This window comes from Nyctibius grandis, chromosome 2, assembly GCF_013368605.1.
Source record: "Nyctibius grandis isolate bNycGra1 chromosome 2, bNycGra1.pri, whole genome shotgun sequence".
In the NCBI taxonomy this organism is placed as follows: Eukaryota; Metazoa; Chordata; class Aves; order Nyctibiiformes; family Nyctibiidae; genus Nyctibius; species Nyctibius grandis.
Genome location: NC_090659.1, coordinates 17,297,058 through 17,369,146, shown reverse-complemented (window position 1 = coordinate 17,369,146; position 72,089 = coordinate 17,297,058). Strand labels below are relative to the sequence as shown.

Here is a 72,089-nt window from a genome sequence, read left to right as displayed (position 1 = left end):
TATGGGAGGTTGGGGCCACTATGTTGTTTTCATTTGGCTGGGTTTTTATTTCAATTTACACTTACTCAGAAAAGCAATTAGACACATACTTAGGGCCTGCCTTTTCTTGAGTCAGAACTTTAAAAATGTAATGTTCTTTTAGTCTGTAATTAGCTGTGTCTTCTTTAACTAAACTTTATCAAAGTTTTGTAAGTCATTTTGGAGGACCAGACCCTGGGTCTGTAGGATTTCTCCTGATTGTTGACAGATATTCTTGGTATAGTGTAATAATATCTCCAGGAATTTTCAAACCTCTACCTCTTTATGTCTGTCAACAAGTGGCTCGTGCACAAAAGCCCTTTGGCACATGCAAACTTGTAACGAAATAGGGAGTTTGAACGCCTGACTTTCAGTCACGCCTGCATAGGCAGCTGTGTTCGTTCTGTCCATAGACAATGCAGGGAAAACCTGGAAAAAATTGCCATAAAAGAGGAAAAAGTTTCCCTGACAGATTCAATTTAAGGTGAGAATGAATGAGAACAAATGGCAGGTCTACATTAGTTACGCCAGACTGGATACAAAGAGGTAGTGTTATTTCACCAACGTACAGCGCAGCCAGATAGCTGGCTAGTAGACAGATAACAGAGGAGCAGGGGAAGTTCAAGTTTTACTGAATTTTATCAGTACACAGGAGAAGACCTTACTTCTTGTGCAATTAACTAAAAGGAGAATATTCTCCTCCACACACCTAGAGTCTCAGCTGGACACAGGCAGCCTGGAAAGGGAATCCTCTTGAAGAGACTTTTCTGAGAGAAGTTTATATTAGCTCCCACTTGAATTGAAAGCTATTCCACCTGCTATCTGGCAGAAAGGCAATGCACATAATTAAAAGCAGACATTTCAAAGACTATGAATACCCAGCAGGGTTTTGAATACTGAGAGTAGTGAAGGGTTCTGCCTTATCTACACACTGTTTCCACCCTTTAAGGACTCTGGAGAAATTAACTAGCGATATTTGATTATTATTAATGCTTTTTACAATGGAAAGAGCATCTCAAAAAAATTTTGGTGCCAAGAATTTGTTGTTTCAAGCACACTCAGACATTGTGAGCCCTCCTTAGTTAAAGCTTCTATGGTTTAATTTATTCCAGAGATTCGATCAGTAATGGTGGGAAGGTGAAAATTCTGTGTTTCTGTATCGAGTTCAGTGGGAGTGAGAAACTGTTTTTCTTTCCAGGCTCAGAAGAGAAGCTGATTGCCATAGAATAAGCTCTTCCTAGGGAAAAGGTTTTATTGGTATCAGAGACAAATTTGTATTCAAGGTTACTAATTCCAAATTATTTTTTCTTCAACAAAGCCATGTTATTAGATACTACAGATCTATAGTTATTTCATCCCAAATGTAATCTGTGCTTGCTCATAAATTATCTGCACTGAATAACTGATAAAACTGCTGAGTGAGGGAGTCTAACTTTTTTAATAGAATAGGTAGTAGCAATTAAACGCAAATGAAAATATAATTACCTGCCCACTAACTTTCCATACTAGGATACCCAGTCAACAAAAATTATCTTTGGTTCAGAAATAGAACAGCATTGTATACATTGAAAAAAACAAGTATTCAAAGAAATCACATGCTGATTGCATCCCTTATTGGCCATGTAGCAACAGAGCTGTCTTCTTCTTCCAAAAATGTGAGAACTAATCACCAACTAGTAAAAGTGGTTTTGATGTTAATAAACTTAATTAACACCAGACAAAGTTTTTCTTTCATTCTTTCTCATTACAAGCTAGTCCTCAACAGAGACATGGACTAGATGAACACTTCACACCTCTCCAAGGCTTATTTTTATGCTTCTAAATTAAACTGAACAATTTTTTTTAAGTATTCTCTCGCCTTAGAAATATTATGTTTGCACTGTTTTTCCCATATGAGAGAAATTCATACATAGTCTTCTATTCAGTCATTTGAGCATAAGTGATACTTTGCTGTCCTATTTTGTCTGCAAACAATCCTGTCTTTTTCTAAGAAGGTCTAATTCTGAAATATATAAACCATGCAATAATATAGCATTGAATTTAAACAGTTATTCATATGAACATATGTATTTCCATATGAATAGGGCTGTAGAATCAGGTCAGAATCATGCAAGTCACCGTGTAAGGATGGATTATAGGATTGGAGATGGATAACTGCATGAACCTGTAAACCCCATTGTATTCTTGATTGTATTTTGAATGTCCTTCTGTATTAAAGGTTTACAAGTTATAAAGGCACCCTATGAGAATTGCCAGACAGTGCTTTAATAAACATAGATCCTGCCTGAGCAACCCTTCTACACACGCATAAATCCAACTCATTTCCTCTAGTATCTGATTTCAGCTGAAGTTGAAACCTCTCAGTACAAGGAAATAGCTAGCCCCCTGCACAATCAGGGCAAGAGCAATGAAACAGTCTTGGGTTGCTCTGTAAATGAATAAATATAACTATACAGGTAATAATAGTGGATTAAATGGGTGACACACCAGAAAGAGACTTCCTTACTTCATCTTTTTTCTGTCCATCATCCTAGGTCACTTTCTACTACAGCCTTGTTTTCCTCTATACTGCCAACTTGGAAATCTCACATGCCTGCATACTGCCCAAAAAGAAGCACAACTTTAAAACTTGCAATGCTTCATTCCCTGCCCAACTATAAGGGGTCTATGTAAGAGTGGTGAGTGGTGATGGAGAGAGGATAGTTTCTCCTGGCAATTCAGAGTTGCAGTGAGCACTGTAACCACTTGCAGAGGGTCTCCCACCCTTGTTACCTCTGCTGCATGGTGCAACAGCACCAGGCAATCAGCAGCCAGAGTAACCTTTGGCAGTCTAAATGCTCTTAGACATATCCAAATGAGAAATAAGGTTTATGTAGCTGCACAAGTGGAGAGAGTCCTGATTTTTCTTTTACGGAGTACTTTAAATGCTGGGACCTATTGACAGAGTGCTCTCTGTCTTTAGATATGTGAATTGTAGATCAGTTGTTTGTATATGGCAGTCAAAAACAAGTGCCTGGCTAACAGAAGAGTTCCTGAATTATATGAGATTGATAAAACTTGTTGTACAGAGCACTTGGCTTTCACTAGTAGTCTCTTACATCAGCTTTAATCAGGTTTCTCCCTGCATCATTGTGGGGGAGGCAGTACTACAAGTTTGTTCGGCAGCTGTTACAGAAAGTCCAGGCTTAATGGCCCACTGAATGGGGCTTACGGATGCACTTGAGTACCTTGCTGAACTGGGGCCAGGCTGGGTGACAATACCTTGCCAGAAGCCAGGCATGCAGTCTCACTTTCTTTGGAGACATTTACATGGTGTAACTTTTTTTTTTCCTTTCATGTGTTGTTTTTTGTTGTTTTTTTTTTTTTAAATTGGGAATAAGCTCTCCAGACTGAAAATGTGTGATATCTTCTTGTATATGGAAAACTTCATAAATAAGAACAGATGCTTCTACTGCAGAAGCATTAGAAAGGCATTTCTTTTGAAAACAGCAGTTAGAGACTCTTCATAACTCTCCTCCCTTTCTTGGATGATGAAATGGTTGAGCACTTAGACCTGAGGTGGGAAGGCCCACTAACCAGTTCCTTCCTCTATGAAATAGACACTAAAGAGGAATTTGATCCAGATCCTCTCTGCTGCACATTCCACCACACACCTTGGGTCTGAGCTCAAAACCACTGAGGTCAGCTGGATGACTCCTCTGCAGTTCAGGGAATATTGTATCTGGTGCAGACGTGGAAAATGTCAAGGAGGCATTCCTGGTTTTGCTAAGGATGTGGGCTGCTCTCATTAATCATAGGCTTAGAAACAGACAGTGTTACGTTTAAACTAAAAATTTAGAGAAAAATAGAAAAGAAGGCAGAATAAACAATGGGCCCATTTGCATTCAGATCCCATTTTTCGTGTCACCAAAATATAAAGCAGGGCCTAGGAGGAAGAAAGATTTAGTGCTGGCTTCTTTCTAACAAAGCTGTGACTAATGGCATTATACCTTTTTATTTTATTTTTTAAACGAAAGCTAAAATGGGGGAACAGAAGAAAAAAAATCCTTACAAATAGAGCTTACATTATGCTCATGGCCTCTCAGGCAGCTTGCACAATGGACGCCTCCCTTACCCCTTCCTCCTGTAGGAAGGATCTCCTCCAGTTTCCCTGGTTGCTTGTTGTTAAAACAAAGACTGCTGTACGCTGTGCATCTTTTCACTGATGAGATTGTATTTTTGCATTATTTGGGAACCTCGATACAAGTCCACGCCTCCAGCAAAACAAACAAACAAATGAAAAAAAACCCACAACGCTCATTTTGCAATGTCAGCCTAGATAAAACACCCTTTAGAGACATTTTACTCATCCTTTTACTCTGAACAAAAACAGCAGAATGAGGTTCTGAACAGGCTGATCATATACCAATGCCATTTTAATTGGGTTTGAGTTGATAGGTAGCAAAATGAATTTATTTACTGCATTATAAAATAAAGCATAGTTCGAGACTGAATGTAGCAAATGGACCTCCCTTTCACCAAAAGTAAAACATCTTGAAGTATGTGAAAATTCTTTTCTTAATGGTATATGACCGTTTAAATTACCTTATTTAGCGGGATAAAAACAGTTTTAGTTGAAACCCTGGCTTAGGTGAGTTGGTAAATATTTGTACAGCTAACATCAGTAAAGGAAAAATTATGCAAGGCAAGTTTGCTTTTGTTTAGGCAAACAGAATGATAAAAATAAAATTGTGTCAGGTAAAATTAATGCTTAGTGAAATCTTACTTTTTCAAGTACTGTTATTAGGCAAAGCTGTCACCATAGTCCTCATATCAAATGCATGAAGTAAAACCTTTTCAGTATCATAGCAATAACATTAATAGATTCAAGAGGCACATACCTTCATAAATGTAATTTCATATGTAAGAAAACTATTCTTGAATTGTTTGGGTACCAAAGAGTTCTTTTGTTCCAAGATTTGAGAACAAATTGAGGTAGAGATGCAGGAGAAGATAAAATATGCTAGCTGAGGTCTTCCAGGACAACTGAAAAGACTTGCCTTTTCACAGGTTTTCCACAATCATCACTGATTTGGAATGATAAATTCACATTGCTGGGATTTTCCAAAGCATGCCATTCCAAGGGATTACTAAACGTATTCCTAAATTATTTGGGGTTTTAGAAAACTCCATAGCCATTTCTCAGTGACTTTCAATGGCATTTAGGATTTCCAGGAAGGCCTTAGGCACTCCTCTGGAATGTGAGTGTGAGAACCTGTGAAAGTTTTGCTGCCATTTCCCAAAAGCTGTCATATAGGTAATTTGTAGGTACTTGAATTCCAGCTCATTGCAAGTTTGGATGCTTATGAAGTTTGGATAAAGGTCTGCCATATTCAACACATCCTGAATAAGCCCAAGAACTAAAACAAAAGAAAAGAAAATCAGAGTTCTGAAAGATTCCTCATTTCTCTCAGTTTCAAGGCTCCTCAGCATGCCATGGTTCAGCCAGGACGTCCAGCTGACGTGACACCAGCCTGCCTGCTCACTTCTTTGTGTGTGTGTTGATCACCTGTGAATCTGCAAGCCAAAGGGCTGAAAACCTGACTCCAAACACAGTAAAAAAAAAAGAGAAGGACAAGGCCCTGAGCAGTATGAAGCAATGGGGGGATTCAATCAGTGGCTAATGAGGGGGCCATAAGATCCTTAGAGGCATCAAAGTTGCCTCCTTCCCTGCTGACAGGCAGCTGCCCTGCCTCTGCAGCTGGGGTGCAGCAGGGTCTGTGCAGCGAGTAGGGTGACTGGAGGAGCTGGAGGGGCCAAGGCTGCTCCTCGCCAGCCCCAGCCTCGAGGACAGCGCTGCCAGCTCTCGCACCTGCCATGTCTGGGACTGCAGCCCAGTCTTCTCCTGTTTTACAGGCCGTCAGTAGGTCTCAGAGGAAACAATTTATTATAACGGTGGTCACTGTGCTCCCAGGTCAGTCTGATGTATCCGTCCTTGGCTACTCATGGAGGTGACTTTCTGTCCCTGTTGAAATGAAAACTGCTTCCTTACTGGGCTTGTGTGGGCCCTAGGGGTTTGCCCTCCAGCCCAAGCTCTCCACGTGACTCTGGCCATGACACCTGGTGTTACAGTATCAGCTTTTCTCAGCTGCTTGACTTGGAAAGAAAAGATGAACTTCCCTGTGCTGCGGTGCCATGCAGAAAATGACTGCGAGAGTCTCAAATCCTCTGATAAAGAGGACCTTGGAGAAACAGATGCCATTCAGGCTCCTTACCTGGTGTAAAGTCCCTTTATGAAGACTTTCACCTGTTATTAGCCTGATTTCATATTTATCTACTGAATCTGCGTAGCTTCCTGCTGTGACTACTTGGTGGCCAGAGAAGTAAAGAAATTTGCAATAAAAAAGCATAGCAGTGGCAGGGTATAAAAAACTAGCCTTTGAAAATGCTTATTTACCAAGCACAGTGTTAAAACCAGAATGTCTACAGATTTTATGTATGTACAAGAAGCACTGGATATTTCAAGACCACTTCGTCGTGGGCCTTCACCTTGGAGAGTTGTCTGGTTTCCAGAAAACCTCTGATCAAAATTTGCAGTCTCTTAGCCTTTCCAGGTACCAAACCTGTATTTATTTTTAATTGGGGAACTTTTATTGTTGTCACACTAAACAACAAGAAAAGGTCCCAGCCCTCCAGAAAAACAAATAATCTGTAACCTTTAAGCTGAAGGCAACTTCTTTATTCTGTGAAGTTATTTTTCAGCAATTGGTCTCCTGCTTTCCAACAAGAAGTAGGTCCCATCTCATCCCTGCTCCCCTACAGCTCTGTGCCAATGAAGGTCTTCCAGGCAGAGCAACAAGTGAAACACGTCCTTCCCTGAGGGATGCTGCTGGAGGCAAACGGCCTCTTGGGCATTAGAAAATGGTGGAAAGAACCAACTGACCCACACAGCCAGGGTAGCAGGAGGCCACGCTACCTGTGCTTCCTAAGCAGAGGACACTATATGCCTGCGATGGACAGAAATGGGAATCCAGAGGCAGCACCTGTTAGTGACACTTTAAGAAAACAGATGCCAGCTGGAGGTAGGAGAAAAGGCAAAGTGTAACGAACGCACTGAGAGGTCACAAAGATGTCCCAGCCTGTTTGCAAAGGTTTTGGAAAAAGTTCTCCCAGACTTTCGGAAGGGTTTTCTTGCCTTCTTTAGTGGAGACAGTCAGAGGCAAAACAGAAAGCAAAGCAAATACAGGTTGAACATTCACAGTCACTAGATACTGTTAACAACAATTAAGCCCTGTTGTCTGAGTCAGTAAAATACCTGTTATCTCAGTCTCAGATTAAAACACTACCTAACAACCTTTTGGAGTACTCTGTTTTACAGAAGAGAGGTTTCATTATTTCTGTTTTCATTTTTGGGTGAGTTTTTCAAAGGTACAGACAGTATCAACATAATGTGAAAGACACAGTCATCCATGGGTCTGTCTTTTCAGAAAAAAAACAGCAGAATGGTTATTCTGCACTGGTTTTTAAATGTAACAAAATTTTCATAATCCTTCAGCAAACCTCCCATAGAAAGATTTCCCACTACCACTTCCCTCCTACTTCTGTAAAAGTGTTGTGAAAAAAGCTGGTAAATGATAACTTTAAACTGCATTTCAGTAAGGTAAGTAGGCTGCCAACAACAAGGAACTTTACCTAAAGTATCTTTCTGAGTCTCAAACAAAACAAAGCCTATCTTATCTATCTCCTCCACATCAGTTTACATGCTGTAATCCAGAATGCTTGCACATTTCATTTTGTTTGAAGAAGTAAAAAAAGGTTTTACAGGAATTTCCCTTATTTTAAAATGACCTAATTAGTCCCAAATTTTGCATAGATTTCAAACAAAAAAATCAAGCGCAGTGAGACAGAGCCGTTCGTTGCTTTGTTTACCCATCTGTTTCTCTGTATTTGGAGCAAGGAGGAAACGTGGCAGAACTATTTAATGTAAATGGTACTGAGAATATGGAACAAGTTACCAGTGTTGGGAGTTAGTGAAGAGCATACATGTGCTCAAATTACCGGAGATTTGTTTCTCTGGTAGGAAGGATTGAGGGATGTAAATGCAAAACCATGGGATTCAGCTAAACTAAACAAAGAAATTGATACTATATTTTGGACCGGATGCCTTTTTGCTGAAAAGATTTTGCTTCCAAATGATTCAGGTGCAAACTTGTTGTCTGCTGAGACTGAGAGCCAAGAGCCCTTGATATTGCTTCTGGGTGTGACACGTGACTGCAGGCAGGGGGTTCTGGTTGTTTTTCTTCTGATGCAAGTCTTACTTTTTTTATCTTTAAAGTATGTGCACTAGGAAGGGAGTCCTACGGGCTTCAGCTGAGGACTGGATTTTGGCCAGGCCTGAGTGGGTACAAAGGAAGGGAGACGAAAGACGGGCCGCGGGTGGGGGTTGTTCATGAGCTGCTTCATGTTCAACAGGGAGACTGCTGGGTGCAACAAGGCCCCTTGAAACTGGATGTAGACTAAGCATCGGTTCTGTAGAAAGATCTGTTGGGCAAGAGCAATGGTTATGCCACATACATAAAAGAAAGCAGCAAAACACGTACTCCCTTACATGTTTTTCTTCTGAGGCAAAATTCCTCTGACATCCACGGAGGCAACGCCACTCTGAATCACCTGAGGACTGAGGTTTACCTACAAGGCATCATCTCAACCCAGATGATTGCAAGGGCTTTGATATTAGCTCAAACACAGAACTGAGCTAACATGTCTGCAGGACTTCTAAATTAGATCTGGCTCACGTCCAGGCAGCTCGACGCATAAGCAAAGGAGCCTCAGGTCTGTCTAAAATGTCCGTATAGATGGATTCTCAGATAGGATGCTCTGAAGTGTTGCCTCTTGTGGTTACAGTTAGCATGTGGGTGGCTGAGTTCTCTGAATCACACATTGTAAAAACAGCAGTTTGACAGTTCCATGAACAATATAGATGGGTTTGGTTTCAGTATGAAAACCCTTCTTTTTGGAATTCCCCAGATCTGAGGAATGGGTTGAAAGAAAAAAAGAATCTGATTCAGAACTTGAAAGGCATTCATGTCTTTCCCACAACATTTACTACTGGGAAACATTACTAACTTTTACTATAAGATCTATTGACCAATAACTCTCCTAGTGTTTCCCTGGTAGCCCAGCAAAGTGTAAGTAAAGAGGCTGGAGAATGAGAGTGTTTTCCTCTCCAACATTAAAAAACAAAATGAAATCCCCACCTTGTGCAGGCAAATATACATGCACGCAGAGTGCCTCCAAATCTGCAGAAAGAGTCTGAAATTCAAAATAATGTCAGAGCTTACTCAAATTCTTCAGGCCACGTGAACGCAGCATACTCACACCACAACATAATGAAAGCCACCAGAGCTCCAACTTCACGTGGCTTTCATGGACCCACAGCGTCTGCTTGCTTTGTTTTGGAATTTTGCCTCTGCCCCATGCAAGTCACTGCTTCAAGAGAAATATGTAAAGAAGTCACTCTGGGTTTACCGAGCAGGAACAGTAAGAACATCTGAGCTGAACCATTCCAGGTGCTTGTTAAAACATGTTTAGCCAAATGAGAGAGGAGAAAGGTCCACAAGGGTTATACTGCAGAGAACAGACAGTCTGATACGCCACAGCTTTGCATTTTGTGTAGTCATTAATTTCCACATGTGCAAACTGGGGGCAAGACTCTGCTGTATCATAATTCCTTGGCTAGGTATAATGGGGACTACTCCATATCACTGTAAATGAACATACAGGTTTAAAAAAAAAGAAAACAACAGAATATAGGGCCTCACTCAGCCTTTAGTTCCAAGGAAAAGTACAGCTTATGCACAATGATATGCATTAGGGCTTTTTGTAAAGGATATGCAGATTTTCCTCACCCACTAACTGTTTTCTCCTTAATACTTAAAACACAACAGTAAGTGAGACTGCCCTATTGCTCTTCACTAGAAGTTGGTCTGAACTGGATCAGTGAGTGGAGTGATGAGTTAAAGATCACACAAAAGTGTAGACAGATGTTCTAAGTAAGACAAAAAAAAAACCTGTAATGAGTATTTACCAAGAAGAGTTCTTCAGAAGATGCAAACAGGAAAGGACAGGTTTTTTTATGTCTCTGTGAAGTGCAGGAGGGAGGTGATATCTGAGCCCTGTAAGTAGAAACATGTACAAGCAGACAAAACAGAGCTGGAGTGAGGTCACGTCTTTGTCAGTGTCACTCAGGAAGCCTGACTTCACTCTGTGGGACCCCAACAGCGATGTCCTAGATGGCAGCCCTGGGCCTGAATGACAAATGCTCCAGCAGACAGAGGATAAGAAGAAGGAAGTGACTATACAACACAGAACTATTATTCAGCCTTATTACAGTGTAGTTGCTCAGTGTGGTTCATGTGGAATCACCCAGGCGTGGAAAATATGCAGCAAACGTTGACTGTATTGGAAACTGATAGACATCAACATGTGATTGTAAAGAAGCTTTTATTATCAAGCAAGACTTTTCTGCTGCATACCAAAAAGTACAATTCTTGCCAGAACACAATTTAGTATTTTTATCAGTGACCTGGAAATAGACATAAAATCATAAAATAAGTTTGGGAGGCAGTCTAAGCTTTAAAATAGGCTGGACACTGACATGAAGAATTTAGGATCCTGAAGAATAACTATTGAGCAGAGCAGGACATCTGGAAACAAAGACTGTAAGCCGTGACCTTAAAAGAGGAACATTCTCTCCAGAGAAGCAGCGACTCTGCGAAAGCAAAGGGAGAAGCTGCTGCTGTTAATCAGCTAATGTGAGTTCCTGGTGTGGTGCTCTCCCTGACAGAGTTATGGCAAGTCAAGTTGTATGTGTATTTTACACTGGCATGAGCAGCATTGCTTTGTCCAGCTGCAATACCCACAGCTTAGAGAGAATTTTGACAAATTGAAGGAGGCTAAGACAAGGACCCAGAGAATGACTGAAATGTTGAAAAATAGATCTTTGCATAGGCATAAGGTCTTTATTGTGTTTTAGCCTCACAAAGAAAATGTCAGCGTGACATGGCTATTATCTATAATTTTACTAACTAGGAAAAAGAAGTAGCAGATTCTTCAGACCAGCAGGCAAAAGTTTAACAAGGTGTGATGGCTGGGCACTGCAGCTAAATGAATTCAGATTAGACGTCAGATGCAACTGTTTAACACTTAAGGTTAATAAGCATTGGAACACCTTACCAAAAGCTGTCATTTCTTCCCTGAAAATATAAAAATCTTGTTTTTAATGAGTCAAGTGGGTCAAGCTGAGTATTTTGGGTGTGAACACATGGCCCTTCTCGAGCTCAAACGTACATTGACTCCAAACTTTATGTGCACACTCCTGCACATACGCCTGGAGGCTCAGGTTTGAGAGCTTCCCAGCCACAGCAGGGGAAGAGGCTCAAGCACAAACTACACCTTAATGTCCTCTGCCTTACCCCTTCCTTGGGCATAAGTCAGTGACCAAAGAAGAAGGTGGCAAGGCTGACAACAGGCTGACTTACAGCTGCCAAGCACAAACACAGTGCTAATGCTCATCCTTCCTCACACAACAGCAGCTGGAACCTTGTGGTAGACCAGGGGATTGCACTGGTTGGTTTTCCAGGATGAAAAGGGTGGGTTTTTGTTGGAAAGGGTCATGGGTGGGACATCGTTTTGTTATGTTTTCTTTTAAAACATGTCACCATATGGTTTCCGTGTTTTGAAGTAGTGAACTCCTGCTCTGTGCAAAGGAGAATGGTTTTCCTACGCAGGGGATGGGTGAGTTTTATGAACCATGGAAAGTCATGCTGTTTGTTGGCAAGGGCTTGAGTACACACATTTTTCAGTTCATATTGGAGAATATAAAACCCAGTAAACATCAAGGAAGAAAGAAGGTTGCCTGGTGTGGTTATGATCTGGACCATGATGTGCACATTTCAAAATGTCCTCTTGGGAGAAAAAAAGTCTGAGGATATTACAGAAAAGGGAGCAGAGAAGCAGAAGGGTTCTGAGAGAGGGTAGGTAATTTGGGAAACAGCCTTGAGCCTATGTTGAAATCTCTGTAACTCAGACTACACAGGAGAGCAAAACTTTGGGTTGATTTAGAGGTTTCTTGCCCTGTTCTCCTAACACCTGGAAAGGCAGGCTGCCTCCATGGGTGCATGTGTTTTGTATACTGCTTTGTAAATCTATTCCAGATCACAAGAGACAGGAATGACATTTTGTAGCATGATGTATAGTGGAGGTAGTGTTGCTGTCTGGTGGACCTGCTCTGGTTTTTCTCCTACTGAAGATCATGATAGATAGATTTTGAAAGGACCAGTTGTTCAGATCAACTTAAGATCAAGCTGTTCTCTGCTCTGTCCAGATGTTATATCTGCTAGGCACTTCATTTGTTTATTTCTTTGCAAACTTCTTTGCAACATGGCTGCTGAAGATTTTCAAGACTCATATTTGACAATATTCTGGGTGTCCAGTAAACAGGGAAATAATTTCCTGTGGTATATTGCAGTATCATGCAATAGATCTCCAGGGAGGTTTATCCATTCCTTTTAAACACACCCCCTCCTGGAACAATGGTGAAAATGGAGTCATGGTGCTTCGCAATTTCCACCATTTAACTTCCTGAAATGGAAACCATAATGAAATACCATGCACGCTATAGTACCATATGGTCAGGAAAACTAGACAAAGTCTTCCACTGTACCAGTCTGGTTGTTATGGGAGAGAATCTGCCTACTTTGGTGTAACAGGATGTACTGCATATTTTGTAGTTTTGCCCAGTGCTCCAATCCCTGTGGGCTAAACCTTTTCAACAACAGCAATAAAAGAAGAAAAAGACTGAGGCCCTTCTCTTATACCACTTTTATTTTAGGGGGATATTAAATACAAAGAGTTTCACTCTCAGTGGAAATTGTCCAACTGACTCCAGGATACTGTGTAATCATTAGGAACTGGAAAAACTCAAACTGCTTGTCTGTAGTGGCTTGGATAAGACCTGCTGGGTGCATTCCAGAAATGAATATTGCAGCTGTAATGAGACTTATGTTTGGTCTCTTCTTTCAGGGTGAATTGAGCCCTTATGCCCAAGGCCAGCAAAGCCTTATGCACTATGTAAGACCCATTTAAGCCCTTAAAATAAGACCAACGTACCATTTAAATGCTACATGGACCTCCTCGCCCTTTTGTCGGAAGTGTGTGCATTACAAGATATGTGCTAATCATTAAAATGTACGCTTTCCACTGTTAAAGACAGCAAAATATATTCAGAAAACTACCTCCCTTATATATGCATTCTCTTATCATTTCTTCCTACAGCATCCTAGCCTGCAAAAGTGCCTAAAACATTTGCATCTGAAAAGGAATATTGTGTAGCCTTCAGCGGACACTGCAGCCTGTTTGTGTCCTGATGTTCCTCAACAGTAGCAGCAGGACTGTCCACTCTAGGAAGTAGTGCAGCTGGATAGGAAGAGATCTGGACAGCAGAACAGTTGGTACTAGGGATGTGACATCCACTTGGTATGCCTTTGGGTGGATTTATTTGGTCTAGCTCTAGTCTAGTCCTGTGCCTTATATGCCCATGGGAATGTATCTTCTGGCTTAGTTTCATCCCAAGGGAATCCCAGTGGTGTGCTCCATGACCCCTACCTGGTGCAAACCAAAGCACAGTAAGTGGAGACGATAGGGAGAGTCACTCCAAAAGCACATTCATGATCCTACCCTAGATGTACCCTGTGCGCACCTACTTGCCTTCTTAGGCAAGGGGCAAGACAAAGAAGGGATCACAAAAAGATCCTACTTGTGGATTAATGTTACGGGAGTATCTGTGGGGAGAGCAAGTTGCAGGGTCTCCGCATTTCTCTTTCATGGCAATGATTTCTATTTCGAGTGAGGACAAGCCAGGTGAAGCTTTGTGCCAGGCAGTGGTGCCACCTGACAGCGCTCCTCCCCGCTCCTGCCTCAGAGGACCTGCAGCATTCTCTCTCCTCGAGTTTCAGGGCAACCAGGATTCAGATGGAAAAATCTGTGCACACTGCAACAAGAACTTGATATCTTAAGTGGTGCAGCGTGTGTATTAATGCCAGGTGAGATCTGGCAAGTGAATGTTTGTTTTAAATTTCTCTTTAATCACTCTTACAGTTTTAACTTTGAAGTCTATGGAACTACATTTTCTGGTTTATGCCTCAGATTACATGGAAAAAGATATTCCACCTACAGTACTGGAATATCATTTATAGATGTGTAAATTCATAAAGCTATGCCTCTAACAGTTTGCCCACATGGAACTATCCCAATTTGCATCAACTGAGAACTTGACTTAAAAAAAAAAAAAAAAAAGAATACTACTTGAGGCATTTCTTTTATTATAATTGCCCCAGTATTTCAGATCCAGCTGTTTCAGAATCTATGCAATAACATATATCCAGCCTATGTGCAAAAAAAGAACAAACAAGATTTGGGTAGAAGTGAGGGGAGGCTATTTGCCTGCTAAATCAGTATTGAATTAGTCTTTCTTTAGACGTGGCTTATTAAAAATTTTAAGGCACATAGCTGGCTGAAAGGGTAGATTCACGAATGGAGCTGAGAGGACAGGGAGAAGCTGAACATACAAATCTTCGGAAAAATATTTAAAGAAATAATGATAAAAAGCAGTAAGGCTTGGAGGGGTACAAGAATACTTGGATTTATTCAAGTTCTGTTTTTCTACTACAGATGTTCTGCTAACTAGAGCAGAGATGTCCAGAGACCACATATTGGCTGTAAAATTCTAAGACTGAGATTAATTAAATGTCTGCTGCTCCTCACACAAACTAGACTCCAGAGTTTTTCAGACCTTCTAGTCTTCTGAAAGAACAGCTGTAGAATACATCATGTGTATATCTTGCACTCTTAAAATGTATTTTTATAACAAGTGTCATTTTTTTATAAGGAAAGTTTAACATCTTACCCTTCCTCTGATTATCTTGCTGCTATTCAGAAAAAAAGGGATAAGGGTCTGATACTTACTATACCAACATCTGATTCTTCCTGCAGAGCACTGCCTCCACCCAACACGCGTTTTTAAACAAAATTCATAGTAGGTTCAATGATCACAATTATTCACTTATATTATGGTTTATGTGAGTTCATTTCTTGCAACAGTTGTAGGAAGTTGAGGACCCCATTCCAGTCTGTTCTCTAGGTCAATACCTAGGAAATATAATTTGTCATTTGTGCCTCCTTTCCCTCCTGACTGGACGATGTCATAGCTGCTTTGGATCAGTAAACTCACTCCTCTTCTGGATCCTGCTATGCAGGCAAGAGGCACACCTTACAGAAATCTCTTTTCCTCCTCATAAGTGGATACCCTAACAATTTGGTTTCTAGCCAGGCCTCAGTCAGTTTCCTATTTTAATTTGATACAGTACCCACAAATTCACAATATTCTTGTGTTGTTACACTAAAACAATACAGCTATTTAAACGGTGCCCAACCCAACCTTAACACTGTACCCCTTACGGCTGCCTCCTTAGCTCTTATAGAAAAATGAAGCTGATGATGTCAAATATAAAATTTTCAGCCTGCTGGAACTGTTATATACTTGATACATTGCTTACACATGCCACTTATAAAAACATAAACCCCAAGCCAAAGGCGTCTCCTTCGCTCCCACATGGCTGTAGTTGAAGATGTCATTGACCATAAAGAAGCAAGTAAAACATTTTGCCTTAAAGCTACAGTGCTTCACACCAAAAAGACTTACATTTCATACCAAATATGACTGGTTTAAGTTCATGAATTTGTTGCAACTCAAGATATTTTTATTCTAAACCTGGCCAATAACAACAACTACAAGTGGTGGTCATATGCAGTGGCGGCTTGTGAGGGACACAAAGGTACAACCTGACCAATGCCATCCAGGAACTTGCGCACTGAGGAACACCAGCCTGTGTCTTCATTGTGAAAATACTTTTAAATTTTTTTTCTGAGGTAGACGTTACTTGACCTTTAAATAAATAATTTAGAGCCTACAAAAACTTTGGACTGGACTCCTTAGAAATGCCAGCTGTGTGTGGAGGAAATGCCAGCCGTGGAAATGAGAGAACGTGCAGCCCACAGCAAGCTTCCCGCTACTGCCTTTGCCACATGCAATATGAGAAGGATGAAGTTAGCTCAGTCTCCAGAAGCACTCAGTTCCCAACGCATCTGGTAAGACTGGCAGGAAGGATACACTAATAATGGTGATGTTGGCTTATTTATCAACCACAAACCCATTTCAATATCAACAAGCAAGTTAGAGTCAGTCAAAACAGCTGCCAGGAGGTCTCCATCTGAATGGGCTTTCATAGCATTCAAGCCACGTAAAGACACACAGTCCAAATAAGGGACAGTGTTCACTATGCTGCTGTCCTAGGGTAGGGGTCAAAGGCTGTATCACAGAATCACAGAATCACAGAATGTATAACTTATTCCAAATGCCGGTATATCTAGTCCTTTCCAGAATGCTAAGCAAAAATATTAATCTTTAAGAGTTCTTTGCAAAATTACTTATAATGAGTATTTTATTTAATAATGAGCACTTTAGAAATAAATGTCTTCAGTGGTTTTAATGCATCACCATAGGAAAGCTTTAAAACGAATAGACTTAAACATTATAATCATGTTTGTATTGTTAAAACTGCTGACAAGACCAATAAACCATGGTGGATTTGAGAGGCAGCAAAGTGCCACTGATAGATTTCTGGGGGATAAAGATTCAAACTGCCTCCTGTTGCAAGCAAGCTTGATCTTGCTGATATGCATATTAAAAATGTCCCATAAATTTAACAGAGTCTTTGAATTCTCAAGAGGGACAAAGCTGTCCCATGTTAAGAAACATGGTGCTACAAGTAGATTCTTGGATAGGAACTTACCCAAACCTGGGTCCAGTTCACAGCTATAGGCCTGTGTTGATCACAAGTCTATCAAATGTGGTTTGTTTGCCATTACTTTAGACCATGTTAAGCAGGCAATTTTCTTGGGTTTGATTAGTTCTTCCTATAATTTTATAGAAAAAACTCATATCTCCCATAGTAATTGCTGTCTCCCATGTGGAATTGCATAAAAATATCAGACACTCCTAACACCAGAACAATAAAAGCTGAACAGAATATTTTTTCATTTCCAAGGAGGAAGAGTTAAGTTAATGGTGAAAGACAGGCGGTGTTGGGTAAGATATCTCTGCTAGGCCTTTACTACTATCTGGGAGCTGTAGGCAGACACAGGACTAATTTTTTGGCACCTTGGATTCATGGTTTTCTGCTCCTAGTAATGTGACTGAGAATTGAAAAAAAGATGATGTAAAATGGGATCCTTCTATAAGACAGTTTGAAGGACATGTAGACAAAATTATTAGAAATTTTGTTGGTATCTCCATGTCTCTTGACCTATTCGTTCATATGAGTGTTCATAACGCTTGGAGCAGTGGCTAAAATACTATATAATCAGGAATCCCCAGCTACCAAGACTGTTTCCTGAAGGATCCTAAAGGGTTTCATGGACAAACCCAGGGGGTGAAACACAACGTTAATGAAAGCATCTTGCAGCTCCCGGAGTCTCAAGAGGACTACATCTTTTTACATCAGGATTGAATTTGGTCCAAAGTGTACAAAACTTGTGTTGTGCCTTAAAGCTAATTGAGGATTTGTGTTTGAGTTGGGCAAGGTCAGCTTTGAGATTTCCAGGTCAGAACTGTTTGACAAGGATTTAGTGTCATTCACAACTTGGGACATGCTAACAGGCTTTCTTGTTTAAAGGCAATGCTCTAACTGTAAAAAGAGGTTAAGAGGCCAAAACTGGGAGGAAAAAGATGACTATTCATTTAAGTGATTTATCATTACACTTCAAGATTCTCAGACTAGAAGAGGGTTCCTCTTGTTGCATGAGGCATGACTGACCTATCTTTCCATTATTGCACTGTTGAGTTATTACAGTTTTGAAAAGTAAATAGGAAAGACTTCATAATCTATTGGGTAATCTGCACAGGCTAATTTGTACCTTCCTGGAAAGCCTAGATCGTTGCTTGATGAAACAGGGCATTGTGGAAGATTTAGCCAACTTTTCCTGTCATTTGGGAAATCAAAGAAAACACAAGAGACGAGCAGTGAGACGCACCATTTAATTACCACTAACCATTCTAAACATGCCTGGTTTTCCTAGGCTATATGGCCGGACAGTTGGAATTATGCTGTAGCATGGGGGAACATTACACTGGCCTCTTGTGCACCACATGCCTTTTCATTGACAAACTAAAACTTTTTTAACGAGAGTTTCTGAAGTTGTTATCCCAACTGCATTCCTTGTCCCAGATCTCATCTTCAGCACCTCTCCCAGAGGTATCTGGGAGTTTGGACCCAGACATATATGTGAATCCAGGGCTTAATCAGGTCCCAGTGAAGTCAATAAAAATATTGTTGGTGCTGAACAGATATCTGCTGGGCTCAAATGATAAGTAAAAGCAACCCAACAAAGAGTGGGAGACAAATTACAGGTTCTTTTTTTAATCAAAATATGCCGCCTTCTTCTTTCTCCCTCCCTTTAAATTTTTTTGGACTTTCTTAACTTTATAACTAGTTTAAAGTAACTGAGAAAATGTTTAAATTTTAAAATGTTGAATAGTCCTGGACCAATGCCCAAAAAATGTCACGTGACCATCCTGATATATAACTCTTAAATTTGAAACTTAGTGACTCCAGTCAAGAATTTTTGGTGATGGTAAAATACTGAAACGTAGAAAAAGAAATACCAGGAGGTTGAGAAATGAACTTTTGTTCGCAGGTATCACCATTTCCGGAAAAATGGAAAAAGAAGAAAGAACACCTGCAAAACTTCGGGGTGTTAAATATTTCATAAGCATAACCTCAGGGTTATGTTAATGTAATCATTTACATGGGAATATTAATTTTTGAAATGTCTGTTGCATTAGTTAACCTGTTCTTTACAGAAGTGTAAAAGACTCTCGAAGGAGCCTCTGGAAGCTACAGAGGTGGGTGCTGGTCTGTCATTCTCTGCGCATCCCACCACCAAGGTCCTGATTCTGCAAAGTATTGCAGATGTGCATGTCATTCCCTTGCAGATAGAGGGGTCGGGCTGAGATGCTGTTTGCGGGCTAGGACGAGACTGGAGAGCTGCATCCCTTTTGCAGTCCTGCAGCTAGAGAGCACCTGCTCCTGGCACCCGTCTCAGGACGTGGAGAGGAAACACAAGATAATAAGCACTTTTGTTTGCCATGCGTCCGTGTTTGACTCGGTGCAAGTCAAGGCACCTGGTGATGGTGGGTCACGTACCTCAGCAGGAGGGAAGCCAGCAGAGTTGGACTCCTCCTGAGCCCCGCTCCTCTCGCTTTCCCGGAGCCCAGGCTGCCTTCCAGCCCTTGATCTCGGCAGAGAGGGAGCTGTCTGCCAATCTCCTCTCACTCTATGGGCAATGTGAAGGTGGAAAGGGCAGATGAAAAAGTAAATGCAGACATCTGCCCTTTGTGGTGTCCCTGTCGGAGTGCGAAGCGGGGGAAGGAAGACAAGGGGACAGGGTGAGTGAATGTGTGTGTCAGTCAGCGGGAGGATGATCTCAGGATCTGAAGTCATTCAAAAGGTCAAAGCAAGCATCAACTCTTCCCCGCCCTCTCACCTCCTCGGGGGCTCGGGGGAAATCACAGTCTGCCCGAACTACATGACAGCTTGCCGGCACTTAATGACAGGCTGGGTGCAGACGAGCCGCGGCCGCCCAGACAAAGGGAGGAAGTTTGGTGCTGCCGCCGACCCCAGAAAGGTGCAGGGGCCGGGGCCGAGCCGGGACACTGCGGGAACGGGCGGGGGCACAGCCGCTCCGCTCCCCCGGCCGCCGCACGGGCGCTCCGCACCGCCGCCGCTCTCGGAAAAGCCGCGGCCGCTTCCCTCCCCCCCGAGAGCCAGGCGTAAACCTGCCTCCGCCACGGGACGCTGCAAGGGGAAGGGCAGCGGCAGGCAGGAGAGCGGGGAAGCGGGCAGGACGGGAGGTAAGCGCGGCTTCGCCCTCCCCGGCCAGCGGTGACATCTCAAACGCCGGGTGACTGTGGCTTTAAGCGATTCGAGGGAAATCTTGCGTTTTTCATACACAAACATTTTTTTTCTCCCGGTCTCTCTCCCCTCCCCGGCTTCCTCCCTCCCTTCCCCTCTCCTGCCTCCCTCTCTCCCGCTCCCTCTCCCTCCTTTTCTCCTCCCCCGCAGCCCCCCCCCCTTTCCCCCTCCCCTCAAGTTTCTCCCTCTGATTAACTGAGAAGGAAGTGTGGGAGTGGTGGTTTTGAAGCTCTCCCTTTAAGAGGCAGCCTGCAGTGACGAATTGTTGAAATTGCCATTGCAGGATGGCATTCCGCTATAAATTCATTGTTCCACCTCCTCTCATCTTCACATTTCTCTCCCTTCTCCTCTTGTTCACATCGACAGACTGGGGATAACAACAACAACAACAGAAAAGATACAGGGAGGGGGCTTTTACAAAAATCCGGGACGTTTTCAGCTTCTTGGGCTTTTTTTTTCCTTTTTTTTTTTTTTTCTTTTTAACCATCTCACCGGAGACGATCGAGGCGGTTTTTGGTACCTGAATTTCTTCTCTCCCCTTCTCCTCCATCTCTTCAAAACAAAAGGGGGCAAAGGAAGGAAAGGGAGCCACCGGAGCCCGAGAAAGTGCCGAGTCGCAGCAGACCTGTCCCCTGCTGCCGCTGCTGGTGATGATCCGGTGACTACAGCAGAGAAGTGGAAGAGGAGTGGGAAGTGCTCAAACTTCTCTACTTGCCGGGTCCGAGTCTCCTCTCCTCCTTTTTCTCTTCCCCGCCTTTGCCTCCCCAGCAGCAGTGATTTGGGAATTTTTACCTCCCTTTCTCCTTCCATGTACTCCCGACTCTTCCCTGCAGAGAAACACAAAGTTCACACGCGAGCGGCTTTTGTTGACATTTTTTTCGCTCCCACTCACACTTGACTGGAGTTTGGGACGGAGAACTTTCTTTTTTTTTCTTTTTTTTTTCCCCTCCTTCCCCCTTCTCTCCTTCCCTTAACTACGTTGCTGCACTCCGCCGACCGGCTCTTTCCACCCACTTCCCCAACTCTTATTATTACTACTACTACTATTAATTATCACCACCACTGTGGCCGCTCCTGACGGCGAGGCAAACATGCTCCTGAAGCTGGTCTCCCTGCTGCTGGCCGCCGAGCTGCACCTCGCTCTGGCCCAGCCGCTGGCACCTGCCGACGACCGAGCACCGCCGCCCCCCGCCACCGCCCCGCCGCCGTCCCGGCCCCGGCCCGGCCCTCCCCCCGGGCCTCCCCGCCGCCCCCCGCCGCCCCGCGGGGCCAGCGGCGTCGTGCAGCGCCTCGACCCGACCTACGCGGGGGGCGGCAAGGCGGGCTACGTCCTCTACGCCGGCGGCCAGCGCTTCCTCCTCGACCTGGAGCGGGACGGGGCGGTGGGGGCGCGGGCGCCGCGGGCCGGTGGGCCGCCGCGCTGCTACTACCGCGGCACGGTGGACGGCAGCCCGCGCTCCCTGGCCGTCTTCAACCTCTGCGGCGGCCTCGACGGTTTCTTCGCCGTGGGCCGCTCCCGCTACACCGTCAGGCCGGCGCGGCGAGGCGGGGAGGCGGCCGCCCCGCGGATCTACGGGGAGGGCCCGGCCCGGGCCCCGCACCTCTTCCGCAGGGACCGCTTCAGCTTCGAGACGGTGCCGGCGCGCACCAGCTGCGAGACCCGCGACCCGGCCGCGGCGGCGGCGGCGGGGGACGGCCGGCGGCGGCGGCAGCGTCGCTCCGTCTCCCGGGCCCGGCAGGTGGAGCTGCTGCTGGTGGCCGACGCCTCCATGGTCCGCAAGTACGGGAAGGGGCTGCAGCACTACCTGCTCACCTTGTCCTCCATCGCCTCCCGGCTCTACGCCCACGCCAGCCTGGAGAACCACGTCCGGCTGGCCGTGGTGAAGGTGGTGGCCCTGGGTGAGAAGGAGAAGGGGCTGGAAGTCAACAGGAATGCCGCCACCACTCTCAAGAACTTCTGCAAGTGGCAGCACCAGCACAACCGCCTCGACGACGACCACGATGAGCACTATGATGCTGCCATCCTCTTCACCCGTGAGGTAGGCATCAACCTGACCGACGGCGACTTGGTGTCTCTTGAATGATGTGTCGTGGGGTGACTGGGCTGCGATGAGGCCGCCCTGTCAGCCCTCCAGCCGCACTGCCCCGCTTTGGCCGGTGGTTGCCTCCCCACACACACCTTTGGCCTTTCCATGGGGTTGCACTGTGTCTCAGGGAGTGGCACCCGTGCGCACAGCTGCCCGGGAAGGAAGAGGGGTTGAAAACCCAACAAATTGTGTATGCATTTGTGTGTGCTCCTTCCCCTGCGAGGCCATCCCCACTGCAAGGACACAGTCATTTGTGCCAGTGCGGTCCTGGGATTCCTGCCAGGGTGGAGAGGTGGTAATTTGCCTGACTGGGGGACTCGGCTGAGGCCATCTAACTTCTCTGCTTGAGAGATTACATTGTTCTGTCTTTCCCAGTGAGGTGTTTCACACACAGCCCCTCTCTCTCTCTGGGGAGGTGGTCTAGGCAAAGGGCTGATAGCGCTCCCTAGCCTAAATTAGTCCCCAAACAAACCTGCCAGTGAAAATGGTGAGCACCTTAAAAAGTACATGCGACTTCCTTGTTGAGTGCGTTGAGATGCTATTTCCAGCAAGAATAGCTCCGCTGCACTGGAAGCCGGCAGCGCTTGTGGTTCAAGGGTAGGACGTAAATGCAAACCGCAGGTAAACAGAGCTGCAGAAGCTGAGTGAGTTTAGCTGGTGGTAAGGGGATGCAGTCTCTTTCTCGTTCTCAAGTGAAAAATGGGTGACCTGATCAACTGTGGGTCGGATCCAGCCGATCTTACCCACGCAGAGCTGTGCCTTGCTCCCTGCCCAGTTGTTAATTAATTGCATTGCCAGAGGTCGTTAAGGGACATTGCTGTAGTAGACATGTGGCCGAGTTTATGCAATGAAGTTCTTCTGTAAGAATATCCCTTCAGCGGTTTGGTTTTGGTGTTTTCTTTTTTTCCCTTCCCCAAGTACGAAAAAAAATAACTGCATGACTTTCCGTTCATTTGAGTTCTGCTTTTCTACATCATACGAGCCTGCCAAAAAGGATGCTTTGGCTGGTTTGTGGAAGGAGTTGCTCCAGAAGGGGGAAAAAAGCGCCTGGCTTGCTTTTATAGCTGTAAATAGTTGAAACATTAGGTTCTGTGTCAGTCAGGCATCACTTGTATAGCAGGAGCCTTTTTTTAGCAGTTTAAAGCCCGTTGGTCCACTTTGCAAACTTACATTTTTTTATCATTATAATCTGAATGAAAGCAGGCTCCCTAGGCTGGGTCAGAACGCTCTTGCTTATTTCTATAAACATCCTTTCTAATGGCTTATTAATTAAGCCTGGGCCAGAATCCATCACTTTTCACTAAAGAGTGTTTTTCTCTGCCAGTATTCCCATTTATTTCCCTGGGAGTTATTACAGTTCAGAAACTCTTAGGGTGGCAGACTGTGAATCTTAACATCAATTATTAAGTTAATTTGGTTTGAGACAGGATGTGAATTTAAAGTGCACTTGCTTTACAGATGCTTATCTGTAATTCTTTGCATGGATGCCCTCCTGCCAGAATAAGAGTGTGCTGCTAATCAGTAATCCACTTTCAAAGACTCCTGAACAATGCATCTTCCACGCATAGAGTTACTTCTTTTGGATGTAAGTAGTACCTAACCTAAAGAGAATGTCACAGTTCCTGTGGTCTTCTTCCACTCTTAAGATGTAAATATTGCTTATACGGTTATTTAGGGATGTAAATGCTTTGCAAGAAGGGAGCACAGGCTTTCATTTTCTTGGTTTACATTTTAACATGTTTAACTATGAGATTAGCTCCTCACTGCAATTCACTATAACTTAATCTGCTTTAATGATCTTCTGTGTGCACACGCACATTGTGTGGCATCACATTTTGGTATTTGACTCAGTAAGAACAAGGCTGTAGTTTCTTGCTAAATGTGTTCATGATGTTCTTTGCAGGCAGTATGTGTGAGTCCACACGATTTTTATGTGCTTAAACTTGAAGTGTCAACGTGAATCTATTTGCTCCTCTTGGAATGTCAATGTGAAAAGGGTTAAAGGATGAAAAAGCAGTAGAGATGTTTCCTGGAGAAAACAGCCCTACTTTGAACTAAAGAGAGATTTTTTCCAGTTTAGCTTTTCAATGAGAGTGGCAGCAATTGGCAGGAGGAGCCAACTTTTACAACTATGTTTTGAATGTATGAAGTACGTTGCTTAGCTACTAGACGCTAAGCCATAGCTGCATGTTTTGATGGGCTCTGAATATCGTCATGCTAATTTTTGAACATCCAGATGTCTTCTTCTAAATGGCTTGTTTTTTAGGCATGGGGTAAATGGGTGAGGTACATTTTCCGTCTTTGTTTACTAACTGAGGCCACCTTGAACTTTGTGTCTCTGCGTCAACAGAATAATATTTGCAAATCATTTGTCAACCGAACACATGTCCTCAGCTGTATGTAACTGTTTATGTGTAGTTAGAATCTAAATTATGCGTGCCTGTTGCCATACAAGTCTCTAATATAGTAACTATCTTCATTCTGGAGTGACATTTCCTTGGATGTTATTTTTGACACCAAAAGAGGATCTCTGAAAAGAGAGTGGCTTTACTCGAGTTCCTTATAAGGGAAGAATCCTGTCAGGATTCAGCACCATCACTTCCTCCTCTTCTGTTGTCATTACTTGTTTAAAGATAAATTAATAATCATTGATAGACTAAGAGTGTTGTAACAGCTCTCCCTTATTAGAAAATTAGTACTGGCGGTTCAAATTATCATCATCATAATTCATACTAGGAAGTACTTCCCATGCAAAAAGAGTTTTAGAAGGAGATTTACTGATTCTGGATTAAAACATCCACTCACTTTTGATCATCATCTGTACTTAATTTGATAAGGGCTTTAAAGCAATCATGCTGCAGAGCATAGTAAATAGTAAATGAATATGAACATGAGTTCAGTTCACAGACAACTGGTGTTAAAACTATTTCAATGCTCTATATTTCTTATCAGTGGTGGCAAGGACCGTGTGACTATCCACTAGCTGCAGTGAATCCTATGTTTACTCTGTAGCTGCAAGGAAAACTACAGTAACGTGTCTGGTCATTGTTATCACCTGTGTAGGAAAAATCTTCAGTAGGCTCAGAAATTATCAATGTCACTAAATACTGCAGAACCTTGGTTGGGTTCCACAGTGATTGTTTTAAATTCCCGAAATCTAATCAGAAGAAATATATTTTTCCAGCGGTCTCAATCTGTCATTTTGATCCATGATGGCCAGCATCAAGCCTGACAGAGATCTGATTTGTCAGTACCAAAAGGTGATCATTTTCTAGTAAATCCTGTGAGAGCTCTCATTAAGGCAGTTTGGCCTTAACAACCTTAGAGAATACATGGGTCCCCTGCTGTTCGCCTGCTTTGTGGTTGAGTCCTTGACAGCAGCTGTGAATTTTTGGGCTGTGTGCACCCTCAGAGCATACTCCATGGAATATGACGATGCAAGGATTCGATCATCTGGTGGCCAGGTGAGTCCTCCGCTCCATACAGCGGTAGAGAAGCAGCTGCGTGGTGGGAAGGAGGAAGAGCTTGTAAAGCACTCTCTCCCTCGAGATTAGCTCGCTTTGTTCTCGGTGTCAGTGAAATTAACAACCGATTAAGAATTTAGTCTGTTTTATTGTGAACAGTTCTCAGAAGCTGGAAACAGGTTATCTTCAGTCTTCAGGTTTTTATGGGTGCAACAAATACTTGCCAGATTATTTGTCACAGTAGAAAAACATATTAGATGTGACTTGCAAACTGCACTTGAACTCAGAATGTTCTTTTCTGAGGTCTAGCCTGCTCTGCAATTATCCTCTAGTATTCATCCAGTCTATTTCATTAGTGACCCTTAGTTAAATTGCAAGTGAACTATTGAATGCATTTGGACAAAAAACAGTTCTCTCCCTTTCCTTTCCCCCCACTTCTGAATCATGTGAAAATTAAAATAGATATTTCTCACAGTAGATACAAGAAACAAGAGCAAGAAAAAAATACTTTCCTAAGTGCTTGTTAGCATCATCCGTGATAGTACCATCATGCCTGGCTCTAACAAAAAGTTCATACTAGAGCCAAAGGCTACTGTCCTGCCGTTTTCCACACAGTAATTATATGGGTCTTGTGTGTGTGATTTAGTTTAACTGTCAGTCTGACAGTGCTGTTGAAATTTAACAGCAAGTTTGGATTATCTCAGCTCTATCTAGACGATAATTTAATTGCATGGAGCACATGCTTTCTTTGGATCTAGTTCTTTCTTCTTTTTTTTCTTTTCAATATTATCATCTTCCCACAATTAATTATCCCATATTACTAAAACAAGTCATTGTACCAATGGTCAATAGAATATATTTCACTAATGTTTTTTATTATTCCTCTGAAGAAATTATAATGTGATGTGTCTACCAGTTTCATAGCATTTTACCAATTTTGTTGCAAATCTAATACATTTAGATAATGTCCCTGGGGAGAATAAAGTGGGACGTTATTTGTGCAGAAGTAGTGTGATTGACACTAATCTACAGAGATTGTCTGGAGTTTCCCCACAGAGGAGCTATGAGGGAGGCAAGTTAAATAGCACATTTTTCCTTGTTCACCAGTTTCATGACTGAAACTGTGTTTGCCCTTCCCCTCCCCATGCAGAGTCCAAAAGCTTTATGTGTATTTTGTCAATATTTTTTAAATAATCTGTGTTTTCCATAATGCTGCTGCATTTTCTTTATGTGCCTTAGGAAAAAATAAGCTTTTTAAATATGTACATTCAGAGCATAAAAGCTTAATCCAGTTTAGGCTCTATTTCTAATACTTTGTTGCAGAATATCCTTGGATGACGAGTGCCTAGGGTCTCTGTACCATAGAAGGGGAGAGTAAGAACCTGCCTAAATACCCAGTCTGGTGAGGACGTAGTTTCTGTAGCCAGCAAATGTAGCGTGCATGTGCGAAACTTAGCCCAACAGGACATCACCCATACATTGCGTTTTCTTGAATTTCACCTTACCTAGAATTCAGAAAGACAGCTCTCTACATTTGAGATTCGAGTGCCCAAAACTCAGGCCTGTATTTATCATATTAACCTGAAAGGAAGATGACCTCAATTTTTGAGTTAAACTACTGGAGAAGAAGGTGTGATTTTTGTTTTGGTAGGTATGGCAGGTATCACTGCTCCTGTTTTCCTTGAAAGGTAACCGGACTTCAGTCTTTCCTCTCAAAACATGGCCATGAGAGGACAAAGCAGTCTGACAGGAGTCCTTCCTTGCTTCACAGCAATGGCCACGCCCTCTCCCTGGTGCCCTAACCTGGACATCCTCATGAGCGGGACCCACCAATGTCTCACGAAGAGGACTTTCCACAGCAGGATTCCTTCAGGGCAGTGTTCCACTATTTTGGCTTGTAAAGTCTCTCTTTTTAAGTGTCATAGTATTGGCTGAGGGGTAAAATAGATGATTCCCTAATTACTTTGTGCACCAGTTAGCCTTTATTTTCAATACCTTTTGTGGTCTTTTGTCTTAGGTCTTGTGCTCCCTTTGACTTCCAGTCATACAGGGGCCTACAGGAAAGCTGGAGAGGGACTTTGTACAAGGGCATGGAGTGATAGGACGAGGGGGAACGGTTTTAAACTGAAAAAGGGTAGATTTAGATCAGATACTGGGAAGAAATTCTTGACTGTGAGGGTGGTGAAACACTGGAACAGGTTGGCCAGAGAAGTTGTGGATGCCCCCTCCCTGGCAGTGTTTAAGGCCAGGTTGGATGGGGCTTTGAGCAACCTGGTCTAGTGGAAAGGTGTCCCTGCCTGTGGCAGGGGGCTGGAACTAGATGATCTTTAAGGTCCCTTCCAACCCAAACCATTCTATGATACTGTGCTCCTCGGGTGATACCTGTAATACTTTCTGTTTGGGTGAACCTTACTTTCCTCCATGTGTGCCATTCTGCGTTGCTGTGACATTATTAAACTTTCACCCACTTGGTAGAGCAGGGCGTGGGAGGGTGGATGCCTGGGTCCTGAATACCCACCCTCCTTTTACTGGCCTGCGGTGGGAATGCTGCTGCAGGAAGTAGGAAAGTTGTATTTAATTCCTTCCTCTGCTTGAGGGATTTTAGGTCTGTATCGCCCACCTCCCAGGAGAGGTCCTTAACGGGTAGGTTGTAAGCTGTTCCAGGTGTTAAGGAAACTTTCTGCCCCTCTGACCAAAGCTATGTCGCTGTTTAGCGAGTAATTCAAGATTCATATGGTGAGAAGGAGAGAAATCGTGACCTGAAGCCGCTGACTGGAGTGCACAGCTTAGAGCAAGGCAGACTGTGTTCCCAAAGCACGGAGGGAAGACTGTTTCTGTAATTTACTGAAGGACTGTTCAGTGTAAAATACAGAAGCAGGCTGAGAAATAGGGACCAAAAATAAGGTCCCTTCACCAGGCACCATAAGCACTAACTACAGCTTGGGCTAGGGAAACCTTTGGCACATGGGCTGCAACTGGAGGAGCCCGAGCTCCCTGTGTGCATGGACACGTGCAGACCTTCACTGTAGACCATAGTCTGGTGTAGACGGTAGACCATAGGGCGCTCTCCTAAGAAACATGCTTCTAACTATCCTCTGGAAGCTGGATCACCTTCTTGTTGGGCAGAGGCTTTAACTGATGAGCCATTGTAAAGAAAGCAGAAAAGCAAGCGAACAAACACACAGAGATGTAAATGCTCTGCTTTAAAAGGTGATGTGCAGCTGTGCCTGACAGAAAGCCTAATCCTGTTTGTTTCTTGTACGTATGATCTGAGAGCGTCTGCAGGCTTGGCTTCCCTCAGGGGCAAAGATTGAGAAACATTAAGCATCTCACCCCCAATCAAGCTTTAGTATAAGCTCGGTGCTAAGCTGCTCAAGACTGTAAAACTGTGGCACTTTGGGGCCCATAAGATCGCAAACTGCAAGCTCTGTGAAGGGCAGATAACTCAAAGACGAAAGGACATGTGAGCCAATTTTGTTCTTCTGCCCTTACATTCCACTGAACTGTCCGCATTGGTGCTTAAATCCTCTTTTGGATCTCGTTCACGGGCTCTGGCCCAATACCAGGTTTCACTAAACAGTTTATTCTTGTTTTTAAGTCTACTGCACAAATCAAAGAATTTCAGGTAAAATAAATTAACTGCTCCAGCAGGGAGCCACCACAGTTATCTTCATTTACAACAATGCCACGTATACATGGCAAACAGCCAGCTGCTCTTGATGTACTTACGAGTGCCAAGAAAACTTGGCCTTTAATCAGCTGTCTAATTAACTACTAGTCTTATGATGCACAGCTCAGTTTTCCTAAGTCATTCCTTTGCCAAAACTTAAGTCTTAACATCTATTGCCTCCTGTGTAGCAAATGCAAATCCTAGTCATTCTTTTAATTTGAAACTACTGTAATGCAGATCAAGGGCCAAACTCTGCATTCGTTCTTCGGAAATATCAAGAAACACTTATTCCTCGAAGCTTCTGCCGCTACTCGGAGACAATTAAATGAGTGGACAGATCTGAGTAAGCGATTAACTTTTTAAATAGAAGCCACACACCAGAGCGAAATAATCATTGGAAACTGATTTTAAGTATCATGTGAGTCTCCGCTTTCTTAGTGCGTTAGCTGGAGTATGAGAAGTAAAGGAGACCCACACAGATTTTTTAGATTGCATCATTACATCAGGGCCTGTTTTTAACAAAAAAAAATATTTTCCAGGGAAATGAAAACTTTTCATGTACTCCCAGAAACTTTACTTCATAAAAGTCTGAGACTGCTTTCCCAGACTTCCCAGGAAAACTAAAAATATGGCTATTGATGCTGGTAACAAATACTCCATGGACAGTAGAGCTACAGGAGGTCTCAGTCAAAAGAAATTTTGCCATAAAGACTTAAATCAGTGGAAGTGTAAACAGGCGTGGTTTTCAATAACGTCACTCAAAATCATGCTGTTGAGAAGGACCATGTAGCTAGGGAATGGTGAGTTGACCTGGTAGCAAACTTTTCACAATATTTGTCTCAGAGATGCCACCTGATAGGCTTCAATTATGTATATAGTATATACTATGTGATGCTATGAATAGAAATATATTAAAGTTCAAATCATGCAGAGGCAAGAGAAATGAAGAATAAATGAGACTATGAGTTGAGAACAGAATGGAGCTGAGTCTTCACTAAACTGCCTAAGTTATTATTGACAAGGTCAGCATTAGCTTACAAAATGCAGTCGCTGAGGACTGAAGTCTGCAACGCAAACCAGAAGGCTCAGCACATGCTCTCTGTTCGAAGCGTAGCCAACGCATGCCCTGCTCTAGCAGCAGATGGGCAACCCGTAGACATCCCTCCCCAATAACAGCTTCATACAGAGAAGCTAACACCAGAAAATATTTCCTGTCCTTGTTTCCAAGATCCTTTACAAGCTGCCTCCGCCGCTGCCCAGCTGGGATTCGGTCGGCGGCTGCAGGGCTCCCCACACCGCCTTGCCCAGGGCGCTGGGCAGGCAGAGCAGATGTGGTCACACAGCTGGCTGGAGGGAACCGGGCCTCTCTGTGTCACTGTCCGCTGCGTTCTGACCGCAGTGTGGTCGTTCTCCTCTTCTCCTTTACGGGGATCGTTGGTCCCACACTGTCTGAGGACAGCTGTTCTCCAGCTGTCCATGGGGTGCTGGAGGAGCTAGGTAATTTTACAGATAAGCAATTTTCAGAATCATGTATCTTCTGCTGTGGGATTTCCTAGGAGCGACCATTAATTAATACAGCCCTTCAAGAAATTAATTTTATCTGACCCAAAGTTAAGGTATTTCATAAAGAAAGCGTGAAGCCCTCTTCGTTTTGTCTAGACAACTGTTACGCAGATGAACACTGCCTTGAAAGTTACTAGTAGGATGCTGAGATGTGCGGTTATGTGTCATACTCTGGGAAATGATGGAGGAACAGTGGTTTGATGAAGTGATGAGTTCTGAGCAAAACCTGGGCATGCAGTGTGGTAAAATGTCAGTAACACGTAACATATGAAAGTAACCAAACATTGATATGTCCGTTAGTGCTTGCATACGTACATAGCTATTTTTTTGACGTCTAATGAAGGTGGTATAATGCAATCCTGTGCATAGCTTTGGAAATTTTGAGGGTGGGATTACTAACCAGCCGAGTCAGAAGGGCTGCTTATGGTTAACATCCCTGTCGTAATTTTCCATACTCCACACATCCCATCAGAAGTAGCTCTAAGGAATTTTATGAGATTGTCTGCTTAGAAAGATTGTATTCTTTTAATTATACTTGTGTCATCAAATCTGGAGAATCATTGTGAGATCTGATTTCATCTGCTGGTATAACTTCATAGCCATATCACTGGCATAGCTTCTTCTTGTATGCAAATGGAAATAAATCATGCACTGGCATAAGACATCTGTGTGCTGATATAATTGTGCCCATACTGGGAGCAGTGCTGATGTCAGTATCTACGTAATAATGACACCCAAATACGAGAAAAGACCAAATGACACAGAATATGCATGTAAAGACAGGGCCTGAATTAATGTATTTTATACTATTCTTGGCACTATCCACCTGAGAGTAATTTAGACCTCCTCCAGTAAGCTGCTTTCTGTCTTATTTATGTACTTTTTGGTACTTGTGTAAGAATTTCCGTTCAACTGCTTGTGTGGATTCAGTTCACATTGCACTAGTATAAAGGTATCTTACTTCCAATACAGTTTACACTCGTTTATTTAGACTGATTATATCACCATGAAAAGGTATTTTTATTGGTACTATGCACATGCATTTCTTCTGAGTTTTGTTACTCATGCTGCTGTAGGTAAACCACTCACAGTTACATTTACATAGAATTTACTCTATGTAAAATGTTCCCTTAGACTGAAAGAGCCAAATTCAGAAGTGATACATAAAGTGCTAAGCAAAAGTAATAGGAGTTTAAGTATTGCATCTTCCTTGTTGAATATGCCCCGGATGATAGACACTATAGTAACACAACCTCACTTAGGGCCTCTTCCAACATTGGTCCAGAAGTGCTGAAAATTATATGAAGTTTATTTGCCTAAATAAAACTGGAAAAAAATGCATTTCTTTTAAAGTGCTTGAAAATGGGCATTCTTATCCTGTACTTTCCCATAACCCATGCAGAGCCAGAAGCAAAGTCTGGGGAGCTAATTGGATGTCAAGGTTGGGAGCCAGTGGGGTTAAAGAGAAAATTCCCTGCATATTTTCTGCATTGCTACAGAATGGAAGTTTTTCTTAAACCATGGATTATACCTGTGAAAATTTGGGAATTGAAGTACTTTTGAACTCTATTCCTTCTCTTCTTGTGAGACTGTTTTGTTCATTGGTACCATGGCATTTAAATCTTGACATTAAGTAGCACCAAGAGTGCACTTACCGAAAAGAGTTCCCAGACACCTGGAAGCCAGAAGAACTGATCCTGAAATTCTTGCTCCATAGATGTAATATTGCTATGTAATTTTAGCTTGAGAATGTCTTTATTTCATCTTGGGAAAAAAAAAAAAACATTTTTTTTTTATAAAGAGATGCTCTGTCACAGTATCTGTGAACTCAGTGTGTTTTTCTTTGACTTCAGTGGGATTTGAATCCTGTGCATTTTCCAGTTTGCCTAAATATGAAACTATCATAATCAGTGAATGTTGTTGACCTGGAGCCTCATACAGGATATCTGTTATTCAGATGGATTAATTATGCAAGGCTTCATGAAAGAAAGTCATTATAAAAGGAGATCTCAAGGGAAGAAGAGAGTCTTAAAAATGAAGGGAAAAAAGGTTCTCTTTGATCATTTTGATAATAACATTTGATAATACTGTCATGCCTTGAAAATTATCTTTTCATTCAACCACAATGAAATGTCTCAGAGTGTTCCAAATGGCATGGTACCTACTTTTCCTTCTCAACCAGAAAAGTATATATATCTACATTCAGAGTAGTATTCATCCCTCTGCTTCAGTAGAAGCACTGAAAAGTTATTGCTGATGATTAAAATGCAAAGTCTGACCAAAGCGAGCTTCATCATTATCATTATCATTATCATCCTGCAATGGAAAGAAAAAACCTAATTGCTGCCTGCGTGTTTTTTTCAGATGCCCCATATCTACAAGTAGGAAGTGTGTGATCGAGTTGTTGCAGTAGTAAGATGAGGGGGTTTATGCTCTGTCATATCACTAACTCTTTAAGCAACCTCTGAGAATTGCTTAAATACTTGGTATATTGAGTAATACATTATTAAACTTTGTACTACTTGACAGGTGTGACATGAGGTTTAATATATAATAATCTCATTTCCTTAAGTGCAAGTATAAGACTTGCCTTTTGAGAAGAAAGGTGATCTCTGGTTCAAGGACTGATCAGTAATCTGAAGCTTTGCCTCTGTGCCTTGGTTCACCTTCTGTAAATAAAGAGAATATTTCTTCTATTTTGAATGTAATTAAAGAAATGCTTCTACAGCATGTGCTTTGAGTACCTAACTCAATGCAAGTTTGAGCCTCTGTATGCATTGCAGAATACAAATTTAAATAACAATAATGAATTAAAGAATGTATACAAATCCCGTTAAAGTCAATGAAAATATTCCCACTAACTTTACTGCGTTGACATCTTTAGATGGAAGCTTATATTGATGTTTTTATCCAGGTTCTGCTGTTTGCAAAGGGCTGGTGACTTTAACCTGTTGTTACCTAAGGGTGTAAAAATTTATTTTAATGATTTTTTTTTTCCTTCCTGGGCAGGATTTATGTGGGCATCATTCATGTGATACTCTGGGAATGGCAGACGTTGGGACCATATGCTCTCCTGAGCGCAGCTGTGCAGTGATTGAAGATGATGGCCTCCATGCAGCTTTTACAGTGGCTCACGAAATTGGTATGCAGTGCCTTTTCTGTTCGCTTGCCAAATCAAACACTTGTAACAGCTGCATTAGTAACCAAAATACTTCGCAATTAATTCCAGATTTCCCCTGGTCCAGATACTCTCTTGGGGATTAAGGCTGTATACATATGCACTTCAGGGTTAACTAATAAGGGATCAGAAGGCAAGTGAAGGCGCACAGTAGGTGTTTCCTTTCTGACAGTGTCATTTCTAAGCAGTAGTTGAAGTGAAAATTCAAAGGCTGCTGCTACTGTCCAAAGATGTCAATACGTGTCACTCCTGAGAAAGCATTTGGACCGCCTACTGTAATTCGCATGCATTTAGTGCATACACAGTGGAAGGTAACTCACCTTTTTTAATTACTTGCATGCTCTGCTGTTACAAAACTTTTTCTTGCAGAGAAGACTTTTGTGGAAAAAAACAGAATTCTAATATTTTTCTGAGTGTATGGAAATTCCACCTTTATGGTAAAATATGGTACTAATGTGAATCCTGAAATAAGTGAAATAGTATTTAGGTGATAAAGGTTTGTTCAAAAAACTGTTTGTTTCAGTTTCCACCTCAGTGGACAGCAATTTAATGTAGGAGCCTTACATTTACCCTTCTGAATGATTTAAGGTAGAATTAGTGACAGAAGAAAGTTCATATGCTGGGACATTATGTCTGTCATGATATATTCCTTGAGAGACACTGCTGCCGTCTTGATTATTTTTAATTTACTAATGTTTTGTGAGCTGTGTTCACTGGAAATACATTTGGTATGAGGGCTGTTCTCTTTGGTGAGTGAACAGCAATTTAAAAGTGGAGAACTTTTTTTTTTAACATTCTTGGAAAGAAATAACAAGGAAGGGAGAACTTTCAGAGAGAGACAGTTTCTGAATTGCCTTGTACCTCATGCCAAACCAAAGTAAAGTTTGCTTTGGGAGTATCATTGCAGTAGTTCAATTTTCAAGTAGCTATCAGGTAGAGCTGAAGAGTCGTGTGCCTTATATATACCTGGCTCAGCAACCAGAGGTCACCAAGAATGAAAAAGCAGCTGGCATGTCAGTGACCTGACCCTTGAACGATTACTGAACCTAACCCTACTGCTCTTATGGTGCCACAAAGAAATTAAATCAGTAGTGGCTGGAGAGGGATCATGTGTTGCATGAAACACATGTTTGTGACAGAATGAGTCCCCAAACCAGATATTTTATTTTAATAAACAAGAATATAATTAGAAAAGAAAAAGCCCTCTGAAATTACTAATTCAGAGCATTTGGAGATAAGTACAGCAATCCATCAAATACAACTTCACATCAGATGAGTTTAGTGGCATCAAACCTGGATGCTGTGAAGCTAATGACCCATCACGAATTTGGTCTAGAACTGGGACAAGTAGGTAGACTGGCAAACTTAGCCTATCACTCAAGGCCAGTCTGCTAGAGGGACTGCTTGTATCTTCTTGCATCCAGAAGTGATGCTTACTGCTGAAGGTTAGTGGGCATTGGCGAGGCTGGATGAGGGACTTTCTGGTGATGCCACTGTTGATATATCTGATGTGTAAAGAAGTGAGTAATGTGCCTCGACAACCATTTTATCAGCAATAAATACATGTTTAGATAGATTAAAAATGAAAGAACATAGATGAATAAAGATAGGGATGAGCAGTAAATATACATATTATTACTTTCAACTCCACACAAAGAAAATGTAAACACAAGTGAATTCTTTTCAGTGATCTAGAAGCACATTTTTGAAAAAGAGCCATTTTCATACCTAGACACTTACAGGAATCTGCAAAAGCTATAATTTTCAATGTAAAAATGGCATGAATTGAAACGAATAAATAAGTACCCTAATGGACGAAAAAACTCTAGTTTGAGGTTGTTTAAAATAACATCCCTTTTTTTTTCTCCTCACCATAAGATTTAGGAAAGGAGGGAAGTCGAGTTACAGAATGATCTTTGTGTGTGTGGCCTAAAGTGGGAGAAGTTGAGAAGAAAACACAGCTAAAATTGCTTGAGTACTTACATGAAATTAAAGGTCAAAAAAAAGACAAAAAATAAAAGTGTGGCATGCATACCCTTTAGTTAAGCACTTTGGGGAAAACCTTGCTTTATTTTACTTGGAGACCAGATTTCTTCCTACAATTCAGAAGTCTTAAAGTTCCCCCTGCCCTGTGGGTAGGGTGTAGCTTTAATTTTACAGCGGCTTAGTTATTCGGTGGAATTCACCTGGCAACATAGGAGACACCGTGCAAGACAGAGGGGATGCTAAGGGCTCTAAGCCTAAGATGCTCCTTTCTGTCTGTAGGAAGAGCAAGGTGAGCCACTAAATGAATCAGAGTCATCATCTGCAGTCTTTTAAATAACCCTGCTGCGTGTGCAGGTGTAGCAGATGCAGCATCATTAACATGGACTTGATCTGGAGAATGGCTGTGTGTCCTCACTTTGACTTGGATCTGAATGCTCTTGTTTCCTCTCTGAAGGAACCAAGAGCATTTTTGAGGATCATATTCTTTCTCTGGAAGGCAACCAAAGTAAACGGAATTGCAGCTCAACCAAACAGGACGATGCACAGCCCAGGGTCACAGGTTGGATACGTTCATAGGAAGCTGAAAAGCAGTCTGCTACAGAATAAAGCCTGCCCCTTCTGTCGCCAGTATTTCTACCACATTATGTGTTAGATGTTTATTTTATTTCTTTCAGGTAAAATAGATGGATTTTGACCAGTGTTTTTTGAGGGAGAGAGTATGAATGAGCAGCAATAACAGGCAAAATCTTGGAAGAGCTGTAAACGAGAGCACAGAAAGCAATAGATGCAACCAAATTCTTAGTAAAACTGATTAGCTGACAATAAGAGGTGGAGATCCATATATAAAGATTGATGAGGTAGGACCTGAATCTTGTGCTACTTGTATGTAGGAAAATCAGGAATAATTTGTCTCCAATGTCAAATGCAGAAAATTAGGATAATACAACAAAAACCAGGAGGAAACCTTGTAACTTTGAACATCACAGAATCACAGAATGTTAGGGATTGGAAGGGACCTCGAAAGATCATCTAGTCCAATCCCCCTGCCGGAGCAGGATTACCTAGATCATGTCACACAGGAATGCGTCCAGGCGGGTTTTGAATGTCTCCAGAGAAGGAGACTCCACAACCTCTCTGGGCAGCCTGTTCCAGTGTTCAGTTACCCTCACCGTAAAGAAGTTTTTTCTCATATTTATGTGGAACCTCCTGTGTTCCAGCTTGCACCCATTGCCCCTTGTCCTGTCAAGGGACGTCACTGAGAAGAGCCTGGCTCCATCCTCATGACACTTGCCCTTTACATATTTATAAACATTAATGAGGTCACCCCTCAGTCTCCTCTTCTCCAAGCTAAAGAGACCCAGCTCCCTCCTCATGACACTTGCCCTTTACTTATTTATAAACATTAATGAGGTCACCCCTCAGTCTCCTCTTCTCCAAGCTAAAGAGACCCAGCTCCCTCAGCCTCCCCTCATAAGGGAGATGTTCCACTCCCTTAGTCATCTTCATGTCTCTGCACTGGACTCTCTCTAGCAGTTCCCTGTCCTTCTTGAACTGAGGGGCCCAGAACTGGACACAATATTCCAGATGCGGCCTCACCAGGGCACAGTAGAGGGGGAGGAGAACCTCTCTCGACCTGCTGACCACACCCCTTCTAATACACCCCAGGATGCCATTGGCCTTCTTGGCCACAAGGGCACATTACTGGCTCATTGTCACCCTGCTGTCCACTAGGACGCCCAGGTCCCTTTCCCCTACGCTGCTCTCCAACAGGTCTGTCCCCAACTTGTACTGGTACATGGGGTTGTTCTTGCCCAGATGCAGGACTCTACACTTGCCCTTGTTATATTTCATGAAATTTCTCCTCACCCAATTCTCCAGCCTGTCCAGGTCTCTCTGAATGGCTGCGCAGCCTTCCGGTGCGTCAGCCACTCCTCCCAGTTTGGTGTCATCAGCGAACTTGCTGACAGTGCACTCTATTCCCTCATCCAAGTCATTAATGAATATATTGAATAGTACTGGTCCCAGTACCGACCCTTGAGGGACTCCGCTAGACACAGACCTCCAACTGGACCCCGTCCCATTGACCACCACTCTCTGGCTCTTTCCTTCAGCCAGTTCACAATCCACCTCACTATCCGATCGTCCAGACCACACTTCCTCAGTTTAGCTGCGAGGATGCTGTGGGAGACCGTGTCAAACGCTTTACTGAAATCGAGATAGACCACATCCACAGCTTTACCATCATCTATCCACTGGGTTATGTCCTCATAAAAGGCTATCAAGTTGGTTAAGCATGACTTCCCCTTGGTGAAGACATGTTGACTGCCCCTAATGATCCCCCTATCCTCGATGTGCCTAGAGAACATGATAATCCACTTTCTCCTTAGAATAAAGGGAAGCAGTGCTAATAGCATAAATGTTATTTTAAATCATAGCCTGTCAAGACATCCAGCCACTAATGGTAAATCCATATATGGTTATTTTCTAGCAGGGGACATGCTGCTATCAGTTTGGACAGCAGTAGCTTTGCTGTCGCAAAAACAGTCTTCTGTATTCTTGGCTGAAATCATCGGTTCAGCTCCATGTTGTTGTATATGGATGTCTTTTTTGACTTGAAGCAACCCCTTCAGCTATGCCTCCATAGCTTTGCAGGGATATCTGAGCTAGCTTAAGCATGGTATGTAGACATTCTCTAAGTCTTTGTTATCATCAGCCAGTTGTCTGTAAAAAAAACATGTTTCCTTATTTCATGCACTTCCCTGCTTCACAGAGACATCTGGAGAAAAACATTAAAGAACCTATGATTACTCATAATCTCAACATTTATTTAATGTTTTTCACAGGTCAGCACTAGCATATTGCTTTGCCATATATTCCTTATTGAAATAACCGTAAGGAAACAAAAATAACTAGATTCTTACTCTAATACTCAGGATTCTTGGGTTGGAGATTTTGTTGCTTTTACAGCATTGAATTAGAAGTCAGCTTGCACATCCTGTGAAGATAACCATGATCCAACATCACCAACAGACACAGTCAATCAACTTGAAGTTACGTTTAACATCACTTGCAATGGGGTATATTCAGTACATGACAATTCCTTGTTTAGTAGCCTGGCGTTGCATTTTGTGGTGCAGTCATGGTCAGAAGTTTCTGCTGACTTTGACTCCTCCTGTGCTGGAATCCTGCATGCTTTGGTACAGAGAGCCCACCATCCTAAAGGGTTTATCATCTACAAAAACAAAATGAGAAGAGTTCAAGAGAAAATAAGTGAAGCTACTGCTTGTTTTATCAATAGGTAATATCCCAAAATCACAAAGGAAGTATCAAGGAAAGCCAAGGATTAAACTTGTCTCTTGAGTTTTGATCTAGTCCTTAACTACTAAAGCATCCTTCCTGCAGTCTTTAAACAGGCAAAGCTCCAGTTTAGTTCAGTGAGAGTTACATGGGTCTAATAACTTAAATTATATGTGTCTTTATTCTTTCCATCAATCTTGAAGAACTTTTCTTTTTTCTTTTTTTTTTTTTAAGAGGGGATACAGAGAAAGCGCTGCCTTTTTGCTCAGTGGTAATGTTCATTTGACCTTTTGCAAAGTTCCTATTTCTCTGTCTTGCAACCATGCTGGCATGCTATTACTCCTTCTATCCTCCTGAGTAATATCACTTACTGATGTTCTTTCCAAGTGCTTTATTTTTAGAATATAGCTTTAAAATTGCTACATGGAACTAATTAAACCTCTGTTCATTAGTTTTCTTTTATCTTTTACATGTGACTTTAGAGAAGGGAAGGCCAAGGGGGTCATAAAAGCAGTCTTCAAATATATTAAAAAAATCGTTGTGAAAATTTACGTAATAAATCATTCTCCGTGTCCACCTGGGACAGCACAAGGGGTAATGGCCATAAATTGCAGCAAGGGAGATTTACTTTAAGCATTAGCCAAAATCATCTAACCAGAAGGACAGTTAAGGGCAGGAACGAATTGCTTGGGGAGGTTGTGAAATCTCCATTACTGGAGGTTCGCAGGAGCTGGCTGGCTAAAACAGCTGTGGCATAGGGGAGGCTGACCCTACCCTAGGGCGGAGGGATGCACAAGATGGGTTTTCAAGGTCTCCCCTCAGCCTCATTTTCTGTGGTTATGTGAAGTTATCACAACTTCCTCCACAGCTATACTGTCTAACTTCTAAAATCAAGGAAATGTACAGAAACTAAAAATAGAAAATAGCGTGTTTAATACCAAATTTTTTTTCAGCATGCCATCATTCTGTGGCATCTGCCGTCAGCGAGGACAAAAACATCACGAGCACTGTCAGCAAAGTGTAGTGCTTTGTTAGCATAATTTTATGTAAAGAAGTCATTTTACGAGTGAGGTATCAGTTCTGGAGTCCCTACTCAGGTGGTTCACTCAAATACATCAAAATACCATTTTGCTACATTCTGAGTAGACTGGAAGTATTTATTCAGAGCCTGAGCCTGCATTTGAGTTGTAGGCCTCTGTAGAAAGAGGGCCACGTCTACTGTGTCTAACCTATGTAAGCTTTATAGCAAACTGTATGTTCCTGACACTTCTTCAGAATAAACCGAAACCAAGAACAATGTGTATGATATTTAAATGTTTGTCTTACTTTTGATGTACATAGAAGAGTAAAAAAATACTCTAATTCCATATTTTACCACATGTGCTCATTTTGTATACACTCAAAGTAACTAAATACAGCCATCTTTTCTTTTCCACTGCTGAACATGTAGCCCTTTGATTTCAAGACTGTCAAGATAAAGCAGATAAAGACAAGCTTCAGACTTGACAGGTACAAATCTTTTGTAGCCTTTCATTTCAAGGGGGATACATTGCCAAGGGCACAGATTCTCATAGGCACATGAAAAATGGTGAAGGTTGTCTGACTTTGTATTATGTTTCCTTCATGACAGACTAAGTTTAGGCAAATATCCAGGTAATCATAATTAGGCAGATTTGCTTTCTTAAAACAACAAAAAAGAGAGAGGGAGTACTCTCATCCAAGTCTTCTCTGATGACATACATCAGGAAAATTACTTTATTCCTTCTCTTTGAACCTTTTTCAAGGTTCTATCTAAACTTCTGCTTGCAAAAGCTCTTGAATTAAGCCCTCATGAGCATATTCCCTTTGGTTAAGAGAAAAGATGGGCAGTCAAAACTAAGACTTCACAAGAGGTGAAGAGTGGGGCAGAAAATTTAACTGATGCTTCAAAACACAAACATCAGCTGCACAAAAGGTTGCTGGTTATAATTTCGGGTAAAAGTTCTTGCCTTGCCCAACAATATTTTGATTAACTTAACTTACAATGTTATATGTAATATATAATTGTTCCGCCTACAGCACACATGGTGCTTAAAACAAACCTTTTTTAGTGAAGCTGAGACAGTTTGTATGGAAAAGTGGAAAGATGGAAGGGGGAAATTGGTATGATGTAGAAAAATTGAATCCTCAGGTCCTGAATATGCTTGAGCTTTTCTTTATCTGCCACATACTTTTAAGCCTGAGTAGATTTGGGATCTTTGCCTTCTTAATGTCTGTGAAGCAATTCTGACAGAGAAGTGAGGAAGTGGAGGGCCAAGTTCTCAACCAGAGACTTCAGGAAGTGACTCAGACACAGCACTAACATTGCCCGAGTTTTCAGAGGTTTTCTGGAGTTGTGCTGGTCTTTGTGTACATGTAACCTCATGAAGAATTACATTAAACAAGTGCTATGCTTTGAAAAGCTGCTGCAGATCCTGAAACACCGTAACTTAAAGCCAAATACATGGAGTGAAATATCAATATCTCTGCAACCATAAGGGAATTGAGAATGAAACTGGGTTTTGCCTAATGTTTCATAACAATCATTATCAAAAATTATTTTAGGGACATGGTTTAGTTGTCGTCTTGGCAGTGTTAGGTTTACAGTTGGACTCAATGATCTTAAGGGTCTTTTCCAACCTGAATGATTCTATGATTCTAAAAGAAGTCCACTTCAGCTGTGTGTGCCAGAATCCCCAGTGTTCCAGATTGCAGGGGAAAGTAGGGATTATTTTCCTCCTTGGCAGGTAAATACTACCGATACGATCATGTAGGTTTTGTCCAGAAAGTACTTCAAGTACAGAGAGGAAGACAGAATTACACAACAAACAGGCAGCAGGCAATGCAATTTTTACATTCTTGCACTATCTACTCTCCCAGAGTTCATTCATTTACCACAAGCTACCATGAATTATATTCTTTGTGAGTTACTCTGAGTGGGACAGACATGAAATGGGTGTCACCATGTCCCACTTTTTCATTAAAATTAATATTTATCTTTTACATGCCCCATTAATTAGGATAGCAGATGTGGTGTGGACCTCCAAGACCACATCTTTTTAATGATTATTTGAGTCTATGTGGACATAGTGGTTTCTGATTGCCTAGTCCACATTGCCTGGACAGAATCTTGCCTGCAAATTGTCTGTCTGACGGGGATGATGTATCTGTGCTCTCCCGCAGAAGTCTGTTACAACAAGCCGTTTCAGCAGAAGTTTGTTTTGTGTAAAGTCTGCAGGACTGGTGTATGAATGTCTGATTGTGGGTTTTTTTTAATGTCTGCTCCTGAAAAGAAGCTGCACTTCAGATATTGTTTCGTTCAGTTTGAAGAACTCTTTTAAGCTAGAAATATTAAAAACTGCCTCTGGGCTGGAGATTTAAAAGAGTGATTTTTTTTCTTTTTTCCTTCATAAGTGAGGGATAGCAGTCAAAGAAAAGAAAATTGGAAGGAAAGTTCAAGTATGGAGAAAGAGACGTAGCAAGTTTTACATTCTATGCATGTTTTTTGTAAGCTTGTGTAATTCAGAGCACTTATGTTTTATAAAAAAAACAACTTTATTAGTCATTATTGCTTAGGTCCATCATTTCTTATGCAAAATTCCCATGACTTCAAGAGGATTTCTGAGTGATATCAGCATGCAGTTCTTAACGAGGAGCCAAGTACTCACAGAAGTTAGAAAAACGGTACATGCAGAAAGAAATGGTTTTATTTTTAAAAGTTACCGCATGTAATCCTTTTTTTTAGCAAAGGAGAGAGCAAGAGGCTCGTGCAGAAGGTATGGGCTGGTGATTAGACCAAGGAATGTTGAGCCAGGAGCTTCCTGAATCCTGATCCCGTGAGAGCCAGTGACTTACTGGGTAACCTTGGGCAAATCACTTGACCTTCTTTTGTACCCCAGTCATCTCCACTGAAAATTAGGTGAAAGGCATGACCTCACTGAAAATCCCATGCTTCATCAGAGCCGAGCTTTTCTAAGAAAACAAATTACAATGCCTGCAGCATTTTTTAGCGTGCTGTGTCACTTTGCATGTGTCCTGTGGTCAAATTCAGTGCAAGAGCTGTACTTTGACATGCTGTTCAGTTCAAGCATTAGAGATCTGTCTATGTCCATAAACAAGGTTGGGGTTTTTTTCCAGAAGAAAGAGCTGACACGATTTGTGCTTTAGCAAAAGCTGGGTTTTACTTGCTGCATAGTTCTTACTTGCAACATAGTTCTGATGCACTCCTGATTTACCTGCAGAGCTCTTTGTCTCCTGATATTCAGAGAGGATGTTAAGTTTTAGCTGATTTGTCATAATTGCTTTGGAGTATTCCCACCTTATTTTAGGAATATACACCCCATTTCTAGAAGATGTAGGAATTCTTTTTGAACCCATTGGGGGTATTATTTCCTGTTGGGCTGTAAAATAGGTGTTGACCTTCAGTAGTTATTGCGGTAGGAAAGCTTGTGCAGTGTAAGGTCCACTATCAGGAATGCAAACAGTGCAGGTGAACTGGGATCCAGAGGCTGATAACTACTGTTGACTTCTTCATTTCTTGCTTCAGGATCTAAACAGACGGAGTTGTGCCAACAGTCCCTTGCAGATGATGTTCCAAAATATACTAGGGTCCAAAGTCTGCAGGTTGCTTTCATACTGCTTTCAACAGTTTACTGATGTAGTCACACTTTGTCTCACCTGAAGGGGAGAAGGAAGGCAGTGAGGAAAAGTTGTCAGTCCATTTAGCTGGTTGGTCTTTTTGCCGTTTGGGAAGGAACCAATTCACAAGAAGGCTAGCTCCTCTTCACTTGCACGAGGGTAAACCCTGCCTCCTCACCATCTGTTTCTTTTACCATTTTGTACATTCCTACAGCATAACTTAACTAAACACCATCCTGCTGGTAAAATTATATTATGTCATTTTCACTCAGTGGGAACTGTCAACACTAGTAAGATGCTTCATTAAGTTGAAAACATCAGATGATCTACTAACCCATTCTCAATCAGTCATCATTTTACACAGCTGCTGGGAGTCTTTTTATTTTCTTTTTTCGGTAGCCTCGTTTGAAGTTCATAGCAGTACAAAATGTTGTGGTGCTAAAATTGGCATAGTTTTTAAAAGCCTTCATTATAAGATTTGTATTTGTTAAGTCTTTGCTTTTGCCCAAAGCATTCGCTGGAATTATGCTTATGTACAGGATCACTTGAGGGATCACCTGTCACTTGTTCACGTTGATTCTTATGAAAGGAAGCAACTCACCAGTAAATGACAGAAACCACCCTAATGTCCTGAGCAATATGTGGTAATACCAGCATGTTCATGGATGCGAGGGGTGGCGGAGGGAGGAGACTTTTCAAATAGGAAGAGAAGTGTCCCTTCTTTAGTTCTTAGATGCAAAAGGACAAAGGGCGCAGGTGTAGTAGTACTTTGTTGTTCTCATTTCTGTAGGCAGTATTTAGAGATTACAGATCACTGTGATATTTTGAATTTTGATTATTTTTAACGAAAGGCAAAAACAGTTTTAAGAGTCATTGGAAGTTTGTCATATATTTTAATCTGGTTTAAGTCTCGTCAGAATGCCTTAAAAGGCAAAGTTAGGAGAGAGAGAGATTTAAGTTGTGATTAGAATTAGGAATTTTAGTTCCATAAAACTCTTTGAAAGTTGCATTTGCAGTGTTTGTAAGCATACATACAAAGTTAACTGGCAAATCAGTATGGACAGATAGAATCCATATATTTAATGCTATGAACAGATATTACCGTCACTAACATCACTGTTAGCTAATTTAGAAGCTCCAGTACTGACAATCAGAATTGTATATTTTTGAAAATATTTGCTACTTCCTACTTCTTTCCTTGTCATATTTTTTTAAATTATTTTTGAAAATTTAAAAAACAACAAGACTCACAAATACTTCGGGAAGCTTATCCTCAAAAAGCTGAAGTATGCCAAGTGACTAGTTCTTGTCATGCATTAGAACAATGGCCTGATTTAATATGACAAAGTAGACACTGTTAATGAGGTATGTCCTCAGTTTACTCCGTTTATCATTGTAAAGTATAGAAGTTATGCTGCACTTTTTAATTAAGGTGAAGCCAGTAGCTTGACACTTTCCAGAAGATGACCCTGTTTCAGTTTCCTGAGGTATTTTGCCAAAGTATTTGGGATGAAATGTTCAGTGCTGAATAGTTGCCTGAGAAGCATTTCATTTTATTTATTTATTTACTCTGAACTTCTCCACAGAGAGTGTCCAACCATTTCTGAGAGGGAGACTAATTTGCGGTCATTTTATGGAAAAATTTGCAGTCTTTCTACTCAAAGTGAAGAGCTTGAGATTTGGCTGCAGGCTTTCTCATATCTGAAGGATATTTCTTTTGTCTATATGGAGGAGGAAAAAAAGAAAGGGAGAAGAACAACTGCGGTCCACAGCTCAGCAGTTACATTCTCTGCAGAGTCAGCGCATCTCTCAAAGTAGAGCGGGAAGGGAATTATACCATCTTTAGGCAGGGAAGCCAGGAGCAAGCTAAAGCACAATGTACTCCTGTCCTGCTCCAGGAGCATTTGCATTGCCCAGCTGTAGAATTTCCATAGTTTGATGTGGTGCAACCACATTGCTCTGACAATAGGTAGTCTAAGCTGGGGTTGCTTACAAATTGCACTGCAGGAGGAGCTGGGGCTGAGAAACGAAAAGACACGGAAAAGAAAGAAAAGACGAAGAGGTCTTTCTGAAGCCAGGTCTGATGAAGGTTGGTGCAAGGAGGAACTTACACACACAAAAACTGTTAAAAGAATGTCATAGGTAGCAGAGAAACTCAAGAGATGTCCAAGTTGCACATTCAGAAGCATCAGCATTAACAGGGCTTGTGCGTATCCGTACTGTATTAGGTCTTTTGTTATGTGCTGATGTGGGATGTCTGTCATGGAAGATGAACAAAGTTACGAAAGGTGAAGTACGGTTATGCAAGAAGGGGATTCCTGTAGAGAGTGATGTTGTATCTTAAATGGGTGGAGTGTTGCAGAGCAGTATCAGAGGGCGTTAAAGTTAAGAAACTTGAATTCTGCCCTACAAGATGGAATCCTTCACATCACAGAGTTTTGGGTAGTTCTGAATGGTGCTATGAAATGTTGAGCATTCTGAAAAATTAAGTTCTCAAATCGCTGTTTTGCACCCAACTATTATTCATATCCTACAGTGAACATGCATTGTGTGCCATGTGATGTTATTTGGCTGAACTTTTTGAACAAACCTCCAGCGTTTGTTACTCATCTAGAGCTGTTTAGTACCTTAGAAATGAAACTCCTTTTCCACTGACAGAAGCTCATTACCTTATTTCACAGGCATGCTGCAGTGAAGTAATTTCTAGCAGTGTTAAAACTAGGAGCACTCTTGGGACATTAAATACAAAAGCATTCTTCCTGCAACCTTTAGGCAGACAAGTTGTCTCAGAGAAGGTTGCTATCGTAAGACTTAGGTCAGCCAGTATGGTGTTTTCATGCTTGCTGGGCTAATTTTTTGCAAATATTTCTGTATAATTGATTGGTAATATATGCATATTCAAGTGCACAGACTCAAGTAAAGTACAAGAAACTGGCTGAAACTCCTGAACAGCTCTGCAGAGCAGTGTGTGTGCGGTCCTGATTTAAATGGGGAGCTACGCCACATATTCAGGGGTATGTCAACAAAAGCTAGGGGATGGGGCCAAAGCCCTCTCTAGCAAATGTTTGCTTAAGTTAGCAGAACACTGGTGAAACGTGCTACAAGGAGTTATTTAATGTCAGCAGAAAATGGTTCTAGTTATATTACTACTAGGCATGTGTTGAGGTTCATTAACCTGTCATCTCTGCTTGTAGTTCTCAGACATAAGGTGTGACCTGGTGCCATTCAGTGCATTAGCACGAACACAAGCATAGCGATAACATTGTCTAGAACGGCAGCCAAAAATAACAGCATCTTTGTGTTTCCTGAAGACTCTCGTTGTCGGTGTCTAAGACTTTGGCAGAGTCAGAGGTAGTCCTCATTGGCAGAGTAGCTGCTGATTCATTAAACGCTTAGCCTGTGACACTTCCACAGAATTTGTTCTATAGGTTAGAAGGGATGCACTGATTATTTGGTTACTCTGTCAGAGAAATGTGTCTGCTCAAAATCATAATCTTCCTAGTGAATTATTTTGCTCAACACCAGCATTTGGCTTAAATAAAACAAAGATGTTGTCATCTTTTCAGAGCAAGTATTTATATAGTGCTGTATCACGTTGAAACTTGACATGTACCTACTGATACTCAGCTGTGTCTCAGTGCAGAATAAAAATAGCATTATCTGGCCCCTATATAGTAAGTATTGCCAAAGGAAAGTGGTTTTACCTATCAGAAAAAAATAAGCCCAAATCTTGCATATAAAACACACCAGTAATTAGACATGCCTTCAGTGTGAAAGTTTGATTCATTATGTTTTTGCAGCAATGTGCTTATGGTATAGCATTGCAATAGCAATTAGCAACAGTAGTAACAGAGAAAGGAGTATTAACTCTCATCAGTGTTAACCCAGGTTCCTTGAATAAATTCTTCCTAGCATTTATAATACTACAGGGCCTTTTATTCAAATAGTAGCTGTATTTGAATTATGTTGGTAAATGTGTGTGCATCAGGGGAAGAGAGAAAAAAAACAGAGAAATGCCTTCTTCATTCTCCTTCCCACCTCCCCTCCAGTGGGGAATCAGTAGCTGCAGAAGACGGACTGGCTGTTCTCAGTCATCACTGGTACAACTAGAAGTGACAGATCAAGTTCCTCTTGTCACTTTTCCTGTAGCTCCATCCTTAGGTTGGGAACCAGCATCACTGGGAATAGGGCTGCCAAATGATACCTTGGCCTCTTTCACAGGGCAGAACCCTGATTTCTGGTCTCCTGCAGCCTTAACACAGACTTCTGGTCAGATATCTACGTTCCTAATCTCAGATACAGTTCAACAGTGAGTGCTGCCTCCATCTTTTTCCTCTTGGCTTCTCCCCCAAAGCAGATGAAAACAACGTAACAAGTTTATATAAGGCAAATAGGTAAAATTTGCTGATTTTCTTTTTTTTCCAGCCTGTATTGTAGGTATTATTATTGTTATTACTATTGTCATGCGTATTACTATGGATATCAGAATATGATATCCTGCAATCAGTGTCCCTACTTGTGTCACCTTACAGCTAGTCTACAGCAGTTACACCAAAACATGAAGCCGATGGTACGAAGCCGAAGGCTTTTAGTTATTGAAGAACAATACATGTCTCTTCAGCTGCTATTTGAGGGCATCAGGTTTATTTTTCTGCAGTGGCTTTGATGGGTGATCTTTGCCCTTACCATTAAAGCACCCTTGGTCTAGCCCTGGATGGCTGGTTAATCATCTCCTGGCCTAGGTTGAAGACTAGACCAGGAGAAAGTTAAGTTCAGGCTTGAGCTTCCTGCAGCTTTGGTTCCTATTCAGTCTTCTGCCTCTTGGATACTAAGTTGGCTGTGAAATAATCCAGTGTAGGTATGGAAATTAAAGTTAAACTTGCTGTCTACAGAGGGAACAAAGTGTGTTGCCTGCGATCTATTATTGCTACCCAGAGACTAGAGAAGATGGGGATCACTGAACTACAGAAAATGTTGCTGTTACACTTAGAAGAGCTCACCTAGCACTGGACTGAACTCCCCTGGACATTAAGGATTTTTGCAAGTTCCATCATGTGCTGCTTTCTGTGCACATTATTTTGTGTTCTGGGGTATAAAGATCCAATACCATATACATTTAAAAATAAAAAAACAGCAAAACTAAAACCCTAACCAAAACAATACTAAGCAGCACCCTCCCACAAAACAAAACTCTCTACACAGAAGAGACTATTTGAAAACATTATTCAGATTGTTTGATCCTTCAGCAAGGGGTGTGCTTTAAGAACTTACACGCAGTTTGTTTAGTTGCTCCATAACTACTAGCATTTTTGTCCATTTAGAAACATATAGTAGCACCTTTCTAGACAGTTGCAGAACATCGTTACAGAGTGAAGTATTAGTCTTCTTGATGAAGACGATTTGGAAAAACAGTAAGGACTAAATTGATGACTAATATAAAAGAGTACAGCTCCCTTTAGTCTTCATCACGTTTCAGTTAGCACAGTTTGATGACATGTCAGCTGATGGCATTACTTCCTTGCTATATGTAATGGTGTAAATTGTCACAGCTTTTTTGTCTTCGAGCAGAGACATCATGTTTTAAGTGTCCTGCTTTGGGCTGCTGTTCAGAATTTAAGAATGAATTATACAATTCATTTTAACTTGTCTGTGAGCTTCAGCTGGTAAACTCTGTTATGGATAGTCATATCGTTTTATTTATTTGTTTCATTTCTATAGGGCACTTGCTTGGACTTTCCCATGATGACTCCAAATTTTGTGAGGAGAACTTTGGCTCCATGGAAGATAAGCGCCTGATGTCCTCCATTCTGACTAGCATCGATGCTTCAAAACCCTGGTCCAAATGCACTTCAGCAACTATAACAGAATTTTTCGATGATGGTCATGGTACGTATTATCACACCTTGTGTCAGCTACACGTTAATTTTTCTGTGATCTATTTTTTTAATAAGAATATTTTGTACCAGTTTGTTCATTCCTTGCCCATCTTCAGGACTATCTTGCAAGTTCTTGCAAAACAAGGCAAAGGTCTAAAAGGCTTACAGAGTCTCACCCTCCCTTTGCATGGTTCAAATGCAACAGAAAAGAAAGACTTGATGGAGTGTGTATTGGCAATAATATGATCTGGAACATGAAGAGGTTTTTTTAAAAGCATGAAACTAGTCTTGTCTTCTCAAATGCCACAGATATGAGCTCAGAGAGTACTTTAAACAGAGGACACAAGGAAATGGCTTTTTTCCTTACAGAAATTAAAATGGGTGATATGGTCTACTTAGCGCTAGACTACAGATATGAGCAGAGTGTATGTGTTCTTGTTACCATTAATGACATCTATTATGTTTATAATGCCATTATATTTATTACATTTATAATGCCATTCTATTTATTATGTTTATGTAGAGGGGCTGTAAGCAAGAATTAAGACTCCTCTGTGCTGTATATGATAAAAGATTACTTCTACCCCAGGAGCTTACCTAGTCATGTAACTAATATTTGTTAAATATGTCATTTACCCTTTGGAGAATAAGTGCAAAACTTTCATTTTCCAAAAGTAGTAATAAAAAAGCATAGTTTTCACTCTTTAATGATTTTTAAAGTCTTCATTGTGCTCCCAAAGCAATTGCAGCTCTTAAACAAACCATTCAAATTCCAAAATGCTGAGATAAAAATGACATAATTGAATGAATGGATCAAGTTGTTATGGTAACCGAAAAGCTTATGGATAAAAAATATGGTATGTCTGCTGAATGTAAAGGTTTTTTTTGCTTTTAAATATTTTGTCGGCTAATTTCAGTACTCTCTGAGATATTTTCCCCTGTTTTCCTCTATTGGAGAATGACTTCATTTTTTCTCTCAATTTTATTAGATCCATTAATCTGTACTGTCCTGTTTTATGGTCCATATTGCCCTGGTATTGACTTAATATTACCAAGTTAGTTTCCACATATGAAGAGAACTTTCCTTCTTGAATTTAGTTACTGAGGTGCCGTACAGTTCAGTGGGGTAAAAAAAAGGGACCTCCCATGCCATCCATGAATGACCTCTTAGCGCAAGGAGCTCTGAACTATGTTGGCTCTTCTGTTCCTCTCCTGCTGCAGGCGAGTAGAAAGGTTGTTCTCACTTTTTCCCTTTTTTTTTTCGTGAACTGACATCTCTTTACTGTGCATCCAGCTAGCTACTTTCTCACTTTCTCCAACAATAAAGAAAGTGAAGAGAGCATTTCTCCCACTCACCTCACCTTTGGCTTGTTTGTACCTGGGGGGATGCTTGAAATTTGGACCCTTATCCATGAGCTGGACCCAGTCTCAATGTAACTATCAGTCACAGGAGGGGCTGTAACAATCAGCCCTACAGGTCTAAGAATATAACTCTGCCAGTTTTTTTTCAGTAAAAGTAGGTAGGAGCTTCAGATCCTTCAGAGCTCATTATGGTCTCCTTGTTCAGCAGGAGTGCTGTTTTCCTCTACACAAAGTTTAGCAGTCCTCAACTGCTGACACTTTTCACAAAGTCATGTATTCTTTGCTGCATATAAAGGGTTTAGGATCTGTCAGTCTGTTAGCACATGGGTTAGGGTGCATTGCCTTTCTAATACTCATGATGCTATTGGTGTAATTTCAAAGACACAATGTTTAGGGAATCTCTTTATTGATAGATCAGGCCTTCAGAGATATTTTCTAACAGTCTTCCTTTTCTGTTGAAGTTTATCATTTTTCAATTATTTATTTTAAATCAAAGATTTGTGTTAACAGAACACAAACACTGTTTATGAAGTAAAAATGGAAGTCAGTGATTTAAATTGCCGTTTCTTCAAATTATTGTGCTGAAAGGACATGAGTTATTTTAGGAAGGGAACTTCTAGTTTTATTTTCTTCCTCCAGCCAGTGAATGAATCCATAGCTCCGTAATTCCCATTTGTAATGTACGCTGAGCGTACCAGAAACCACAGGATCCTAGTAGAGCATGATGCTGCCTTTCAGACTGCTTTGGGCTGATAATAAAACAGTGCAAACATGCCATATTTCCATGTTTCCTTCAGAATAAGCATGTGTTTGCTTTTTGGGTTGCTCATTTTTTTCCTTAGCTGGCACAGATGTACTGTTTTATAGTTGCAGTGTTTTCCCTTCCTTTTTGTTTTCAAGAAGGAGCTCCCCTTCAATCTTCTCAGAGAAAGAAGAAAATCCCGTCTCTCTGAAGTGCTGCTAGGCAGAGGAAAAAAACCTTAACCATTCAGGTGTAATTTTGGGCAGCACTGCAGTCATAATGTAGATAAGGAAGGCACAAAATAGCAGTTGCAACACAAGAATACAGATATCCACATACCACACCTTCTTTTAGGATGTTTGTGACTGGATTTCACATAGTCACAGGAAGCTTATGTGGGAAACACTGAAGGAGAGGAGACTCTTCCATTCTCTGATAGGCAGCGTAGGCATTTTGCACCAGGCTTTTGGTCTGAATGGGCATGAGCTTATGAATTGTGCTGTTACAAACAGGATATGGCAGCATCAGTGTGGGGAAATAAATAAAGTGCTTCATCTGCTGCTCTTTATGGGTAAGCATAATGAACTGTGAATGAAGTCCAGAAGTCTGGATCTGTGAGCAGTATTCTATTGCAAAGGAACAGCCAATGTCTTATCAAAGCTTTAAGTAAGGTTCCCATATATATTTAGATATTCGCCCCATACTGGTCTAACAGAAAACACCAGTCTTGACTCTTATTCCTTAACATCACTTTGTCAAGTACTGATGTTCCTATTTTCCAAATTTGTAAAGTGGTGTTGGGGAGCAGATTCATCTTACAAAATGTGGGTATTTACTATGTAGGTAGATACTCCTAAACTGGGTATTTAAGTTCCCATCAAAGTGAAAAGGGGTCTAACCAATGGCATCAGTGGTTCGACTGATCTCATCAGTTGCGTTAGTGGTGCTGAATTACACCATAAACTCGTTTTCCTGAGTAGAGAAACGTTGCAGACACCAGCATTACATACAGTTAAAGTCAGCTAAATAAATCCCAATATAAATGACTTGTCCAAGGTCAACCAAAAGGTCTGGGGAGGATCAAGATGCTGGTTCCTTGTCTCCTGAGGCCGGCCCGCTCTGAGAACTATAAACATCATTGTCATGATATCACCATTTGTTTTACACTCATGAGATGACCCCAGACAGCAGTTTGACATTTAGGAAGAAAAGGCTGAGTTAGTGTCCAGAAGACAGTGACATTTATTTCCATCAGCTTTTAGCCAGCCCTCTCCTAAGGTACTAATTGCCTTTATTGTCATGCCAACCACTAGGCTGTGGCATGATTGCTTGCGATTTATTGTGTTTAGTCAGAGTGCTCAGTGCTCTGTGCAACCTGAAACAAGGACTATTTCTATTTTAATTAATTTATATCCTGCTTATCTGCTTCCTGCACAGATCTTATTCTGCCTTTTTTCCCCAAGAGATATTGCACATAACATTGAGGAGAGAGAATACAATGGCTTAATTAACACTGTCATGAGACAACAATGTTGCTTTATTCCAGGGCACACAGATGTTCTTTGGTACTCAGGACAAAAAAGGGTAATAGCAGTATATACATGCTCTGTGTGTTGAAACATCATGTAGTGAATTGAAGCCCTCCCTGCCCTCTCAACCAGGGGGCCCAGGGCAAATCATTCTCCAGCTTCTGAACTCTGTCTTTTCTGACCATTACAAGTAGGAGGTGGTGGTGGAAACACCTGCACTTCATTGCAACCTGTCTAAACATAGATTACCACTGCTACTATCTGTAAATGTAAAGATTTTTTTTTCCTGTGGGGAAGCCTTAGGGGCCTTTCCTATCTTCAGTTTTGAATTTATCGTGTGAGATCAGCTGAAACACCTGGCTTTATAGACATTACATGTTTCCTCAGAGCAGTATCGGTTAAGGAGAACTTTGGATCTCATTCCTCTGTATTCTGAAGGGGAGAAAATGCTGTATTTGCGATGTAAGCTTGTGAAACCTGTTTGTTATTCACATGTGAAAGATAGTCAAACAGGTGTTAACTAAAATGACAAATCAAGTATACGCAAGGATGTGACTTTTTTTTTTCTCTAAATTTATATTTCCAGTCATGTCAGTCATGGCAGATATCAGTGATGGTCAGCAGCATCTGTCATGGCGAAATTCTGTGTTATTACAATGATTTAAAATACCGAACAATGGTTGCACTTGGGACTTTGATGAACACTGCAGTATATATATAATAGTAGCGTATACCACTAAATGCTGACATGCTAGTGCCTTCCCATCACTGCCCTAACACTGTACTAGCTTCCTCCCTCATCAAGGTATATGAAGTAGGACTTCTGCTGTTATTTGCTTTTATTTTTGTATTTTGTGTATTTTTGACAGCAACTTTTGCCAATGATGTCCTTTTCAGAGACCCCATAAAAAAAATCTCACTTTTCACCATGACTTTAATATTTTACACTACAACAAGCTTTGAATGCTAGGGTACTTTTAATTATCTCATGGCACTCAGCTCATCAGTTATCATTGGCACACCTTGTCTTCATTAAAAAAAACAGCATAATCCAGATTAAAGATAAGGCTAGGGTAAATCAGGGTCAGCAAAGGACAAATGGAACAAGTTTAACAAGACAGAGAGTTTTTTGGTAATAAGTGATTCTTTCTGCAGAAAGAATTCTTGGCTGATTTGCCTAACTGGCCTTAGTCTTTAGAGGAGGAAAGGAACAGTTGCAGTAAGTATGTCTTCTCGAGGGAAGACACAAGCCATTGAGAGATGGAGTATTTGGTTTGTTTAAATTCACTGCCATTGCTTGAAATTCTATCTCATTTTAGTGTAAATAGTGAGATTTTATAGATAGCCTTTTTTCACCCATGATCCAACTGAAGAACGCTGATGTAGGTTCCAAAGTGAGGTAAATTGTGGTAAGTTATTTTGGCCAGGGATAAGTGAAGCTTGCCCAGACCACATATCCCTTTCATGAAGTGTAGAAGAGGTTACACTGAATAAATAGTTCTCCATGTCAACAAGTAAGTTTTTTAAAAGTAAAAAAAAAATCTATCAGTTGATCCTCTAGAACCTAAATGTGAATTCTCATTATTAGAGTGTGCCAGACAAATCTTGACCTCTGCAATATATCTCAAAACACATATTCAATTCTTCATATTTATGCTATTTTTAGGGTTTTTTCTGTTATTTATGTATTTTTGTATAAAATGGATAGGCCTCTTCAAACTAATTCCAGAAGCAACCAAGTACCATTCCTTACAATGAAAGCCCAGTCCAGATTTACTGCCAACGTTAGTTTTGATATGCCGCTTATATTTTTCCTTTAATCTGTTGTGGTTTTTTTTTCTTTTTTTCTTTTAAATGCCTCATTAGCTACAAGACTGTTTTTTGTGATTTTTCTGGCGTCCCTTTAGAAGCTTTACCATGTCTGACGGTCTGTCTCAAAAATCAAATGACAACTTTGCGTACTTTGCCATGAGTCTTGATCATTCCTTAAATCACAGCTTGATGAATAGAGTGGAATGTGTTCAGAGTCAATTCAAATAAAGGAAACCAGAATGAAAGGTCCAAAGGGACCCGAGTAAAACTCATTTACACCCTTGGATTGGAAACAGACAGCTCAACACCTGGTGCACTGCTCAGTGAGAACACAGTTGCAATAGTATGACCTTGTCCAAAACCTGATGACACCTCAGAGAGCCTTTCAGTTCATGTCAGCATCCTTTGAATGAGGTTCACTGTCGTTATTGGTCTGCTTAACTTGAATGACAGATTTGCAGCACTGCAGAGAAAACTAGGAAATGAGTAATAATAGGCTGGTTTGCTCTTTTAGGTAACTGTTTACTGGACCAACCAAGAAAGCAGATCCTGGGCCCCGAGGAGCTCCCAGGACAAACCTATGATGCCATTCGTCAATGCAAACTGGCGTTTGGACCCGAATACACAGTGTGTCCTGGTATGGACGTGTGCTCTCGCCTCTGGTGTGCAGTTGTTCGCCAAGGTCAGATGGTTTGTCTGACTAAGAAGCTGCCTGCTGTGGAGGGAACACCATGTGGAAAAGGGAGGATCTGCCTCCAGGGAAAATGTGTTGACAAAACCAAGAAGAAATACTACTCAGTAAGTTACCAGCTGTGACCTTAGGGGATTCTAGAAGGCGCGATCCTCGAAGGCGCTGATTTTTGTGGGAGTGAAAGAGACGTTATGGAAGTCAGATTGAAAGCTGCCTTATTTTTTAGCATGTAATTGGAGTGTTATTGGTGAGGGATATAGGAAAAACGCTGCTGAGTTTCAGGAAGCATGTTTTCTTCTTGAAGTATGAAAGCCTTCATTCCTGGAAAATTAGGAGCATCCCTTCAGAGTAGAGGATTTGCCCATTCAGTAAGTCAGGTCTCAGGACATACGGAAGGGTTGTCAAGGACCTATTCTTAGCTTCCTGGCTTCTTGGCAATAGACTGCAAGGTAAATTAAATCTGTAAATTTAATTTACAGCCCTTATCCGAAAGGCCCGAGGGCCCTAACTTTAGTGAAGAGAAAGATTGATGAAGTTCATCTGGAATATAATTTCTGGAGCAGAAAAGTTTTTACCTTCAGTGACAGAGTCCCTTCTGTCAACTTTATACGTCTGGAGAGTCCCCAGGCTCTTGAGAGCTGTCAACTGCACAGTTCATATGCTTCTAAATTAACTGGGTAGACAGTACCTCCTATATCCACAGGAGAGGTACAGACTTGCAGAGCTTTGTGAAGATATCTGCAAACTATGCGAGTCATTCTAGTCAAGCTACAGCCCTTATAACACCTTTTTTTATAGAATTATATATTTCTTCATGCAATACCTGTAAGTGGTTGCAATTCTCGTTTTAGGGAGCCAAATTAGTAGAGTTGCAAACTATATCTGACAACTCCATCTCTTGACAGTAATTCAGAGCAATACCTACACATAACAATAATTGCATTTAATTAATCACAGATTATCCTTATAAACATATCCTGGGAGCTGAATCCCCTGGATCTGGTTTAAGGGGTGGGAATAGAAAAAAAATGAGAGCAGCACATGAGACTATGGACACTACTGGTGCATGTTTGTCTTCCTTGAAACAGGCTGAAGGTGACTGTGCAGAGCAAGGCCTAGTATTGCCCTTGCATGCACAGTGCCAAATGAGATGTCATGAATGTGCAGGTAAAAGACAGAAATTAACTCCTCTGGGAGAAAGAACGCTCTTAAAACCTGTTACCCCTGATTAAAATGACCAAGGAATCGCCTTCAATTGAGGAAAATGTTAGCAGTGTTTTTGAGATGTAGCACCTTTATTCACACGTGGGTGATGTCCTTACCTCCCACTGTTCTGTATGTTTCAGGCTTCAAGCCATGGTAACTGGGGGTCCTGGGGACCTTGGGGACAGTGCTCCCGCACCTGTGGTGGAGGAGTTCAGTTTGCTTATCGTCACTGCAATAACCCAGCTCCTAGAAACAATGGCCGGTACTGCACCGGCAAGAGGGCCATCTACCGCTCCTGCAACGTCACACCCTGCCCAGCAAATGGTAAGTGCCTCTGTGCCAAAGTGCCTTCATGCTCCAGCCTCTATGTTCATAGATAGTAAATACTGAACATGTACTGAGAAAGGAAACAACAAAGGTCCATTGTAGTTTCTCCAAAATGTATTGACCAAGGCAAGACATTTATCATTAATACAATACCATAATTCTTCCCCCTTCTCCACACTGATGCCATACAGAAAGGATACTTGAATGAAAAGGAATTTCAGTCCTGGAAAATGAACCATAATGCAAACTTTAGTCCTTTAATGCTTATTATGTCATGGGAAGATTTCTAAGCTAAAACAGTTGAAGGATTTGAAGGCCAGTTCTAAGTAAAGAGGGGAAGTCACATAACTTAAAAATTATGTAAAAAAGAAATTGGAATAGATGAGCATAATGATATTTGCAGCGTGGTCTGAAATAGTCACTAATTACATGAATAATTCTACAGCTAAATCTTTCCGACAAGAGCAGTGTGAAGCAAGGAATGGCTATCAGTCTGATGCAAAGGGTGTCAAGACATTTGTTGAATGGGTCCCCAAGTATGCTGGAGTACTTCCTGGAGACGTTTGCAAGCTCACCTGCCGAGCCAAAGGAACTGGCTATTATGTGGTATTTTCTCAGAAGGTAATGGCATCTCCGATCATGATTTCATGCTTCAGTTCAGAAGTACCCTGTATCTTAGAAATCTTACCCTACAACAAGGGAAAAGAAGTTAGTCATATGATTCAAAGATTTAACTGTGTGATTAGATTTAATGGTTTGATCCACTGGTTATCTTAGGACCAGGATTGGCCTCTAAAATGAGATAAGTTTTTCCACATCTCAATATATGGATTCGTGAAAAATACAGGCCTCTTAGTGCACTCTGCACTAGTTTGTTTTCAGTAGTGGATAAAGGGGTTTCTGCCTGGAAAGTCATCTGTCATTCTGGGGTTTTCTGGAGGAGAAAGAATACTATGAGTAAAAGAATAAGTTTTACTCTGAATTATGTTAAGGGAGTCCAGAGTAACTCTTATGAAGCCAATTAATATAGAATAATTAGCCAATTAGTATAGTTGTGACTTGTGGTCAGTTTGTTTTATCAGATGCAATTCGAACTGAAATGTCTTCCACACTTACACTTGCAGTTTTCTGCCTCTAGATGTTATGAAGGTAACATTTAGATGTAGATAGCTCAAATGCAAGGCTATCTCCAAGTACTGTTATTGTTATTATTAATAAGCTGTGAGACCATCATTAAAGCCAGGGTCATTTTAGTGTCTTACGGTGGAGTTATCTGTCATCGCTTTCAGCCCTTTGCTCAATTTCATCTGCTTTTATGCTGGGAATGTTAGAGGAACTCAGTCTAGGCTGTCAGGGTAGGCACTCTGTTCTGCATGGGTGCTATAAATAAGTAACTGGGATTTTCCAGTCAGATTCACAGAAGGAAATCTTTTCCATGGTAGTTTTAACTAACAGTCATTTGATTGCATAGGTAACTGATGGCACTGAATGTCGACCGTACAGTAATTCAGTCTGCGTCCGGGGAAAATGTATCCGCACTGGCTGTGATGGCATCATCGGTTCAAAGCTCCAGTACGACAAATGCGGGGTGTGTGGAGGAGACAATTCCAGCTGCACAAAAGTCATGGGAACCTTTACCAAAAAGAGGTATTGGTCTTGAGTATTAGTAAATGACTCTTCTTGTGCAAATAGTAATTCTGCAATGTGCTTGCTTTCTTTCTGTCTCTAAATGCGATTTACTTTCATATGAAGATTGAACAAAAAAAAGTACATTGCCTGTGCTTTATTGCACTTTCCAGATGTTTACAGCTGGCCTCTTAACAATACCCTGAACCTGGCAAATAATCAACAGGCAAAACACTGTACCCAGTCCATTTCTGACAGAAAGTGCCAGTGATACAGGTGAGCACTCAGTAATAGGAAGTTTGCCTAGAATAAGACATAGCATCTTGTGCTGCTTGCTAATCCTGCTGGTCAGATGTTTTGTGGTTTCTAGAGGAGAGAGAAAACGGAAGAGAACAGTGAATCAGAAAGTTGTTTGGGTCAGAATAATCTGGGTGTATCGGAAGCTCTGCATTTCCCAGATGATGCTACATTAGCAAGTACATGCTGAGAACGTGTTTCATCTCATCTAACTTTGGATGACAATGAGGACATCCCACCTGATTTAGTGACGGATTCCTTGGGTAGTTAGTGGAGAGAAGCAGCCAGCATTAGAGCACAGCTGTAAAAGTCTTCCTTAATAGCTGAGAGGGATTATACCCTAAAAACACCTTTTCACACTGCTGAGTATATGGGGAGCTTAGATGACTAGATGAGATGTCGGAAGTAAACATAGGCTTAAACATGGCATTTGCTATATCCCTTCATGTCCATTGGCATAATGTCAATCTCCAGATGGATTTTTTTTTTAAGTCAAAATATTTATAGCAGTTATCCATACGACATTTTTCTGTCGGAGTTCAGCTTTTAGCTATAATAAAACTTAATACAAGTAAAATGAAAGGAACCGCCCCCATGGTTTTCCCTGACCACATTGAGGGCAGCAGTAAGCTTTGTACTGAGATACCAATGTCAAGTAAGTCTACCTTCTGTGTGAACTCGTTTCCCTCCCTCTTCAATTCTTAAGTTTCATAGAAAAATTAGGACTTTTAATTATCATTTATATAGATTCCAAGCTCTCACAGGACTGCTGTAATTGTCTACTCTTAGAAACTTTTAGTTGATAATTTCTAACCAGTATCTGTGACTGCATTAGTGTACCATCTTTTCAAATGTACATAAACTGGATTTTGGTTTATATCTTCCAAATTCTTACATAGCATATTGATAGCTACCAGAAGTTGAAATCTGACTCCTGAAATGACCTTTTATTTCTATACATTTTTACATACTGATTAATAGCAGTCAAAAATGGCTTTGAGGGTGAATTTATTCTAAAAATAAATGTAACTAATCTTCTTCCTGGTAAACCAATGATTACTCACCTAAGGATGCCAAAACACCTCTGCCAAAAAGAATGACTTACCATCCAAATTAGTAATTATATAAACCAAATCTTTTCCAATTTGTAAATATTGAAATGTCTGGGATGTCTAAATGAAGAAGATGACAGTGTGAAATATACTTCATGTGATTCAGTAGTGATCCTTGTGCTAGAATCCAGGCTCCAGCAAAAATGTTAAAAGGACTCTGTGAATTTCAGCGTGGCCAGATCTGTAGCATACATATACTTGTAAATGGTGAGATTCTATTATAATTATTCCTATGAACTTACATTTACTCCTCAAATCATGCCTTTAACTGAAATAAGACTAGTCAGAGAGTAAAATATTAATTCAACCTCAATGTATTCAGAAAGTTGTCCCATTTAGAAAGTAATAGTCAACCTGTAAGTAACACGTATGTTCTGACTTGATTTTGATTGAATTTTGGGATGACAAGGATTTATTTTTTATTGGAAATATTGTTTGAGACAATTCCCTTATGTGAGTAATTGACTTTAAAATAAACCCCTCATTGAAACAGTGAAATCTTAATTGTCTGTAAACTGTTTTTACATATGAAAGGGCAGTGGCTGTAGTAAAATTATCTTCTCTCCACTGAAAAATAGCAGCTCCTGCGTTGCTGTCCATTATAAACGAAACTGTAGCAACCTGTACATTAAATGTACTGGGAAACTATTAAACCTACAAGGAGCAACGAGTATTTCCCATTGCAGACAACTGCCATAACAACATTTGTTTGTGCTTTTTTGTTTCAAAGCAGTCAAAAACAATCTTCTGCAAACTTGTTTCCTAAGAATTTTTTAAAAGGCTGTAATGCCAAATAGTCACAAGTTGGGAAACAGGAGAATTAAGGCTGCAAGTGCCTCTTTGTGGAGTGTTACAGTTCTATGTGCAGATGACTTGAATTCTCCAGCATTGCTTTTAGTTTTTGAACAAATTATTTTGTAACTTTAATAACATGTTTTAACAGTTATTTTGGCAAATGTTATTTAACAATATTTGTGCAGTGCTGTAGAGCAGAGTCCCCCAGCCTGTTTTTCACACCATATTCCTTCAGGTTTATGGAGGTGCTAAATCAATAGAGATTTAGTCATTGTCCCATAACTGTTGGAAATAGCAGAGGAATGGCACAAGCATTTAATCTGTAGTCTGTGCAGTCTCTACTTGTGCAGCCAAAAATTCTCAAAATTAGCAGTCTGCTCTTTAAGCAGTCCCAAGGGAGACCCTTTCACTTTTATGTACTTTTGGTATATTTTCTCATTCCTTTTTTTTCTAGAAGTTTCAGCACTAAACTTTTCAGATATGGATACTTCCAGAATGATTTTGTCACAGGTATAGAAATGAAAATGCAAGTCTCCAAAGTCCAGCTGGTAGCTTCTAGCTATGTATAGTCTTTAGATTTTTTCTATGTATCAGTAAAGTTAAAATAAATAGCACACTTGAGATAGTGATACGTTCCACCACACTTGCAGGTTTTGAATGCTTGTCACTTTCGGTAGAAGAGTTAAATATCTCTTTCTAAATCTGAATTCAGATACTTCATAAGTAGCAACTGAGAGAACTCTGTGATGGTACAAATTAAACATTTGGGTGCACCTCGTTTTGGACACTTGACAATTAATCTTCAGCTTTATGATTTTCAAAGTAAACAAATTTTTTCTCAGTGATCAAGATTATTTTTAAATGTTCCCAAGGTACCTCTACCCAGCTGTTACTCTGCTCATGCTTTCCTTAATCATCATTATAGCAAAGACAGCAAGAAACAGCTGTAAGCCATTCATATCTCATTATCTTTCCTTGGCAGGCAAAGCGTGCATCATATTTCATATCTCCCACCCTTTGCTGAAATATATAAGCTATCTGTTTTTTCATTCCTCTTGTATCTGACTCACGTAAAATCGTTACTAAAGCTAAAGATTAAGCAATTTGAAATAAGTGCAGTAGAAATTTCTTCAAGAACATAAAGAACAATACAATAGACAAACAGTGGAACCTGGTTAAATTAATCTTAGATGAGCCTCAAGCCAGATGGATTCAGGGCCTGAACTAAAACGAAGCAAGATGTGCCGTACCAGTGACTTCATTAAGCTTTGCAGTAGGACTTGAGATTTGTTTCACGCTAGCTACTGAATACTCTTTCTTTTAATCTCCCTTATTCAGCAAGGGCTACACAGATATCGTGAAAATCCCAGAAGGGGCAACCCACATCAAAGTTCGACAGTACAAGACTAAGGACCAGAGCAGGTTCACTGCCTACTTGGCCCTGAAAAAGAAAAACGGTGAGTACCTTGTCAATGGAAAATACATGATCTCCACTTCAGAAACAATCATTGACATCAACGGGACTGTCATGAACTACAGCGGCTGGAGTCACAGAGATGATTTCTTGCACACCATGGGACACTCTGCCACAAAAGAGGTTCTTATCGTGCAGATACTTGCAACTGATCCAACTCAACCAGTGGATGTCCGCTACAGTTTCTTCGTCCCAAAGAAGCAAGGGCAAATGACTAACTCTGTCACCAGCAGTGGCAGCAGCAGCAGCAAAGTAACTCCAGAGCTCATGCAACCCCGCTGGGTTACGGGGCCGTGGCTTTCTTGTTCTCGAACATGTGACACAGGATGGCACACCAGGACTGTCCAGTGCAAAGACGGGCATGGAAAATTAGCTAAGGGATGTCTTCTCTCTCAGAGACCATCAGCATTTAAACAGTGCTTGTTGAAAAAGTGTTAACCTGTGGTTGGGATCTTCTTTAAAAGAGGTTTGATTAAGCCATTGTTGACATACTGGTATTAGGTCTGCCCAGACAGAGAGAAGCAAAGGCTTCATGTACTTACATACAGTCTGAAATTATGGGCAGAATCTGCCTATTTGGACCAAATGAAGATGTGCACTGCTTTAAGTAATAGTAGGGTGATCTCAATATGTCAAAAAACTAAGCATTAAAGTTGTTATAAGCCCTCTGTGTCTGCAAAAATATAAAATAAAATAATGCAAAAGAAGAAAAACTAGTGAATGGAGGATCCTGGGATATTTGAAGGTTACAGAAATCATCTCCCCTTTTTCACCTACCTCTAATACAATATGTCCTTAGGAAACGTCACATGTACCCATGATACCACAGTAGCTTATTTTATACTGTTTTGTAAATATCTTTCTTTTGGCATGTCACTTTATATCACTTGGTTCTATTAAAAAATCTAAAGACAAACTACATAGGCAAAGTGATTGACCAAAGTATATCTGCAGCCCTTGTAGACTTGGTCCATTCTTCAGAAAGGGCTGCAGATGTTTTACTGGAAAATGAAGAGCTTGCTGCTGGTTTTAAACAGCACAGTACCTTTTGGTTTTGACAAAAGGAAACATTTTCATGCTAGGAACTTCCTGACAGCAGATCGTTATTCTATGACAAATCCTGTGTTTCCACCAAGAAATTCTCAGAAGGAGCACTGCAGCAGCTTGCAGACCAGGGTTCCCCACAGGTACATGGCTCAATTACCAGCACCATCAGCAACTCCTCACCATGTGTATGTCAGACACACACAGAAGGAGGATTTGGCTGCTAGAAGGAATTTGTGTACACTTTGCTTGTAAACCTTCCACTAGTTCCAACTGTGTCACAGCTTGGGGTCCTTGTTGTCGATGAACAATAGCTGCTAGCTTCTTCTTTCCATAAAAGAAAGGCATACTGTATTTTGTAGAAACTAGTTAGAGAACCAAAAATTACAGGTTAGATAATCAAGTGTCTTCTAACTCAGATATTCTGAGGCTGTGTTCAACTGTTTTCTCTGTTACTTTCTCTGTGGCTTCCACCTGGAACCTAACAATGTGTAATGTACCTTCATCTTATGAAGAGGTTATAAAGGTCAAAAAAACACAGCAAGCAGTTAATATTTTATCACTGTTTTGTCCATTGTGTCTAACTCTGGTATTCATCTTACCAGCAAAAGTTTGTAACTATTTGTCTTTTTTGATTGTTTTGTGTGTGTTTTGGGGTTTCTTTTAAAGCTATAGAAGGCATTCATGTTTTGTAAATCTACCACATTTGAGAGGAAGAGGGGTCACTAGGAAGTCAAACCACATCAGGATGTGGAGGACTTGCCCAATATCAGTAAGACTGTTTCCACAGTACAGGCAGTAGCTGGTAATAGTTTTCATTGGCAGCAACTTCTGAATCCCATTATTGTCTGGTAGAAGTTCTGTGACCGAGGATGGGCATTTCACCTTATGCAGGTAACAGGTGGAGGCCTGATAGCAGCCCTGTTAAAATTCCTTCCTTTTCTGTCAGCAGGCTTTGAATTAAGCCCTAGGATAACAGGTACCAAAAGAAATGGTTATAGTATGCTGATGAAAACAGAATCCCATCTGTCTTTTATTCCTTTGTTCATCCACACAGGAGAGTGTGAGACCGCAGGAGAATTTTCAGACAAGCCTCACAGCTGTAAGTCAGTGGTACTTGAACACTGAAATACCCTAGGCTCTTCCGCAAATCCCAATCATGAAATCAGTAGAGAAGACTTGTTGGCATGTGTAGCAAGGGCAGGTCTCACCCCAGACTGACACAAACATGTTTTTATAACTGTGGCATGTTTGCATGAACTCTAAGAAAGCATGTGGTCATTTCGAAACAGCAGAGAATTGCTACATCTGCAAGTATGAAACCTGGAGAAGTATCTATTTTTGTACCCTGTTCTAAAAACACAGTAATAGGGTCAGGGCCGCCTCCTCTGTCAAAATGAATTACTGACGAATGTTATTAGTCACCTTCAGCTTTCAAGAATGGTGTGGCCTTCTTATTAGGAGTAGTCCTATGCAAAATTGTGGATCTTGAGGAAGATTCCCCACTTAATCTGTGATCCCACCCTAAGAACTGAGATCAAGGCTCTGAATATTTTCAGAGTTCTGGAAAGTTAAGATTTATGCCCTCTCTACATATTAACATAAGGTCACTTTGAAGTGTCTTATTTTTCTTTCAAGTAATCTACTTTTTATACTTATAAATATATTACACATGTTCTAGAACCTCTCAAAAAAGTTCGTAACAAATAGAAACCATCATGAGAGAAAAAATAAGGAGACTTAATGTGTCTCAGCATAGACTTAACATTTGTCTCTGCAAACAGCTGCTGTATTAAGTGGCATTTGTTTTCCTGTGTTTTATCATACTAGAGACAGAATGTGCAAGTACTTGTGTTTGCATCATAGTAATAATTTATTAGATATTCAACAGGATGAGTAAAGCTTTTGGATGCTATTCAGGCTGCAGAAGAGTAATACCATACACGGGTATAAATTTAAAGCTTCCTTAGATCAAGAGTATCTTTTTTCATAGTAAGAGTTTATTTATTAAAAATAAATAAATATGAGAACAAACCACTATAGTGATTTTTCCCTTTTCACCAGTGTAGTAATGAAGCAAATTAGCATGAGCAAAAAGCAGTCGCGTTTATGTGGTGCGAGGGCAAAGGGGACAGACCAAGGAAGCAACCCTGAAAGTGTAAGATAAACTAGGGCAGCCTGCTCTAGTTAACGCTTGCTTTTTAGCTGTTGTTTGGAATCCAGACTCCAATTCCAAACCTCGCTTTTGTCAGTCATAGCAATCTCATGTAACTGATGAATGAAAAATTGGTGCAAGGTATGTGACTTTGTCATTTCAACTTCTGTTCTCAACTAAATTCCTTGTCACTCACACTGTTAGGTCATTGTTTACATTACTATCCAGTGTTGCCAAAGAGGATTCATAAAATGCACCGAGGGGATAGAAACTCAGAGTATTGCTCTTTGCATAGAAAGAAACAATCCTCAGTGTTAAATTCACTGCTGACTTTTTGGGACATATCTCCAGTGCCCTTAGATGAAGATGGACCCCTAAGCACTGGTGTTTTTTAGAGCATCTGCTTCTCAAATAAGACATTCTCATTAGGAAGAAGCCTATCATCTTTGGTTTGACTGTATACAAGAAACTACATTTAGCTGCCCTCCTGTGGAAACAGTTTTATCACAAGGGGGAGAGGGAATAATCTTGTGGATTGATCACAATTGTTAAAAAAAAAAAGCAACACAGCACTGAAAAAAAATAAAATAATTTATTGTTTTTACAACTGGTATGTGAACGGATGTAATGAATTTATTTATTCTTATTTAACAAAAATACCAATTGTGCAAATTCTGTATTTAAAATGTTTTGTTATTGTCTCTGTCTCTTTCTTTCTCGCTCTCTTAATTTATGCTTCAAATTTGTGTTGAAAGTACGCCTTGTGAGTTTACATAATGTATGGCACTGGTTATTTTTTGTATGTTTTTATTTAGAAAGCTTTCTGCATGAAACAGGAGTATATATGTATACATGTGTGCACACTGTATAGATGTATATTCTTTTTCTGCTACCATCTTTTTCTTAGAGAAGTTGTAGATTTTTAACTTTGTGGCACCTCAGGCTCAAAGCTGCTTGTTACACTTCAAAAATCTCTCAACTAGCAAGTCATAAAGGTCTGTGGACCAAAAAAAAACCCCCATACTAGCTCCTACAGAAGTCAGACGAGAGACTTGCTTCGCGCAGGTGCCTGCAGTTCGTGCTGCACGCCTCAGTGATTTACCACCGAAGCTGGTCGGAGTCTTACCCTTTGCTTCAGTGGGAGCAAGTTCAGGCTTGTGGTAAATGAGAGTCCTCTATATGTGAATGAAGTTTCTCTGAGTTGTCAGGGTGGCAAGTGAGTCTTCTCTCATGCAGCTTCTTATGTTCAAGTGAAAACACTACAGAGAAACTCTTGTGTGCCTCTTCTTTAAAAATATAGCTGAAACAATGTATGATTTGATTTATGAAGACTGAACCATTAAAAAAGCTACTTTTTCAGTCTTTCCACTGTTTATATACATATATAAATATGTATATATGGCTATAAATAGTCAAAAGCCCAATTTGGAAGGCTTTGCAATGTTTTACTTCATTGTATTCTAGCTCCTTGCACCACATCAGGCAAAGTCAGACGACAGAAAAAAAGCCAGCAAAGCATGCATTCCCAGTATTTCCTTGACAATAGCAATATCTGTTTCCACTTTTCACCCAGTCCAACTACTGCTGAACTCAAGGGAACTTGAATTGGGTGCAGTGTAAGGAAAAAAAAATGCAATATAGACAAACCTACAGCTTTTCTACTGTCAGTTTATTTAACAATACAAATGACTTCTGTAGCCACTTCACCGTGAGGGCAGTACTACAGACTGCAAATAATCTGTTTCAAACTGTTGAAAGTTATCTTGCTTGTCAGTGCCCACATTCATACAAGTTAAATCCCAGCTCAGCCTCTCTGCCCTGTGTCTGCCACCATGCAGGCACTACCAAAGACTCAGAGCCAGCCACAAGGCTTTAGATGAAATTGTGATAGCCAGTGGGTGGTGCTTCTTCCCTTAAGACCCACTCCAAAATGCCAGGGAATGACTATAAGCCTTGACTTTGATGATCTTTAGGGCAGGCTTTAAACAGGATTTGTAAGGATGGAACATTAGTAATTGTGGGTTTTCAGCAGTATGTTTAGGTGAGTGTTTCTTCTCGTGCTAATGAATGTCATGATGTTCTTTGTCACTGAGGATTATGGAGCCTGTGACGAGACAAAATTAGATTCTCTGAGCATGGGCTGCAATCTTCAGAAAAAAAGTTGCTGGTTTGGAGGGGTTGTTCCTTTTTTTAATTAAGTGATTAGTTTTTATAGAGTTACCAGTGTGTCATTGCATTCATATTTGTCATTAGTAACATTTTCAATAGTTTTTTTTTACTGTGGGTACACTGATACTAGCTTGCATAGTAAAGCTAGTTCAACATTCTTGTTTTGAACAACATTGCAAATGCAAATATTTCTGGTTTATCATGTGTACCGGTAATGACTCGTAACATGAGAGAAATAGTCAGGTCCTCAGCTGGCACCACAAAATGTAGCTTTGGGTTTTAGAAGATTTTATTACAACTATAAGTTTTCAGTGATAGCATACAAAATTTGAAACTCCTCAAACATATTCTTAGTCTTCCAGGTGAGTGGTGTAAGAACTTATCTCCAGACACGCCGTACCAAACATCTTGGTACTGTCCCACTGCTCGGCACACTGCAGAGTTGCAGGTCGAAAACAAAACTCACAATGTCGTTTGCCCTGAAAGTTGTCTGTAGAGGCTCACTGTCACTGTAAGGACACTAAAATAATAATTTCGACGTACACCACCCTTGCATAGTTCATGTTGAAACACATACGTGGGAATATGTAGAACTTAATTGTGGGTAAATGCAAATGCATATTTTTTGTGTGTGCATGTGTATACATGTGTATATATAAGCACATACATGTAAGTATATACACAAACGAGTATTTGGGTCTCCATTACTCCCACTCACAGGGCAAAACAGTTACACCGGTTTCAGTTACACCTATGTAAATTCAGAGTAACTTCATTACATCATTTGGCTTTGCAGGAGCTGCTTCAGACTTATACCACTTTAAGTGACAGCATAATTTGTCTTTTAATTTATAGGAACTGGTTTACACAATTTATCATATGAACTGTGAAATTTTCAGATAGTTTATCATATGAAACATACTCATTGATAGTCAAACATAAATGCATTGTTAAAATCCCATCAGATACAGGAAATGATACGCTGAATTCAAGTAAGTTGGAGACAGCGTAATACTCCTGTATAGCAATAAATCCATTTAATTTCTATTGCCAGGTCATCTGCCTAACATCAGATAAGATAAAACTAGAGAGGTATTGTAGGAAAGACTGAAGGGAAAGCACAACGTTTGGTTTTGCTTAGTTTATTTCACGTGCCTCTTTATATTCTCTGTTGGTGTCAGCATATTCTGGGAAGTGTCACTTTGTGCATTACAGATAACTTGGCTGAAATACCAGTACCCTTTGAAAAACCCAGATGTGTCACAAAACTTTTTTTCATCCTAGTATGTGTCTAATCGAAGAGAGTTAACATTTTTAGAGCACTACTATGTCAGCCAGTTTACATCATAAATAATATGTTATGCAAAATATAAATTCATTTGAACTGAATTGTACAAGGTCTACACTGTACTATGACACATTGAAGGCCAATATTTTGTTTTGTAAACTATTACATATGTATAATTTACCAGCTGTAATCTTAAAACATTTGATTCTGTGATTTCAGTAAAAGTAATAAATATAAACTGTATCATAGGTCCAAAATGTTTGTTCTATATGGTCTGTTTGTGGGCTACTGTTTGCCATTTGTGCCCCACTAGAGACAGACGAGCATAAAGAGATTGAGCTGATCCCTACATTAAGGCATAAATATTCTTTCTATATGTAAACATTGCACTTTAGTTGTGGTGGGGTGGAGTTCTGTCAAGTTGTTTTTGTGAGTCATGAAATATAACAGGAGAGTGCAGAAAGCAGCACTCGGTGCCCTCGCAGAGCCTCAGACAAAAGTTCCTATTTCACAGAATCACAGAATCACAGAATCAACCAGGTTGGAAGAGACCTCAGGGATCATCGAGTCCAACCGTTGCCCTGACACCACCCTGTCAACTAGACCATGGCACTAAGTGCCATGTCCAGTCTTTTCTTAAACACATCCAGAAACACATCCATATTTGCTGCAGTTCAGATGGATGGTACATACTGGTGATCTCCTGAGCCTCCCCGAAGCCCCCATGAAATCCATGGGACCTGTCCAAAAGCAACGTCCTGCAGAATTAGTGGATTAAGATACTCAGGAGGAGATTCATAATTAGCCATCTAAACGAATCTAAAAGTAGTAAAAACCTGCCAGAATGGTTAATGGCAGCATACGACGTGTGCAGAAGTGGTAGTCCGGTGTCACAGCAAAGATAAAAGCAGTAATGAGGAGATTGGGCTGGTGAGAGAGAGTTGTGTACACACTCCAGCTGAAGTGTGGCTCTAAGATACATTATTACCAAGACTTACTTTTCTAATAGAACCATATTATTATGCATTGTAATTCAGTTTTCATGCTGATTTCTTGCTTATCCTTTCTCATTCCACAACACTGAGTTCGAGCTTTTCTTGTTCCCGAAAGCGATGCTTTCTTTCCAAAAGTGAAAGCAAACTCATCCTGTCTAAATCTTACCCCATGTGCGTGTCTAATCCATTGATTGCTGGCATTTTTATGAATTTTGGATTTTGCCTGGGTTTTAATGTGGAGTTCTTGCTTTTGTTTTACAAAATTGTAAACGAAATTGATTCTTATTTACAGAAACTATTTATATATGCCTAGGAATAGCTTTTTTTCCTAGGTTGTTCAAACAACAGCAATGAGGCTTTACAGAGTTGCTAGTACCTATAGAAAGGCCAAAAGTCTTCAGAAAAATTTGTCTAATAATCTGTTACACTACATATTAATCTGCCTGAACCACATTACAAGAGAGCTGTCCTGCTAGTGCTTGGTACAGCATATGTCTCTATATATGCACAGTATAACATATTTGTAATATTGCTATTACATAGTCTATATGTATATAAAGATGTTTCAGAAAACCTTGCTTATACATTTTACACTAGATGTTTGTAAGACTGGTCGCTGCCCATCAGAAAGAATACAGTGGTCAACATCAGTGAATGGTGCAGTGAAAAACCTGTGCTAGACCAGTTTTACCATTTACCGTGCCTAAAGGGTTTAGGGAGATGAGCCATCTGCTACAGTCTTCAGTAAAAATCGACTGACAGTTTTTCATCCCTCCCAGCATCTTTCCTTAGCCAGGATGCTGGGGCAGAGCAAAACCTCTACCAACTCCTCCTCTCCTCCTGCCCACCTGCAGGCAGAAATAGCAGACATGCAAACTATGCCACAACTTTGCCCTCTACTTTTAGATATATTTTGTCTGTTAGGGAACTCCACAGGCGTTACCACCTCAGAGATACTTCAGTACCTTCTCTGTATTTTTGTCTGCATAGCAAGCTGCAATGTGACTGAGTAAATATGGCTGGTCCTATCTTCCCAAAATGAATTTTTATTTCCCATTTTAGAGTTTGCAGTAGCTCAGAGAAAGCCGTTACTGGGAATGGAAATGCATTCATATACAAATCAAATAGAGCAGAGACAGCAGTATAGACTTACTCCATGTCCAGTGCTGTCATAATCCCATTACTGTGCAGGGACTGTTCTGTATCAGGAAGATGAACTCATTCTCTCTTAATGTATTTTCCATCTCTTCATAATGTGACATTTCACCTCTTCAGAAACTATATGTAATTACATGTGAGGAGGGAGACTTCTATTCCCAACACTCTGAACTTGTAGATCCAAAACTCATTTTCGTGTGGGGATGCAAGACGGATTTGATCCAATTTCAGTCCTCTAGCTAAACTGACCCTTTTAAAAAAAAAAAAGTAGGTTTTGGAAACCTCAAAATATATCCTATAATTAAACTAGAAAATGTTCACGTCTTTCCACATTGCTTACACTGTTATTTCACTCTCCTTGTGCTGTGCTCTGTGAAGTTTAAAGTAATAAATTCATCATGCTTAGACCGCTCGGCATTCTAAGCTGACCCAAGGATAGGGCT

At 40.9% G+C, this 72,089-nt stretch overlaps 1 protein-coding gene across 1 annotated transcript; it reads left to right on the top strand.

Moving 5' to 3' along the window:
- The first annotated feature begins 21,178 nt into the window (after nt 1–21,178).
- Nucleotides 21,179–63,523, top strand: ADAMTS5 (ADAM metallopeptidase with thrombospondin type 1 motif 5). The gene is made up of 8 exons (XM_068417414.1): nt 21,179–22,126; nt 33,881–34,013; nt 49,707–49,874; nt 55,824–56,107; nt 57,347–57,530; nt 57,979–58,154; nt 59,005–59,180; nt 62,702–63,523. Exons 1-8 carry the CDS (start codon nt 21,179–21,181, stop codon nt 63,273–63,275), a joined length of 2,643 nt encoding a protein of 880 aa, XP_068273515.1. The 3' UTR covers nt 63,276–63,523.
- Nucleotides 63,524–72,089: the final 8,566 nt, after the last annotated feature.

Coding starts and splice junctions, on each gene's coding strand:
- ADAMTS5 (XM_068417414.1), top strand. CDS start 21,179: ATGCTCCTGAAGCTGGTCTCCCTGCTGCTGGCCGCCGAGCTGCACCTC. Junction 22,127..33,880: donor CCATCCTCTTCACCCGTGAG/GTAGGCATCAAC, acceptor CTTCCTGGGCAG/GATTTATGTGGGCATCATTC. Junction 34,014..49,706: donor TACAGTGGCTCACGAAATTG/GTATGCAGTGCC, acceptor TCATTTCTATAG/GGCACTTGCTTGGACTTTCC.